This window comes from Engystomops pustulosus, chromosome 11 (genome assembly GCF_040894005.1).
Source record: "Engystomops pustulosus chromosome 11, aEngPut4.maternal, whole genome shotgun sequence".
Taxonomy (NCBI): Eukaryota; Metazoa; Chordata; class Amphibia; order Anura; family Leptodactylidae; genus Engystomops; species Engystomops pustulosus.
Genome location: NC_092421.1, coordinates 35,843,711 through 35,915,799, shown reverse-complemented (window position 1 = coordinate 35,915,799; position 72,089 = coordinate 35,843,711). Strand labels below are relative to the sequence as shown.

Sequence of the window (72,089 nt, the reverse complement as noted above, 5' to 3'; positions counted from 1 at the left end):
CAACAAGTGTCACCATTTTGGAAAGTGCACCCTTTGGAAAATTTAGCAAGGTGTAATATGTGTATTTTCCCCTACAGGTGTTTGTTTCAATTAGGTCCCTAAAAGGAAAAATGTGAACATTTTCCCCAAAAAGTCACTTTTACGGCTATTTTTTGTATCCCATAAGGCATTAAAGATGAAACAACCCCAAAAAATGTGTACTAGCATTTCTCCCGAGTATAAAATTGCCCCACACATGCAAATAAAATGTTGTATGGGTACGCAGTGAAGCTCAGAAGGGAAAGAGGGGCGTTGGCCTTTTAGAAGCCAAATTTGACAGACATCCTTTACATGTGTCAGGATGCATTTAGAGAGCCGTAGTGGTACCAAAACAGAGGGGAATCCCAACAAGTGTCACCATTTTGGAAAGCACACCCCTTAGAGAATTTAGCAAGGTGTAATATGTGTATTTGTCCGTAAAGGTGTTTGATTTAATTAGGACTTAAATAGATAAAAGGTGAACATTTTCTTATAAAGGTCATTGTACCCCTAATTTTTTATAGCCACAAGGGATAAAAAAATGTAATAACCCCCCAAAATGTGTAAACCTATTTCTCTCGAGTGTAGAAGTACCCCACATGTGTATATAAAATGTTGTATGGGCGCACAGTAAAAGGAAAGGGGAATGTTTGTTTTTTAGAAGCCAAATTTGACAGAAATGTTTGACATGCATTTGGAGAACCCTAGTGGTATAAAACAGATAAGAATCCGAAAAGTGTCCCTAATTTTTGAACGCACACCCCTTAGAGAATTTTGCAATGTGTAATATATGTATTTGCCCCTACAGGTGAATGATCCAATTAGGCCCGAATCATTAAAAAGGTGAAAATTTTCCTATAAATGTCACTTTACCCCTAATTTATGTAAGCCACAAGGGATAATATATTAAATAACCCCAAAAAAGGTGTAAAACTATTTCTCCCGAGTGTAGAAGTACCCCACATGTGCATATAAAATGCTTTATGGGCGCACAGTAGAGGAAAAGAGGGATGTTTGTCTTTTAGAGGCCAAATTTGTAAGAAATCCTTCACATGTGTCAGGATACATTTGGAGAGCCGTAGTGGTACCAAAACAGAGGAAAACCCGAAAAGTGACCATAATTGTTGAATGTACACCCCTTGGGGAATATAGCAAGGTGTAATATGTGGTGTAGTGTAATACACGTGGTGAAATGAGCATTTTGAACATACAGGTGGTTTCCAAATATGATGTGCAATGGAGTCCAAGATGGAAATTGCAATTATTTCTGGAAAGTTCAGTGTCCGTTATGTGGCGCCCCTTATGAAATAATGGAGGGGTATAGGGAGCAACGGGACATAACAGTTGTTACAATTATTCATTTTACCAAAATTAATTCACAATAGGTTGGGCGTGAATTGTGAATGTCTAGTGTATAAGGAGGTAGAATATACCAGGGGACCAACTAAACTTTTGTCACTCTGGAGGTGTCGCAGGTCTCTTAGTACATAGTGTCCATCCTAACTCCTGTTTTGGAACAGACTCTTTATTGAGTCCTACCATTAGAAGCAGCAGAATTCACCGGGAAAATGCTGTCCTGGCAAAACACAGGAACATCTAAACCAGAGGTACTGGGGCCGCGTCCTTCTTGTTCCAATATTAGTTTCCTAATATCTTCCTCTTGAAAACAGAGAAATGATACGGCAGGACCTGCACATTGGAACAGCTCGTAAGAGTTGTACACCATAATCTGTACAATGTACACGGCCAGCACTTTTGTACCAAATCTTCGTTTTAGTAGGGAAATTATCACCAAGTGTTGCTTTTATTCACCCTAGCGATGCCCATTGTGACGAATATTGCTGCTTTTGGCTGGACCAAATCGACCAGCAAATAGCGGCAAACATGGAAAGAGGGGGGCAACAAAACCCCTCTGGACCGCAAGGCAAAATTGGTGGCTGTCAGGAACAGCCGCCACCCTGCCCCGATCACCGTCTACAGACATGGTGACCGGTATTACTGACGTCATAAGTAAATTCGCTGCTATTGGCTCGTCTGAATTGATGAGCCAATAGCAGCGATAATAAACTGGGGTGTGTGGGGGGGACGTAACCGTTCTGGTCCATGGGGCAGGATGGATGGCTGTCAGGAACAACCACCGTCTTACCCCGGTCAGTGAACAGCCGCCGTCTTACCCTGACCGGTGTTGGCAAGTCACTACCCGCCGCACCGTTCTATAACAACGCTCGTTGGGAATAGGCTATACAATCTTTATTTATTTTTTAAGCAATTTAGACAAATAAGGGCTTATTTTTTGCGAGACGAGATGCACTGTAAAAAAAACTTAATTTTAGTGGGTTTTTAGCTTATTGAAGAAATTTTATTAACTTTTTACGTGTGGAGGAAAATAAAATCATCAATTCTTGTTTTGGATTTTTAGCATTTTTTGGGGGGGGTGTTCGCTGTAGCATAACAATAATATATTATCTTTATTCTACGGATCACTACGATTACGGTGATACCTCATTTATATAGTTTTATTTTTATTTGTCCAATTTTATTGAAGGAAAACTAGAATAGAAAAAATTGCATTTGTTTTAGTATTGCCATTTTTATAGTGGCATAATTATAGTATTTTTTGGTTTACGGAGCTGGTTGTAAGCTTATTTTTTGCGTGACAAGTTGCTCTTTTTATTGGTATCATTTTGGTGCTTGTAACTTTTTCGGGTCACTTTTTAGAACATTTTTTGTAAAGCAATTTGATAAAAAGTTTTAATTTTTGGCAAGTTTTTGGTTTTTTTTCTTTTACCACGTTCACCAAACGGGTCCAATTATGATTAGGATTTATTGTACAGATTGTTATGGACGCGGCGATACCAAATAAGTGGGGTTTTTTCGTGATTTAGTGTTTTTTATACTTCATTACTTGTGTAAAGGGAAATGTGGTGTTTGGGGGGACTTTCACTTTCTTTTATTATTTATTTTTACTGTAAAAAACCTTTATTTATTTATTTTTACTTTTTTTACATTTACTGACATCTTAGCTTGAACCAGGAGGCAGGGACCCGGCACCGAGAGGAGGATCGCGCAGCCCCGGGCACCGGCAGTCCCGGGGCTGCGATCGGTGGAGCGGACCCCCCCGGTAAGCGCCGCGGGGGGGTCCGATTCACATTTAAATGACTTTAAATGCCTCTAACACACCGCGGTCAGCGCGACCGCGGCGTGTTAGGGGTTAACACCCGCGATCGGAGAAATCTCCGATCGCGGGTGTTAGAGGCGGGTGTCAGCTATAACATATAGCCGACACCCGCAGCTTCTGGCCCCAGCTCCGTTCAGGAGCCGGGGCCAGAAGCATGACGTAATAGTACTGCATTTTGCGGGAACGCACCTCCCGCGATGCAGTACTATTACGTCAAATGTCGGGAAGGGGTTAATAAAGAAGGTTTCTAAGCTGATTTGTAAATAGTCAAAGAAAAGTTTTTTATGCAGCTCACCCACTCGTCACACTTCTTTCAAGGGGTCCACACCGAGAAGATCTTTTGATCACGTATGACTATCACGTGTATGGAGTGCAATCGCGTCCCACCGCTTGGACTACAGGCAAGGTTCATGGCTTTCGGAAAAAGGAGCAAACGCGGCACATCCTCTAAAACGTTGAAATTTATTGGAACATCTTTAAAAAGTTACGGTGAGGTAGAAGTATCGCCTACGCGTTTCGAGCACGTCCGTGCTCTTAGTCATGGCATGACTAAGCTGATTAAAGCAGTAAAAGAAGCAGTGGAATCAGATAAAGACACTGAAGATCGCTCTAAAAGAGAAGCTCTTTATTATTTTCCTAAGAAGAAAGCCAAATATTGGCCCAGCCATCCGGATTTAAAGAATCTGGTGGAGTCTGCCTGGAAAAAGCCTGATAAAAACCCCAATCCCAGGGTTAGATTTAAAGGGAACCTGTCACCAGGAGAGCCATTTTTAGCACTCCCCCAGTCCCCACAGAGCATAGTACATACGCTGCCAAAGTATTTTTGTATAAAAAATTGGTTTTACAGAAAAAAAGATATGTTATATTGTACCTTTCATTAGCATCTGCTGTGTGACTAGGCAGTTGCCAAATGGGAGAGGTTGGAAAGGAGCAGTTCCCCCCCCACCCTTGGGGAACAGCTACTCCATGTACCTTTTCAAATATATGAAAACACCCATAACTTGGCTTAGCGATGGCCCCCTGCTCCTCTACAGCCAATCCCGAGTGTGGGGACTTATTCATATATTTGAAAAAGTCACATGTTTCCCAAGGGTGGGGGGGAACTGCTCCTTTCCAGCCCCTCCTATTGGGCAACTGCCTAGTCACACAGCAGATGTTAATGAAAGGTACAATATAACATATCTTTTTTTCTATAAAACCAATTTTTTATACAAAAACACTTTGGCAGTGTATGTACTATGCTCTGTGGGGACTGGGGGAGTGCTGAAAATGGGTCTCCTGGTGACAGGTTCCCTTTAAGTCAGTGTACAGACTGGATCCTGCTTTATAAGCTGAACTGGAGTCTCTCCCTAAAGTAAATCCCTATAAATAAATAAGTAAGTTAGCATTTAACTCTATATTTCCAGCGGAAGAATCAACTCTCTTGAAAGATCCTATTGATAGGAAGATGGACTCTTTCATAAGACGGGCCTATACCCATTCTTAAACCAGCTTGCCCATGATGTCAAAGATGGCATAACAAGAAAAGATATTTTAGAAGATATTTCTCTTCTCAAAACAGCGGCAGAATTTCTTTGCGACTCCCATGTAGACACCATAAATTCTATAAAGCGTGCTCTCTGGATAAAGCTCTGGCCAGGAGATGTCCATGCTAAATCCCATTTTTGTAATCAGCCATTTCAACTTTCAAGTCTGTTTGGTCCACAGTTGAAGGAGATCCTAAAGATCATTAATGGAGACAAAGGAAAGAAAAGAACATCTTTCAAGTCTTTTCGTTCTAGACAAAAATCTCCACAAATCAGAAGACAGTTTAGAAGAGATGACAGAAGGGGTTTCAAGAATCGATTTGTTCAGAATAAAAGGCCTCACACAGAACCCTCCAAAAAATCTGGTTTATGACGCCAGGCCTCTCAAAGTTGGAGCAAGGCTTTCCTGATTTGCCCACGTATGGCCCAAGACTTCTTCAGATGCTTGGGTCAGTTCTCTTGTAAGAGGCTATTCCCTGGAGTTAGTTAGCTTTCCTCCAGACAGGTTCTTTCTGAATCGACCTGCCAACCGAATTGTACCTTGTCTTCTTCAGGAATTTATAGAAAAGGAGCCTTGGAGCCTGTCCCCTATCTGCAGAGAGGCTCAGGTGTCTATTCCAGAGTATTTCCTGTCCCAAAGCAACTGGTGATAGATCTCACTTACCTCAATCAGTTTGATTGAGGTATCGATCAGAACAGCCTTGCCTCTAATCTCGAAGAACTGCTTCATGAAGACAGTGGATCTGAAATATGCGTATCTGCATATTCCAGTGCTTCAGAATTACAAGAAGTTTCTCAGAATAGCTGTACTAAGGAACGAAACAGTTCTGCATTTCCAGTTTACAGGTCTGCCCTTCTGTCTGAGCTCAGCACCCAGGGTAGTTACAAAAGTTGGGGTGTTGTTGTCTGTAGCCCTCAGGTTACAGGGTGTTCAAGTCATACCCTATCTGGACGACTGGCTTCTAATCGCTCAAACAGAGCAGTTAATGTATCAAGATTAGAGATGAGCGAGCACTAAAATGCTCGGGTACTCGTTATTCGAGACGAACTTTTCCCGATGCTCAAGTGCTCGTCTCGAATAACGAGCCCCATTGAAGTCAATGGGAGACTCGAGCATTTTTCAAGGGGACCAAGGCTCTGCAAAGGGAAGCTTGGCCAAACACCTGGAAACCTCAGAAAAGGATGGAAACACCACGGAAATGGACAGGAAACAGCAGGGGCAGCATGCATGGATGCCTCTGAGGCTGCTTAAACGCACCATTATGCCAAAATTATGGGCAACAGCATGGCCATGACAGAGTGACAGAATGAAGCTAGATAGCATCTAAAACATCCAATAATTGACCCTGACACTATAGGGGACGGCATGCAGAGGCAGCGGCAGCAGCGGCAGGCTAGAGAGTGTCTTGGCAACATACCCCAAATGGACTCAGGCTTAAAACCAATGGGTGGCAGAGAGGAACCAAAGGAGGTGAGCAAGGAGCGCTCAAATAATATCGGTAAATGATAAAAGTTTGCCAGTATATTTTGTGGATTACACAGCAGGGTGGCGACAAAGTTAACAAGTTTGATGTGGAAGCCATGAAAACAACCCAAAATTCTGCCTGACACAGCTCGTTTGATAAGGGGACCATGTATGGAGGCAGTGAACTAGTAGTAGATTAAAGGTGCTGCAGTTAAAACTATGTTAGTTGGATCTTGGCATGGAGCTGGCGCTCCGCTGCCAGGCGAGCTTTCGCCAATCCAAGCCCCTGTCTCTAGGCTACTCCCGAAACAGCACTTCTAAGAACCTTTTGTATAAGATCAAGTGTAGTAGCGTTCTTATAAGTTTAGGATATGGCGGGTGAGGGGAATGTAAACAGATGCGCAAGAAGCGCTGAAATAATATTGGTAAATAATAAAAGTTTGCCAGTATATTTTGTGGATTACACAGCAGGGTGGCGACAAAGTTAACAAGTTTGATGTGGAAGCCATGAAAACAACCCAAAATTCTGCCTGACACAGCTCGTTTGATAAGGGGACCATGTATGCCTACAGTTCATGCCAGTCGCTGCACTGGCTGCCAGTCTCCTTTCGAATACAGTTTAAAATAATAACCCTCATCCATAAAGCTCTGTATAATGCTGCACCCCCCTACCTCTCCTCTCTTATCTCAGTCTATCGCCCAACCCGTGCTCTTAGATCCGCCAGTGATCTTAGATTAACCTCTACCCTAGTGCGGACCTCCCACTCGCGTCTCCAAGACTTCTCTAGAGCTGCACCAATTCTATGGAATGCTCTGCCCCGGACTATCAGACTAATACCTAACCTCCAAAGTTTCAAACGTGCTCTTAAAACCCATTTCTTTAGGCAAGCCTATAACACTCATTAACTGCATGAAGTTTTAACTCTTCTACTAACCCCTCCTGTGTCGTCCTCCCATCTGTTATCCAGCAACCAACAGGCACCAGACTTCTCTGCAGTCCCATTCACCCTGGACCTGGTATATAAGATGACGGCTGAGTGGTTCAACTGACAGCAATTCCATTTATTATATTTTGTTCTATTCCCTAAGAAGAATGGCTTGACCATTAAATATTCTTTTACCTCGTGTTACCCCATCATCTTCATAAACCGTAAGCTCTGGCGAGCAGGGACCTCACTCCTGTTGTTCCATACAAATGTTGTGCTCTGTTACATTACATTTGTATTTGTTTCCTATGATTTGTAAAGCGCTACGGAATATGATGGCGCTATATAAATAAAGATTATTATTATTATGGAGGCAGTGAACTAGTAGTAGATTAAAGGTGCTCCAGTTAAAACTATGTTAGTTGGATCTTGGGATGGAGCACTTCTAAGAACCTTTTGTATAAGATCAAGTGTAGTAGCGTTCTTATAAGTTTGGGATATGGCGGGTGAGGGGAATGTAAACAGATGCGCAAGAAGCGCTGAAATATAATCGGTAAATGATAAAAGTTTGCCAGTATATTTTGTGGATTACACAGCAGGGTGGCGACAAAGTTAACAAGTTTGATGTGGAATGCCCTGTAATAGCTCTTGGGCGGTGTGCCTTTTATCGCCTAGGCTCAGCAGTTTGAGCACCGCCTGCTGTCGCTTAGCGACGGCACTGCTGCTGTGCCTAGAGCTACCGACTGATGGCGCCATGCCCACGGATGGTAATTCGGAGGAGGAGGAGGTGGAGGAGGGGTGGGAGGAGGAGGAGGTATAGTAGGCCTTTGAGACCTGGACCAAGGTAGGCCCCGCAATCCTCTGCGTCGGCAGTATATGACCAGCCCCATGGTCAGACTCGGTCCCAGCCTCCACCAAGTTAAGTGTAGTAGCGTTCTTATAAGTTTGGGATATGGCGGGTGAGGGGAATGTAAACAGATGCGCAAGAAGCGCTGAAATAATATCCGTAAATGGTAAAAGTTTGGCAGTATATTTTGTGGATTACACAGCAGGGTGGCGACAAAGTTAACAACTTTGATGTGGAATCCATGAAAACAACCCAAATTTCTGCCTGACACACCTCGTTTGATAAGGGGACGATGTATGGAGGCAGCTATATGGACGACTTTTGGAGGTAGCAATGGAGACAACGTGTGGAGGCTGCTATGGAGACAATTTAATTTGGATAGTGCCTCTATGTGGCAGTCCAAAAAAGTTTTCAAACCAGAGGAGCAGGTAGGTGGCCCTCCAGAAAAATGAAATAGATTGAGTGCCTGTATGTGGCAGTCCAAAAAAGTTTTCAAACCAGAGGAGCAGGTAGGTGGCCCTCCAGAAAAATGAAATAGATTGAGTGCCTGTATGTGGCAGTCCAAAAAAGTTTTCAAACCAGAGGAGCAGGTAGGTGGCCCTCCAGAAAAATGACATAGATTGAGTGCCTGTATGTGGCAGTCCAAAAAAGTTTTCAAACCAGAGGAGCAGGTAGGTGGCCCTCCAGAAAAATTGAATAGATTGAGTGCCTGTATGTGGCACTCCCAAAAATTGTTTAAAACAGAGGACCGGGTAGGTGGCCCTCCAGAAAAATTAAATGCATAAAGTACTATAGCTAGAGCCAGTGGGCCCTGTCAAAACATAGCCAGTTTCCTCTGCTTTAGTGTACAAAGAGGAGGAGAAGGAGGAAAATGAGGAGGAGGAGTGCATAAATTATTCAGGTTGAGCTTCCTTCACCTGGTGGAGATTGGAAATTAGGAGAAATCCATGCTTTATTCATCTTAATAAGCGTCAGCCTGTCAGCACTGTCAGTCGACAGGCGTGTATGCTTATCGGTGATGATGCCACCAGCTGCACTGAAAACCCGCTCGGACAACACGCTAGCGGCAGGGCAGGCAAGAACCTCCAAGGCGTACAGCGCCAGTTCGTGCCACATGTCCAGCTTTGAAACCCAGTAGTTGTAGGGAGCTGTGTGATCATTTAGGACGATGGTATGGTCAGCTACGTACTCCCTCACCATCTTTCTGTAAAGATCAGCCCTACTCTGCCGAGACTGGGGACAGGTGACAGTGTCTTGCTGGGGTGACATAAAGCTGGCAAAAGCCTTGTAAAGCGTACCCTTGCCAGTGCTGGACAAGCTGCCTGCTCGCCTACTCTCCCTCGCTACATGTCCCGCAGAACTACGCACTCTGCCGCTAGCGCTGTCAGAAGGGAAATAGTGTTTCAGCTTGTGCACCAGGGCCTGCTGGTATTCATGCATTCTCACACTCCTTTCCTCTCCAGGGATGAGAGTGGAAAGATTTTGCTTGTACCGTGGGTCCAGGAGAGTGAATACCCAGTAATCGGTGCTGGAATAAATTCTTTGAACGCGAGGGTCACGGGATAAGCAGCCTAGCATGAAATCTGCCATATGCGCCAGAGTACCAACACGCAAGAATTCACTCCCCTCACTGGCCTGACTGTCCATTTCCTCCTCCTCCAACTCCTCCAACTCCTCTTCTTCTGCCCATACACGCTGAACATTGAAGGACTGAACAATGGTCCCCTCTTGTGTCTCGCCAACATTCTCTTCCTCTTCCTCCTCATCCTCCTCCACCTCCACCTCCTCCGATATGCACTGAGAAACAGACCTAAGGGTGCTTTGGCTATCAACAAGGGAATCTTCTTCCCCCGTCTCTTGTGACGAGCGCAAAGCTTCCGACTTCATGCTGATCAGAGAGTTTTTCAACAGGCCAAGCAGCGGGATGGTGAGGCTGATGATGGCGGCATCGCCACTGACCATCTGTGTTGACTCCTCGAAGTTACTCAGCACCTGACAGATATCAGACATCCACGTCCACTCCTCATTGTAGACTTGAGGAAGCTGACTGACCTGACTACCAGTTCTGGTGGAAGTTGACATCTGGCAGTCTACAATCGCTCTGCGCTGCTGGTAAACTCTGGATAACATGGTTAATGTTGAATTCCAACTCGTGGGCACGTCGCACAACAGTCGGTGAGCGGGCAGTTGGAGGCGGCGCTGCGCTGCCCTGAGAGTGGCAGCATCTGTGCTGGACTTCCTGAAATGCGCACAGATGCGGCGCACCTTCGTGAGCAAATCAGACAGATTGGGGTATGTCTTGAGGAAACGCTGAACTATCAGATTTAACACATGGGCCAGGCATGGCACATGTGTCAGTCTGCCGAGTTGCAGTGCCGCCACCAGGTTACGGCCGTTGTCACACACAACCATGCCTGGCTTCAGGTTCAGCGGTGCCAGCCACAGATCAGTCTGCGCCGTGATGTCCTGTAATAGTTCTTGGGCGGTGTGCCTTTTATCGCCTAGGCTCAGCAGTTTGAGCACCGCCTGCTGTCGCTTAGCGACGGCACTGCTGCTGTGCCTAGAGCTAGCGACTGATGGCGCCATGCCCACGGATGGTAGTTCGGAGGAGGAGGTGGAGGAGGGGTGGGAGGAGGAGGAGGCATAGTAGGCCTGAAAGACCTGGACCGAGGTAGGCCCCGCAATCCTCGGCGTCGGCAGTATATGACCAGCCGCAGGGTCAGACTCGGTCCCAGCCTCCACCAAGTTAACCCAATGTGCCGTCAGCGATATATAGTGGCCCTGCCCGGCAGCACTCGTCCACGTGTCCGTGGTCAGGTGGACCTTGTCAGAAACGGCGTTGGTCAGGGCACGGATGATGTTATCTGACACGTGCTGGTGCAGGGCTGGGACGGCACATCGGGAAAAGTAGTAGCGGCTGGGGACCGAATACCGAGGGGCGGCCGCCGCCATGAGGTTGCGAAAGGCCTCGGTCTCTACTAGCCTATAGGGCAGCATCTCCAGGCTAAGCAATCTGGAGATGTGGACATTAAGGGCTTGGGCGTGCGGGTGGGTTGCACTATATTTCCTTTTCCGCTCCAGCGTCTGGGGTATGGAGAGCTGAACGCAGGTGGATGCTGTGGAGGATCGTGGAGGCGACGATGGGGTTTTTGTGCCAGGATCCTGGGCAGGGGGCTGACTATCAGCTGACAAAGGGGAAGGAGCAGTGGTGTGCACGGCCGGAGGTGAACGGGCTTGGTGCCACTGAGTGGGGTGTTTAGCATTCATATGCCTGCGCATACTGGTGGTAGTAAAGCTAGTAGTGGTGGAACCCCTGCTGATCCTGGTTTGGCAAAGGTTGCACACCACAGTCCGTCGGTCATCCGGTGTTTCCTTAAAGAACCTCCAGACTTCTGAAAATCTAGCCCTCGCCACGGGAGCTTCACTACGTGACACATTTGGCGCTGATGCACCAGCTCTGGCCCTGCCTCTCCGTCTGGCCCCACCACTGCCTCTTCCAACCTGTTCTGGTCGAGGACTCTCCTCCGTCTCAGAAGCACTGTGTTCACCCGGCCTTTCAACCCAGCTTGGGTCTGTCACCTCATCATCCTCCGATCCCTCAGTCTGCTCCCCCCTCGGACTTCCTGGCCTGACAACAACTTCACCACTGTCTGACAACCGTGTCTCCTCATCGTCGGACACCTCTTTACACACTTCTTCCACTACGTCAAGAAGGTCATCATCACCCACAGACTGCGACTGGTGGAAAACCTGGGCATCGGAAAATTGCTCAGCAGCAACCGGACAAGTGGTTTGTGACTGTGGGAAGGGTCCAGAAAACAGTTCCTCAGAGTATGCCGGTTCAAATGCCAAATTTTCCTGGGAGGGGGCAGACTGGGGGGGGGGGAGGCTGAGGTGCAGGAGCTGGAGGAGTGCCGATTTCGGTGACATGGGTGGACTGCGTGGAAGACTGACTGGTGGACAAATTGCTCTAAGCATTGTCGGCATTCCACGACATCACCTGTTCGCACTGTTCTGGCCTCAACAGTGCTCTACCACGAGTCCCAGTAACTTCAGACATGAACCTAGGGAGTGTAGCTCTGCGGCGTTCCCCTGCTCCCTCATTACCAGGTGGTGTCTCACCCCGCCCAGGACCACGGCCTCTGACCCCTGCAGTAGTTGGACGCCCACGTCCCCGCCCTCATCCTCTACCCCTAGCCCTCGGGTTGAACATTTTGAAAATGAAAGTTATAACTTTAATTTTTTTTTACTTTTTTTTGTGTTTTTTAGTTTTTAAAACCAAACGATGCTATTCTATTGCTATGGCTATTTTCTAGCCAAGTATGAAAGCACACTGCTATGCCAGATGAGATGACGCTGAGTTATGAAAAAATTAACGTAAAATAAAAAGTAAATGGCAGACTGTGCCTAATTGAAATCCAACCCCTAATAAATTGTCCCACTTCGGTCTTTGCAATGGATATGTGCGTCACTAAGCGCTAAACACAACGGTCGCAAGTCTCACTACAAATTCCTCACAATATGGTAGTAGATGCACTACAGCAAGGACAGCCACCAGCGGATCAACCAGAAATAAAATATATAACGCTATTGTAGGCCTAAGTAAGCCGTTTGGATTCTCCTATGGCTATTTTCTAGCCAAGTATGAAAGCACACTGCTATGCCAGATGAGATGACGCTGAGTTATGAAAAAATAAACGTAAAATAAAAAGAAACTGGCAGACTGTGCCTAATTGAAATCAAACCCCTAATAAATTGTCCCACTTCGGTCTTTGCGATGGATATGTGCGTCACTAAGCGCTAAACACAACGGTCGCAAGTCTCACTACAAATTCCTCACAATATGGTAGTAGATGCACTACAGCAAGGACAGCCACCAGCAGATCAACCAGAAATAAAATATATAACGCTATTGTAGGCCTAAGTAAGCCGTTTGGATTCTCCTATGGCTATTTTCTAGCCAAGTATGAAAGCACACTGCTATGCCAGATGAGATGACGCTGAGTTATGAAAAAATAAAGGTAAAATAAAAAGAAACTGGCAGACTGTGCCTAATTGAAATCGAACCCCTAATAAATTGTCCCACTTCGGTCTTTGCGATGGATATGTGCGTCACTAAGCGCTAAACACAACGGTCGCAAGTCTCACTACAAATTCCTCACAATATGGTAGTAGATGCACTACAGCAAGGACAGCCACCAGCAGATCAACCAGAAATAAAATATATAACGCTATTGTAGGCCTAAGTAAGCCGTTTGGATTCTCCTATGGCTATTTTCTAGCCAAGTATGAAAGCACACTGCTATGCCAGATGAGATGACGCTGAGTTATGAAAAAATAAAGGTAAAATAAAAAGAAACTGGCAGACTGTGCCTAATTGAAATCGAACCCCTAATAAATTGTCCCACTTCGGTCTTTGCGATGTATATTTGTATCACTAAGCGCTAAACACAACGGTCGCAAGTCTTACTACAAATTCCTCACAATATGGTAGTAGATGCACTACAGCAAGGACAGCCACCAGCAGATCAACCAGAAATAAAATATATAACGCTATTGTAGGCCTAAGTAAGCCGTTTGGATTCTCCTATGGCTATTTTCTAGCCAAGTATGAAAGCACACTGCTATGCCAGATGAGATGACGCTGAGTTATTAAAAAAATAAACGTAAAATAAAAAGAAACTGGCAGACTGTGCCTAATTGAAATCCAACCCCTAATAAATTGTCCCACTTCGGTCTTTGCGATGGATATGTGCGTCACTAAGCGCTAAACACAACGGTCGCAAGTCTCACTACAAATTCCTCACAATATGGTACTAGCTGCAAATAAAAAAAAAAAATGTATAACGTTATTGTAGCCCTAAGAAGGGCTGTTGGGTTCTTGTAGAATCACTCCTGCCTAACACTATTCCAATAGAACAGCCTAACGCTTTCCCTGACCAGCAGCAGCTCTCTCCCTAGCGGCCTCCAGACACAGAGGGGCAAATTTACTTACCCGGTCCATTCGCGTTCCAGCGGCGGCTTCTCCGCTCTGGATTCGGGTCCGGCCGGGATTTAATAAGGTAGTTCTTCCGCCGTCCACCAGGTGGCGCTGCTGCGCTGAAAGTAAACTCATCGCGCCGGAATGCACCGAGCTGGACCAGGTGAAGGTAAGCGGTCCTTATGCGACACATTTTCGGGTTTTAAATGCGGCGGTTTTTCCGAATACGTCGGGTTTTCGTTCGGCCACGCCCCCCGATTTCCGTCGCGCGCATGCCAGCGCCGATGCGCCACAATCCGATCGCGTGCGCCAAAATCCCGGGGCAATTTAAGTACAAGCGGCGCAAAACGGAAATATTCGGGTAACACGTCGGGAAAACGCGAATCGGGCCCTTAATAAATGACCCCCAGAATGTTCCGAGCAGCACAGGCAGGGGCTAGTCTATTCCAGGGTCACCTGATCTGGCCAGCCAACCACTGCTATCGACGTGTAAGGGTACCACGTCATGCTGGGTGGAGTGCAGAGTCTCCTGGCTTGTGATTGGTTCTGTTTCTGGCCTCCAAAAAGCAAAATGGCGGGAGATGCCATTTTCTCGAGCGGGCGAAGTATTCGTCCGAGCAACGAGCAGTTTCGAGTACGCTAATGCTCAAACGAGCATCAAGCTCGGACGAGTATGTTCGCTCATCTCTAATCAAGATCTGGCAGTGGTCCTTAAGACTCTGGGGGTTATTGGGTTGTGATCAACAAAAAGAAGTCTTCTATGTTTCCTGCCACCTCTCAGAAGTTTCTAGGGTTCATAATAAACTCTGCCAACATGACTCTCTCTTTATCATCAGCCAGCGTTATCTCTCTGAAGAAAGCAATCAAATGTATGATTCTCCACCCCAGGATAATCAGGAAAGCCATGGCAGTCCTAGGACGGATAACCTCAGCCATAGAGGCAGTCCTTTGGGCAAAAGCCCATATGAGAGGTCTTCAAGCTTCCATTCTCTCCCAATGGTCAAGGAGTCTGCGGTCTCTGGACAAGCCAATGACAATTTCAGTTCAGGCTCTCAAGGACTTCATTTGGTGGTCCCGAAACCCACTAATAGGGAGGTCCTTCCAATTCCTACAGCCAGTAGTCCTTACATGAGATGCATTCAACTGGGGTTTGGGTACCCTATTGAGAGACCAGTGGGACCAGTAGAGGTGGACTCGGTCCGAGTCTAAACTGCCATCAAACCTCAAAGAATTGAGAGCAGTACATCTGGCACGCCTTCACTTCTCCAATCTGTTACTTGGCCAAGAAGTTTTAGTCTGGTCAGACAACCTGGCAGTTGTGTCCTATATCAACAAGCAGAGATATGTTCCCTTCTGATGTCCTGGGCCGAATGGAATGTTCACAGCATCTCAGCGTTTCAGGTCAGGGGAGTATTGAACTTGCCGGCAGATTGGCTGAGCTGCAATCCAGTCAAGCCTTCAGAGTTTTCCCTGAACAAGCAAGTATTCCAGAAGAGAATGGAATGGAATCGGTCTTCCCCGATGGACCTGATGGCCTCAAGATCCAACTCTCAGCTTCCCCTGTTCTGCTCCCTGTACAAGCAGGAGAACCCGGTAGTGATGGATGCACTCTCCTTCACTTGTTCTGTATGCATTTGCACCATTTCCCCTCATTCCAGGAGTGTTACAGAAGGTCAGGAGGGAGAAGACAACAGTCATATCCATAATTCCGTTTGGCCGGGAAGGGCTTGGTTCCCTCTTCTCCTGTCATTGTCAAGAGGGGAATTTTGGATACTCCCTCCTCCTTTACCCCAGCCCAGGACCTCTCCATCTGGTGGCCTAAAAGCTGTAAGGGGGAATCTAAGAAGGTCAGGTTTTTCAGATGAGGTTAACCTCATCTGAGGTTATCCGCCTCTAGGAATCCAAAGACATTGAAAGTCTACCAACGTATCTGGGGAATTTATAAGCAATGGTGCCTGTCAAAAAGAGCTTCCTCTACTAAAGAGCCTTCCCTCCTTCAATTTCTGCAGTACGGCTTAAAGAAGGGCCTGAAGTTTAACATGTTGAAAGTCCATTTCACAGCCATTAATTCTTCCTTGGGCGGAATATTCTCTGAAAATCTGTCTGAAGAAGTTGAAACCTCCAGTTATGTCACCTCTACCATCTTGGGATCTTTCTATTGTATTGAAGCATTTATGCCAAGAATCGTTTGAATCCCAGATATTCACCTTCTCTCTTGGAAGACTGTCTTAATCTGAAAGCGCATTCGACAAGGTCAACAGCTGCATTTTGGGCTGAAGTAGCTCATATATCATTGGACAAGATATGCAAAGCGGCAATATGGTCGGGTCCTTCAACCTTCATCAGGCACTATAGGCTCAATATGGGCTCCGGGTAGGCTGGGCCTTTGGGAAGAGGGTAATTTGTTTGGCTGCCTTGAAGTAACCCACCCCTTATACTATTATTGCTTTCCAAGTCCCATTCAGTGCTGCCATAAGACGACCAGGAATATCGAAGTTTGCTCACCGAAATTTTGGTTTCCTGTAGTCTGTAGGCAGCATTTATATCCCCCACCCCCCCAATAAAAAGTACTTAGTGCTGCATTAAAAAACATGTGTGTTCATTGTCTCAGAGATATTTTATAGGGAGTCAGCCTGCCAATCAATATATACATATATCTTTATTGATTTAGAGGGTACAGTATTGATTATCTCTCAAAATTTGTCTTTTGTTTTAAGGGGCCATAATGTATTCTGGGGTATAGTATACATCATTAATATACTGTATTGGTGTTGCACTATATATATATATATGTGTGTGTATATATATATATATATATATATATAGTGACAGGACCAGGGGAAAAGTGTTAAATGGTGTGTATGTTTCCCCTAGGTTTCTGTCCTGTTCTGTCTACACTTTCTAGGGAGCCAAAACCTGGTCTGGAAGACCTGGCTGCTGCAGTTGGAGTGTAGGGCTTGGTCCCTGCTCCGCACAGCCACTCCAGGTGATTGAGGTGATTGGGGCTAATCGCCAGCAGCTCTGAGATGTTGCTTTAAAAAGTCAGAAGCTGCACAAGAGGAGCCGCTCTCTCTGCTTCTGGGAAAACCTTATATGTGAGTTGCCAATTGCTGTATGCTGTGGTTTGTAAGCTGTACAGTAGGTACAGTTTTTTGGTAGTGAAGAAACTAATGTATTGTATAGTTGATTGCAGCCAGTTGCACCCAACTTGTCTGGAGTGGACCGTGACTTTGATGTGCCAAAAAGTGCTTGTCTATCCCAGGAGACGGCGATCCCAGAGCTAATCCCGTTACTATATATATATATATGTGTGTGTTGTGGTCACCTATGCTGCATATAGTTCATTTAGAGTGGACAATATACTGTATTTTCAGGGACATAGTGTGGAAAACTAAAGACATTTCAATGGCAAATTTTGCAGCTATATATGGCTCAGAGAAGTGGTCATGCATTTAGGTGATGGAGCAGAATTGTGCAGAACTAGAGGACAACGGAAACACTTGACAGGGTTAACTTTTTTTTACAGAACATTGCCTAAGGCAAAGATATTGTACCCATATTCGAGTGTCATTAAAATGTAAATTTTATTTTAATCAAAGTAAAAAAATACTCCTAAATTATTTACTCCTGGAGCAGAATTGTCATCTGTGAGTTGAAAGATGACAAATTCTGCCAGCATTTCATCAAAGGACATTCTTGATGTCAAGAGAGCTGCTCAACAACATAGCTAAAAGAGGTGTGGTGGCGTGGTTTTCCTTATCCCATTCTGGAAAACTTTGCATACTTTCCCAGAATCCCCCTGGTGGAGCATTCATGGCTATAAAACTCCATACGCTTACATGGCGGTCTTAATTGGCAGACTCTGTAGGGAGAACTCTGCATCTCATAAATACTGGAGTACTGACACTGACTATTGAGCCTCCAAAATGTATGCAGTGGTGCCGGAGAAGGTTTAATCATGTATTGTAAATTTTGTAAACATTTTATAAATGGCAATCATTTCATTGAACTTTACCTCATGCTCCTCCCTTATAGCCCTCCTTCATGCATTATTCAATGAATGAGCTTTCACTGGAGTGTACCTTTAATATTCTTTTCGTACATCTCCTCCTGCCATCAGTGCTATTTCCAGTTAAAACAGAAAACTCCTTTCACTGGATTAACATCTTCATAGAATCAAACGGTATTATAATTACTAGACTTGCAAAAAATGCTAATAGTGCTAAATAGTGCCAATACTACATCTGTGTGGCCACAACCTAATCTAACACACCTTTACTTTAGAGAAGATTGTGGGCAGAATTATTATTTGCACACTATTAGAGCTCAGTACATGGATTCTTGTACACATCGCACATTGCTTCCCTCTTCTGCAGTTTGGGACATTATACATTTTTATGACAGTAGATTTGCGCCACGAGTATCTGCATGATGAAGATCACTTGCACAAACTGATTTCCCTTCTAAATTGATTTTATTGACCTCCTGAAATTACATAGTCATCCTGCTGTTGTGTGACAAGTCGAGTCCACGGTTCTGGTAATTAGTATGGCTCCTCGGAATGAAGCTGTAATAGATGCCTGCTGCTGTCAGAGAAGAGTGCTTATATCCTCAGCATCCTTCAGTGTCCTACACATTTCAGAGTTTGCTTTGTGAAAGGGAAAATCTCGCCCCCACAGAGTGGATGTTCTTCCTTTTCTTACTGTTTGTGTCGTGTTGCTTGCTGGAAACGTTTCTGTTAGAATAAAGGTTTCTCTGCCAAAAAAAGGAAAGATATTCACAATAAGGGTCGTTTAGTCATTCTTAAATATTCAGAGTTGGTCTTCAATGCAGACCTCATACTGTTCATAGACCTGCAGCACAGCAATTCAACTAAATTCATTTCTGCTTTAGTATGTGTACCAGGAGCAGGGCAGCAGCCATTACTAAAAACCTAAGGGGAGCCATGGTTATTTTATCATATAAGGAGACACTGGTATTATAAATTGTACTTGAATTATGGAGGCCCCATAGCAGGTATTTTACTAGGGCCTAGGAATTATGCTTCAGCTGCTGTAGAAGGATAATTTTAAGCAAAATGGGACAAAATGTATCTCTACTTTTAAATAAACTATGACCTTAGCCCTGCCCCTTGTTCTACACTCAAACATAGTATTATATTGACATTAATGGCCCCCACATAATATAATGCCCCCTTCCTGTAGCCAACCCTCCTATGGACCCATGTAATACCACCTAAATACCACCTCAACAACATATAATAACCCCTCTTAAATTTTATCCTCCCTTTACTTTTGGTCACCCATTTGTATTTATCTCCCCATACTTATAATGCCCTAGCTTTCTATACTCAAACCCCTTTCCTCCTCACAGTGTAGCCTTACTCCTCTGTGTCCTCACATTGTAGACCCTCTCCTCCTCACATTGTCATCACTCCCCTCTGCATACTCACATTGTGGCCCCTCTCTTGCCATGTACTCCACCCCCTTAATGTTATGGCCCACTGCCGCCTACCCCCTCTCATATTTTGGCCCCCTGCCCTTCATCCCCCTTATATTGTGGCCCCCTGTCCTCCACCCCCTCATTTTGTGGCCACTTTCCTCTTGTTTCAACACTTTTGTTTCTTATCTTTTCCACTACCCCTGCAGACAGTCCTGCTTCCTCTCCTTCCGGATCTGAAGCTGACTTAGAGGAGGGAAGCAGGACCAACCTAGGGCAGTTGCTACCTACACACATCTGCTAAAGAGAAGAAACAGTTATGTGGAGGCAACTGGAGCTAATCAATTTAACTGCACTGGCTCTGCAGTTGTAGTGTGTCACGACTGGGAGCAGGAAGCAGGACAAACCGGAACAATGGCGGGACAAAATTGCCAAATTGAGACTGTCCCACCAAATGTGGGATGTTTGGGACATATGTTTAGGTCATTTCTTTTTTCTATTGCATCACTGTGCTTTTACTGAATTTTTCACAAATAAATAGATTTGCAGGGGGTACATTGCATTACATATGTCCAGCTTCCTAGCTGCTCTGCTGGCTGTGAGACCATAGCTTGTTTATGCAAAAAACAAGACAGATTCTAACTGCTTACAGGTAGGAGTTAGATGGAGGGGAGGTCATTTAATGCTGATCTCTCTATAGCTAGTAAAAGATTAGTGTTGTGTCTGCAGCGGTGTGAGTACAGAAGTTCTCTGCAAAGAACAGTGAGGTAGAAGAGCTCTCCTGTTCTACAGAAATGTCTCACTGCACCTCATGCTGTATTATAGACTCACTTTAATCCTCTCCCCAGCATCTGCTTTCTGGACATTATGTTCACAGCAGGAAAACTGGTAATCCTTAGTTCTCACACAACACAAATGATGCACTTCATGTAACTATGTCACTGCTGGTTTCTACTGATTTCATTCTCCTCCATAGGAATAAAGCTGTCAGACTAGTCACTGTATAGATCCTTCTTGTTTGTACACACTATGCTAAGCTTAGTGAATTTACTAATTTGTTGAATTGCTTCAGTTACTCCTGAGTTACTTCCCACTGAAGTTACTTCATGACTACTTAATATACAAAGCATCATGGGAAGTGAGGGCAGCTAATAATTAATTCAGCTTTAGGGCAAAGTCAGGAGTTTCTGCCTATTTCACTGCAGTTGATAAAGAACAATGCCATAACTCAACAAGAAAAGGCCAAGCAACACAATATAGGCATTGAAAGAGGGAATGACAAAGCCAACTTCTTGGTGCTACACAAATAAAACTACCATGTACTGAATGCTTTTCCTTCCATCCACCATTAGATAATGGTTATTAAGTAATAATACTTGTTTAATCAGCTTTAATCATAGTACAAAGGCCACTCTTAACGTTTGCATTATTTACCAGTCCTCCAGTTTTCTGTGTCGCATGATGTTTGGCAAAAATCATTCTAATATAGAAGTTACACTTTCACTGTTCTTGCATAGTACTTTGTACTGTTCTTGCAGTGCTTTTAAGAGGTTGTACAGGTTTCATTTAAAACATATATCCGGCCATGGGGGGAAGGGGGGAGGAGATAAGAAAAGAAAAAAGGGCCTATACTTACCTTTGCCAGCGCTCCTTTTGTTTGTTTTGTTGTTCACTGCCTCTGTAAACAAACAAAGGCACAGCAGTGTCGGCAAAGGCAAGTTTAAGCTATTTTTTCTCTGCTTAACCTGGACAATCCTGGACAATACTGTGACATCAATGGGATTCATTGTGGCAATTGTTACTTCACTGTGTATGTTGTTTTATCCTTTTTTGTGACATCACACAGTTTACCGTAATATATGTTTTATGCGATGTAAAACTGTTGTTCCTATATGTTCCTAGTACTGTTGTTCCTATATTTTAACTGAGTTTGGTTATTTACCCTTGTCGCTTATTCCTGAACTGTCAAATCATGTTGTACTTAATAGCTCTCCGGGTGGAATATATTGTGTACATTTTGTAGGCTGTGATTTAACCCCTTCACGCTCCGTGGCGGATATATCCGGCACGGAGCGCAGTGACTTAAGGCTGAGCCTTAAGCTACAAAATGGCTGCGTCCTTAAGGGGTTAAGGAATAGTTTGTTTGCACAAAACACACAACACATATATATATATGGCTGGACAGCTCTCCAGCTCTCCAGGCTCCAAGTAAAAAAGCTAGTAGACTCCATTTAGAAAGACTAATCCCCTATACAAATTGGGAGGCATCGATGAACACCCTGGACTGCCATATTTACCATAGTCTCCGCTTCTTATATTTGCAAACTGCTTGCACACGTATTTAACAAATATTTGTGACATGCGACTAATTTGTGTTGCGGCTGCACTATAGCCGAAGCAACACAAATTTCTGTGTGTCGCAGGCCCTATGTTAATGGTGCACCAAAAAAGTTGGTGCAAGGTTGTTCAATTACTTTTGCGTTTTTAAAAGCTACAGCTTGATGTGCTTTAATTGAATAAATCTGTGTCTCTTGGAGTTTGTAAAATAGCAGTGATCTTGTTTTCCCTGCTGTATTTGCATGTTATCACATGACACGTAAATACAGACCACAAACGCATGTGTTTTCAAAAATGCAACCGCTTTTAAAGGTGCAATGAAAACGCGCACCTCAAAAATACCGACACAGAAAACCAATTTAACACACTATTTAAAAACTTATTTAAGAAGCCAATATGCATGCGTATGCATATGTATGCGTTTTACAAGGATGCAAAAAGGCAATTTAAAAAATGCTGCAAAAACGCCACCGACCAAGCAATCAGACAATGATCCCCTATTCTGTATCCTTTAATAAACCACTTGGATGTGCATGTTATGTAAACCAGACGTTATGCAGTGGAATCCTGAGATCTTGGCTTATAAATGTGATTCCATATGAGCGGTAACAGCTCTTGTGATAAAGGACACTATTGGTAAACTCCAGTTCTCTCATCTGGGTCTTATCAGCAGTCTAATAGGAGCAGGAGTCATATTTTGTCTGGGGAGATATAACTCTTGCTGGTTATTACAACAGAGAAAACTGTTGGATTGGTAAATAATGCAAAAGATAAAAGCCACCTTTTCTGCTATGATTCAAGGAGTTTATTACAAATATTATTATTTAATAACCATTATCTTAAATGTGGCTGGAAATCTTAAAGAAAAAGGGTACAGTGCATTGTGGTTTTCTTGTGTCAGATCAAGATAAAGCATATTAAGGAAATAATGGTACTAAAAACTTAAAGGAAGCCTGTCTGGACCAAAATTCTTCCCTTATGAACAACACTACTGATAAATATATCACCTTATCACAGAGCAACCAATCATAGAACAGTTTTTCAGAGCTGCTTTGTGATTTGTTGCTATTGGAAACAAAGAAAATGGGGCATATTTATCAGGACCTCTAGTTTATTGATAGCACTTGCGATTATTTGCCCCAATCTGCCACCTTCACGCCCTTCTGGTGTGAATGGAGGGCGCAGCCGGCCGGGAGTGGGACGGCGCAGGGCGTTACTGTCCCTGCCTGGCGTTGAATAATCTCTAAGCAGCCGGCTGCCAGCGTATGATAAATATGATAAATATGCCCCAATGTTTTTTTTAGAAATACATTTCATAGATCTATCTCAGTGTGTGTAATGTCATAATATAGAAGCTTTCACTCACAGATGCAATGCTTCTAGGATGTCAGATCGTAGTAACATGAAATCAGGTGGAATGAGCCACACGTTCATGTTCTGTGGCACAATTAAGTCCAACATGGAAAATAAATCAATGTTTGTTCCCTACCATCTAAGAAATATTCATATACATTTTCATGGATGGGATAAGGAAGCCGAATGACATGATGTGGGGTTGAAGCCAAAGCAACATATCTAGTCAAGAAGGAATCTGCATATTTCCCAGAGCATCAATGGTTGTAAGTCTCCACACTCCAGCAAGGCGGCCTTAAAAGGCAAAGTCTCCATAAGGAGAACTCTTACTCCCTGACCCTACCATATAAGATTTATGGAGTCTTGGTTAAATAGTCTTATGGTCTATGGTTATCTATATAACTCTACCCCGTTAATAGAATAGACAACATGGAATAATTTGTTGCATGGTACAAATTTCTGCCTGAAGGAGCCCAGAAAACATCAACTTGCATGAAAAGGGATAGAAACAAGAACGTGGCCATGTAACGACAGCAAGCAGAAAGCTTGAAAAATAGAGAAAACCCCCACAAAATGTGTAACATTGGTGGCCAGGTTATCCAGTTTAGTAATCCTTTTCTGCAGTCCTCTATACAGTACCTGTATGGCATATTATCCTGTCGTAGCTCAAGGCACATCGGCATTGGAGAGCCTGCAACCTGCAGTGTAGAGTCCAGATGTACCGAGGTCTCTGCATCAGTCACCGCCTTCATAGATACATGGAAGAAGGAGGTGTGAACTTCTGCCATAAAGTCTAGGACCAGGCCGGCTCTGGGATGTGAAAGAAAGGAATTAAAATTGATCTTTTTAGATATACAGGGAAAGGGACATCATACAGGTAAACCTCAGGTTATATACAAGTTCCCAGGGCTTATATCAAGTAAGTAAGTAGCAAGTATCAAAGCTCAGCTATTAGAGTGCTCTAGACAGGGAGAAGCTAAGATCTTTTAGTGACATTGGTAGTAATAAATAAGCGCAAAAACTAGCAAATTTGAGTTTATTCATGTCCTGCACTAAAGTGGGCATAAGCTGTGACATAATCTATTGTCAGCACACAGTGTGAGCACAGCCTACAGCCATGTTCAGTAGATGCAATTAAACTGTGTTATTTACCAAATGCATTTCAAAATACTATTCAATCAGATAATGTGGACACAGCTTTAAGGTCCACCATTTGGTAAGACCCCTTCTTAAAAGAAAACTTGCCTGCCCCATCTCCCCGTCATATTGTGGACCCTCCCATGTCCTCCTCATACTGTGGCCCCTCTCATCTCCCACTCATCTCCCTCATGTATGGTAGCCTCTCTCATCTACCCCTCATATTGTGTACCCACTCATCTCCCTCTCATATTGTTGCCCCTCTCATCTCCCCCTAGCATTGTGTACCCTCTCTGACCCCTTCATATTGTGGCCCAATCTTATCTCCCCTCATATCGTTGTGAGTCATCTCCTCTTAATATTTTGGGTCCCTGCATCTCCTCTCATATCCCCCCCAAATTCCCTTCATATTGTGGCCCCACTCGTCAATCCCTTCATCTCCTTTTATATTGTGCATCATATTGTGGGCCCCTCTGATCTCCCCTCCAAAGCATGGCCTGTCTCATCCCCCCCCTATAGTGATATTAGGCCAGATTTACTTAACCGGTCCAGTCGCGATCCAGCGGCGCATTCTCCGATGCTGATTCGGGTTCTGCCGGGATTCACTAAGGTCGTGCGTCCGATGTCCACTAGGTGTTGCTGTTGCGCTGAAGTCCTCCGGAGTTTACCTTCTCCGTCACGGTGTATGTGAGTGCTATTCTTTTATTTTAAAAATTCCGCAGGTTTTCCAAATCCATCGGGTTTTCCGACGGCCACGCCCCCGATTTCTGTTGCGTGAAAGCCGGCGCCGATGCACCACAATCCGATCGCGTGCATCAAAAACCCAGGGCAATTCGGAGCAAATCAGAAAAATTGTGATTCGGACCCATAGTAAATGTGCCCCATTGTCTTTATAGAGGTCATTCAGCAAAGAGAGGAAAGAGATAAGGCATGACATAATTTATTGTTAGTAGTGATGTATAGAGGTCATTGTACAGAGAGGAGGAGGAGATAAGCTGTGACATCATCTATTGTCAGTAGTGATGTAATGATGGGTCAGTGTTATCTATATAGAGGTCATTTCACAGAAGGGGGAGGAGATAAGCTGTGACATCATCTATTGTCAGTAGTGATATAATGATGGGTCAGTGTTATCTATATAAAGGTGATTGTACAGGGAGGGGGAGGAGATAAGCTGTGACATCATCTATTGTCAGTAGTGATGTAATGATGGGTGAGTGTTATCTATATAAAGGTGATTGTACAGGGAGGGGGAGGAGATAAGCTGTGACATCATCTATTGTCAGTAGTGATGTAATGATGGGTCAGTTTTATCTATATAGAGGTCATTGTACAGGGAGGGAGAGGATATAAGCTGTGACATCATCTATTGTCAGTAGTGATTTATGATGGGACATTGCTATCTTAATAGATGTCATTGTACAGGGAGGAGGAGATAAGTGATGACATAATAAAATATTTTTGACATAAAAACTAGATTTAAAATATTCTTATGCTTCTGCTGACACATTTCCTTCAAGTAAAAATACTGTAGCATCGCAACATGATGATGGTGTTGGTTCAGAAACTAAAATTCGGACACATGCAGCGATAACATGTTTTCCACCAAAAGATGCCGCAGTCAATTGGATCACCCCATTATTCCACCTGCAATGCTATCACAGGGTCTGATGCACTGTGGCACACTGCCACTCCATTTCTGTGAGACTGGCACAAACATCCAATCACTTGGCTTTATTAGTCAATTTAAAGGAAAAGGAGGGGATCAAAATAAAAGGCTACAGAATGTGGTTAATAGGTGTCAGAGGATTAAAAAGATGTAGAACTTCTACCTGCTATTTACATCTGTTTGATGTGTATATTAATGCTTATGTGTGGTGCCAGGTAGCAGGCAGGGGTATATTCAGCTTTGGGATCTTTTTTTATAATAACTTCCATCTTCTTGTGACAGAAAGTGCCAGGCAGACAGAATTTGATCTGAGCCCCAGCCTTTAGTGCTAGCACTCATCTTTAGTTTCTCGCAGCCTGTCAACATTATCCTAGGCCTGCCTTTTGCCATGATATATATATTACAAAGACGTGACACATTATTTAATGAGATAAAACATCACGCAGAGACTGGTGAGTTAATGGGTTCGCTTTCAAGTTTAAATCTCACAAAGATCATCTAAAACAGCATGGTAATTTACAGCTCCTATCAATAAAATGCAGTACGGCAGAAGGGAGAGTCCCATGGATGAAGCGATGGTGCCCCCTGCTGGAAGACACAAAATATAAATCCCTCAACGAAAGCAACTTCTAAATATGCCAGGCATTTGTACAATTTATAGGACCCAGAGTAATCAGAGTTGTAGCCACGCTCTCCTTCATATGGGGATTATTAGCTTTGCCCCTTGCGAAGAAGCCGCCTACTTCTCTAGTTACAAACGAAGAAACCTACCTGCATTTTCCTAAAATTAGAGCTGATATGTATTTTGTCCCTTGGAGAACAGAAGAAGAATAACTTCCTTTTGAGATATGTCACCTAAGAGGTTTCCATTTCCTAGTCTCTGGTCTATAAAATAGTTGCTGCATGGCCATGGAGACATTATAACAATAATTCAGTTTTCACCTAGTGATAACATCACATTTCATGGTTGGCCTTTCTGGATAACCTATTGATTCCTCAACCAAGTTCCTCACCCCATGCAACCCAGGCACTCCTGGATGGTGCACCTTTAAATTCCATGGTCAACACTGGGGAAGAAGTCCAAGTGGATGTCAATAACAATTTGGGCATTCCAGAAGGATCATGAAAAGGTCCAGTAAACGTCCAAAAGGACTCGATATTTTGGTTGAGTTTGTTTTGCTTAACTTTCCTAAGCTTAAATTGATCATAGTGTTCTACTTTAGCTATAATGTGTATGGAAAACTGGTAAGTAGTTTTCCATTCTTCTCCAGCTCCACCACATGCAAATACAATAGAGGGGGTTTACCACATGGTCTGGTTTGTTGTGCTTCCTTTTGAGACTTTTCTCAAAAAAAGTCTCAAATAGTATTATAAGGAAACAGACTATGGAGCACATTTACTAAGGGCTTTGTGCCAGTTTTCTGTCGGACTTTGCAAGTTCTTTTAGGTGAAAACTGCTTGCACGGGTATTTAAGAAGTGCCCGTGCCACATTTGTGCCGCACACGACCATTTTGTGGTGCAGCTACACTAGCCACCATGAGACACAAATTAGGGGGCACAAATTTGACATGCAAAGTCCAACAGAATTGTGTTGCAGGACCCATGTTAAAGGCACACCAAAAAAATGGTGCACTTTGTCAGGGCAGAAATACTGATTCTGGGGCAACCAGCAAACTACACAGGCAAACTGCATTAAGTGCAGTTAGCACTGTTGTTAGTAAATGTGCCCCCATGTGGTGATAAATTCCCCCTCTCTGTGTAAGCTGTTGTTACCCTCAAAAGAAATCTATCACAAAAAGGAGACAAACAGTGTTTAGAAAATCATACTTGGTATCGATGTTGGTTTTTGCTTGTTGATCCCAAATGCTGATATCAATTTTAGATGTGATATCTAGTCCAAGTGCACCTTGGTACTGGACATAGACCTGGAGCCCAGACTGCAGAGGTAACCACTAGAAAATAGAAAGGAAAAACCTGATTATATATATGTGCGAAACATTATAATTTACAATATCATAAAAATCACTATTCCAGAGTAGTTAATGGTTATTTATACTAAGTATGTGCTCTGGATTCATGGGTTATTCTAGGACTCCTTTTCCTACTTAAAATAAGTCAAAGCAACCATCAAAATCCATCATTATAAACCAGAGTCATTACTCATAGATCCAGGCAATGTGACTGTGGTATCTCCTTATATTTGTTATCCATGGCCTCCTTTAAAGGATTTCATTGATGGCTGACCTATAGCACTTAAGTGCACGTTTCTTTATGGACTAAGCAGAACTGTTCTTCGTGAATAAAGAAACAGCACACTTACAAAGAAAAAGAGTTTTAGAAAATATATAAATTAGCTGGAGGCGCTAACTTCACCTCTTGGCATCGCCCCGCCCTGTAATAGAACCTCCTGCTCCCATGCGAAGAGCTAGGAGTAAGCTCCCACTCCGCTCTCTCCAAGCCCTCTGACGTCACCGGCCGCCTCCAAGCTCCTGGGGCAGGGGCAGGGGGTTCTACTACAATGCGGCAATGCTGAGATACTTCACCTGAGCGCCTCTGGCTAATTTACATAATGTGTAAAACTCTTTTTCTTTGTAAATGTGCAGTTTCTTTATTAACTCAGAACAGTTCTACTTGGTACATAAAGGACCCGCTTATAAGTGCTACACACTCTCTCACTGATGGTAAATGTGCTTTTAAATTATGCTAATGAGCCTAATAGGGGCATTATCAGAGCTACTCCAGGCTGTTACACTCTGCAGAAGCCCTGCCAGGACCTTGATGTTATATTTTTGAATACTGAGCGATTGCTCATGGACACATACGATCACATGCTCCTCTAATTGCAGCCAGCTGATGAGGTAATAGATAGGAGGCTTCACTTTACATATCAAGTAAATGGAGCAGAACTATAAATAGATGAATATTGATAAATTACCTAATACTCAGCCCCCCACACTTACACACACATTACAAAAACATGAGGTAATGTGGCCACCTCTATAATGAGCTATTCTATCACAGAAAGGTCATCAATATTATAAACACAATTTTTATGATCACATCTCAACCTTTACTACTATGTGAACCATTAACTAAGGGTCCTATGGACGCATTTCCGTCGGGTTTCGCGAATTTTTCTGTTTTGCGCTGAATTGCCCTGGGTTTTGGTGCACACGATCGGATTGTGGCATGCCGGCACCGGCTTGCATATATATATATATACAACACTTAAGGTGGAGATTTGTACCAAATTGAAAATGCAGTATTGCATAGCCAACACACTATAAACAATGTATAATTTGAGCAAAGAGCAAGCCAGTGTGTATAGGCTGAATAGATAAGTTTAGCATGCGACACAATCTTAGTGAATCGCGGCAGCTGCAAATCCTCATCGGACGTTCAGGATCGGCGGCGTCAACGGGACGGGTAAGTAAATGTGCCCCTATGTGTTTTTAAATGTTTTTGTATTTTTTTCACATTTGCAGATAACATGTCAGTAGAAATCTATGGGACTGATAACACAATTTTTTTCACTGAAGATGCAGGGGAAACCGGTATTATGCCTTCTATCTTATGTTAAACCTTTTTATGCGGATGTAAAATGGAATGTGGATGTCACATGCATGTGAAAAAAAAATAAAAATAAAGGAGTCTCAAAAAACCGGATCCATTTTTAAGTGACATGCTTGTGCGAATAAACTATAAGCCTAAAGGAACAGGTCAATAGAAGTCTACTATGGCCGGTTGCACCTGGAAGCATCTTCACAACTCAATAGCAGAGGAATCGATGGGTGTAACACAAGAGCTGTAGGCTCTCCCATCAATCTGCACTAGATTAAGCCTCAACGTGAATGAAAATGATTATGTAACTTGGAATAACAGTCACTGAAGGTCAGACAGCTTCAAGAACACATCACAGCCGGCACAACTAAGTAAAAAACGTCTGCTATAGCTAGTCAAGTTTTCACCCAGGGCGTAAGAAATTCAGATCAATATTGGTTTTCAATAACATGACAACCACACAAAGAAGATATCTGAAAAAGTCAAGGCTTTGCAACACAGCATTGCCCTGATCCTGGAATTTAATTTAGCTAATAATACATAACATTCTCATGAGACGCTCCCGCACATCGCCAAAATGAAGGCAGAGAAAAGAGACCTATATCACTCCAAGTCTACATAGGATATAAACCGATACAAACGTTACTTGCATAATACACATACATCATGATTACAAAAGCATATATATTGTAAAACTTGCCAATACAGAGGCTCGTCCCCATAGCAGACGTCTGCATGAGACCCCACTTCCACTTAAAAATAATGTACATATTTTGTACACTCACACATGTTAATCCACTCATAAATACATTAATATGCTCATACACACATTAATATACTTATATACAGCAGTTCTACACTCATACACACATATTTATACATTCCTACACACATACATATATTAATACACTCATACACACATTAATATACTTATATACAGCAGTTCTACACTCATACACACATATTTATACATTCCTACACACATACATATATTAATACACTCATACACACATTAATATACTTATATACAGCAGTTCTACACTCATACACACATATTTATACATTCCTACACACATACATACATTAATACACTCATACACACATTAATATACTTATATACAGCAGTTCTATACTCCTACACACATATCTATACATTCCTACACACATACATACATGTATAGACTCACATGCGCACACATTTATACAATTATACATAAAGTATGTGCACATCTTATACAAAAACGCCATGTGCATGGGGAAATTTATCACATGCCATCACACAAAAAAGGCCCTTCTCACCCCCTCCACAGTGTTATCTATGGCCTTCAACTTTTACAATTATGCTAATGAGCCAGAATGGCTCTGGAGGCCTTACCACAGCCTGTCCATGCTGCAGCATCACAGGCTGTTACACTGTGTTTCCGACTTTCTCTGCCTAATGTTATCTCACACACAAAGTGGGAGAGGGAAGCACTGTTGCCCAGTGTAATAACTTGTGAAGCTACAACACAAAGGAGCTGTTGTTAAGCCCCCTAGAGTCAGTGTGACTCAATACAATCATTTTAAAAGCTGATTTTAGAAGGAAGGAGGCAATGGATAACAAATATAAGAAGACTACCACAGTCACAGTGCCTGGATCAATGAGTAAGAATCCCTGGTTTATCATGGTGGATTTTGATAGTAGATTTCCTTTAAATAATTTTCAAGAATTTGGCCATACCTGAAGATAATCCACCAGCAATATGTTCCCTCTGACTACATTGGTTGATTCTCCACTGCTTGAAAATACTTTAGACACTAAATCCATGTACCCACTGAAAAACACAACTGGACGCAACTGAATGCCCAACAAAACAGCCGACATCCCAACCGTAGCGTCCTCCCCTTCACTGTCTGCTTCTTCATCTCCCATTAGTGCTTCCAGCCCTTGAGCTTCAAAAAATACCTAAAGGAGATAAACTAATAACATTAACTCCATAATACATCAACATGAATGATAAAATACCAAAAAACTGTGGACCTGGAGCAGGCCAAGCCAGTGCACCACCTCAAGAGAATTGTAAAAAATACAGAACAGAGGATACAGGTAATTTACCTATGTATTTATCTAGCTATATTTACATATTGCTATTATATGTAATTATTTAATTGTACTTACATACCGCTATCTGCTATCCTTATTGCTGTGTACAGGGGTTCTCCCTCTTTTTATTTGTCCATTATTTGAGAAAGGGTCCTAGCAACCCGAAACGCTTTATAAGGACTGTCAATCATCCTCTTTCTTGCTCAATAAAAACACTTTTTATTAATGAGAAGAACTAGTCATGAGATAAAGGATCAGGACAGATCCTTCCGTCTCCTGACATCATGTGTTGGGAATGAAATGATAAAATGCCAACATATCCAAGTCTCTCCTTATGTTTTTACAGCATGTGAATTAATACCTGACCTGCATCGCTTTGAACTGGTGGTTGTCATTATATAATGTGATATCTGATATACTCCGCTTCAATAATCCGGCCTCCGAAAATAAAAGATCCAGACCATAGGTGGACACTGTTTCATTTGTAGCTGGAAAATCAAAAATTTTATTCTTATATATTGAAGGTATAAGTACATTGCTTAGATACACAAGATAACAGATATATAGCATGGTCAAGGTACAAGGTTAGATACTGTAGATACCTGCTACATTCACTAGGGCTTCTTTTATAATGAGCATTATAGGTAACATAATTATAATAATTCTTTATTTATATAGCACACACCGCTTATGCAGCGCTGCACAGAGCTTGCCAGATCAGTCCCTGTCCCCAATGGGGCTCACAAACTTATCAACCTACCAGTATGTTTTGGAGTGTGGGAGGAAACCGGAGGACCTGGAGGAAACCCACACAAACATACAAACTCTTTGCATATGTGACATCTCCAGATCTGCATTATGTAAAATCCTCCAAATCTGTTTGAAAATCTATATTTAAATTATAAAGATGTAAATCAGCAAGACCACTCTGCAAGTTCAGTGCCTAAGGAAGATCTGTTCTGAACACACGCCCCCACCCCTGCTAGAGCACCTTCTCTCTGACGATCTTCTACATTGAATGGTCAGAGAACGGTGCTCATATCTTGGTAACGGTGGGGGCTATGGAATACAATTCAATGTTCCCCTGAATCAGTGAGCAAGTCCCTACATTCGGGTATGTTAAAGTGAATAAGTTTGGGGTGGTCCTTTTTAAATGTGGCCGAATCTTGCTGCAAAATTTTGACTTAAACTAAATTAATTAACTAAATAATTAGTCACAGCCTGTACAGGCTGGAACGTCCGGTCCAAATGCTGAGCAACCAGAACTGAACTTACATGCTGAGTTTGGTTCCGATTCTGCAGTTTTCGAACCAGACTGCACGTTTGATGGATAAATTCTCTCCTGTATATGCAGATTTACAGACAATATCAACTTAGACAACAATACACCAGATTTATCATCCGGCAGCAGCTACGGCCATGAATCTGGAGCATTTGTAAACTGAATTCTGTGCAGTATACAGTATTAGTAAATGTAGGTCTTGTGGTATATCATGGATTTCAACAATGTAAATTGATACTTTATCTAGATCATTGGTGCATCGCTCTGCTGCAGTAGATTTTCCATAGCTATAGGCTTATTTTTACAGCGTCTGTAGCATAAGTTATGGTCCTGCAGCAATATACATACCAGATAAAACTCCAGAAAAAACTGTGGATCTTCCAGCTTGCGTTATTCTCTGGAAGTCATTTAGATAAGTATTGTTTAATGGGATCTTCATAGTTGTCCTATGTAGCAAATAAGAAAATATCCATTGTGTGTTACACAAGAAAGTAATCCTAATCTTGTTGTATTTTAATGATTTGATCTAATATTTATCATAAAGAATAGGCACAATAAACCTTACTCACCCCACCCCACTGAGCCTTTGTTGTAAAGTGCAGTGCAGTCCCAGCCTAAATCTGCCTCCTCCCACTAGTAAAATCATAGTATCCTAGTATCATAGTTTATACGGTTGAAAAAAGACACTTGTCCATCAAGTTCAACCAAGGAAGGGAAGGGATTGGATGAGAAAGAGATTTAGGGGAAAAAATTCTATATAACAAAATTATCAATTTGATTTAGATGTATCCAGGCCCTTCTTGAAGCTCTCTGCTGTCCCTGCTGTGACCAGCGCCTGAGGCAGGCTATTCCACAGATTGACAGTTCTCATAGTAAAAAAGCCCTGTCGCCTCCGGTGATTAAACCTTGATTTCTCCAGACAGAGACAGAGCCCCCTCATCTTTTGATTTGATTTAATCCAACTTACCACCATATTTTTTGTATGGACCATTCATAAATGTATATAAATTAATCATGTCCCCTTGTAGTCGTCTCTTTTCCAGACCAAATAAATCTTTAGAGGCAGCTGATTGACATTGCATGCTGTTATTCAATGTATGATCTACTAGTACCCCCAGGTCCTTCTCAACAAAGGACTCTCCCAGATTTACTCCCCCAAGGACATATGTTGCCAGGGGCGCACCTGCCATGAGGCGAGTTGAGCATCTCTCCTCAGGCGGCGTGCCTCCTTCTGGACAAGGTGGAAGCACCGTACTCCCGCCTCCCCCCGCCGGCCGGCACCAAGCTCCTGGCCGCCACTGGCATTGTGCTCCAGCCCCCCCGCCGGCACCCAGTTTCTGCCCTCAGCAGCCCTCAGTCCGGCACTGTGCTTCCGCCCCCTGACGGCCAGCACTGCGCTGTATCCATTTTATACATCATTGCGGTATGCTGTATCTATCTTATACTACGTGGCAGCACGCTGAATGCATTTTGGCCGTACGCTGTATGCATTTTATACTACATGGAGTTACGCTGTATGCATTTTATACTACATGGCTGTATGCTGTATGCATTTTATACTACATGGCGGTAAAATTCTGCTGGCAGATCATCTTTAAATATAATCCTAATACGGTACTCCAGTCCAATATTACATCTGTCTTACACTTACTTATTCTTGAAAAGTAATGAAAGTCTATGAACTTGCCCATGATGGAGTCTAAGCTTGTGGTGTAGTTTGGAGAGAAGAGACTTGGCAGATTCTTTGTCCATATTTTCCAGAGCTGTTGAGATGCTGTTGAGGTCTTCCATAGAAAGATCTACAGACAAAAGAGTCTCCCCTGCCATGATTCGGCTTCTTTTATCATAATCTTCATGTGTTTGATGTAGGATTTGTTTCAAGGTATCCTTCACCTCCTATAACCCAAAGATTCATTATGGCACACATACAAACATTATGTACCGTACTGCAATCACAGTGTCCTTCACAATATATCCTAATACTACCCAAGAATTTACCACAGTTATTCAAAATTTCTATTGAAGATTAATTTTAGGCTCATTACATAGAATTAGAGCCAGCCATGGCTTGGTCGAATCAGTCAAGTTTGTTTGCAATTGCATTGTCATTTTTATTTTTCTGGGCTGCAATATGGGCTCTCTGTATTATCATTGCATTCAATTCTGTTGGCATCTGGAGGAGGCTGATAGAGTTGATATGCCAGGATATACATCCTGCCTCCCTGGACAGCAGGGCAAAGCCCGAAATTTGGGACTGTCCTGCTGGATCTGGGACCTTAAGAAGGTATGGGTTAGTGATTTCCCTTAATTTAAGGTTGTCAATTACCACAGAAGGAAGCATTTTGGGCAGTGAGAACTTGACATCAGTGCTAATGAATTTAAACCACCATTTTACATCTCTCTACGAGGTTAATTTTCAGCATGCTGTCACCACATTGGCACATGAAAGAAACATATGCTAAAGATGTGAATCTGCTTGAATAGAAATTGCTAGTGGTTTATTGGGTCAATTCCTAATGCCAGGTCCCCTTTAAGCCTCCAAAGGTTTGTTCACCTTTAAAAAAACAAACAAACAGGACCTTACGCAGACTCTAAGACAGTGAGCACAAGGCCAAGTCTCAGCTTCTAGTATATATCCCTCTAGACAATTTCATTGCTTCAAAGACTGCGGTGCACATGATTGACAGGTCGAGTATAAAGGTATCATGTAAGGTTCCCAGTACACAGTAGGTATTCCCTACCATGGTGCCAGCATGGAATGAAAAATTGCAGACAAATAACATGATAACATAGTTCTTAATCCAGGCAGAACAATCTGAATGTTCGTGACATATACATTGTAGGCGCCTCATACCTCAGTAGATAGGATCTCTGCTGGGAAGGCTTGCAGAGCAGATAACGCGGTGCTGCACACTGCTCCCGTGTGCTCCGCTGCATACTGAAGTAGTGCGGGGAGAGTCTCGGGGAGCTGAGCATTCTTCAAAGACAGAAGGTATAGTTTCATCTCCGTTTCATCTTCTGCATTATTCAGTCCTTCCAGAAGTGTGGCCTTTGCAAGTTCAACATCCTGCAAAAGTAAAGAGATGAAATAAAAACATGGATGTGTCCGAAAAGTTTTTATTTATTCATAAATGTTGTTAAACTTTTACATCTAAGCAACAGAAAATAGAGACTTCCAGAAGACTTCTGCTATTGTATAAACTATACTGTACCGCTGGATCATGTGACTATTGCTGTTTGTGCTCCAGCAGTGGGTCTAATAGATTTACCACTTCTGGCTGGATTTAACCCTTTAAATGTTAAGCTATAAATGTTTTATCCAATATGTGTTAAGTTGTTGAAAAATCATAATGTTCAAGTATTGATGTAAATATACGTAGAATCTTAAGAAGTAAAAATCAAAAGATTTTTTAATAATTTTTTATGAGTCTTTTAGACATTATTCACTAACCCTTTGGCTTTGCTGGCAACATTTATTTTATTCCAATAAGCATGGTGCCTAAGTGGCCGAGGCAAAAAGGAGGCTTGGGCAACACTTATTTAAATGCTGCTGGCATTTAAAGGGATGAAACCTGCGCCGCCAGCATTTAAAGGGTAAAAACCCATGATCGGTTTACCAATCATGGGTGTTAGCAGTGTGTTTGGGATCTCTTCTTCTGGGTTTGCTCATCACTATTCTTCTTTTCTTATTTTCAAGACAATATTAATACACAAAAATGGATTTTCCAGTTCAAATGAGAATGGGCTTGTGGCAGTGAGCTTAAGTTAAACATGGGGAGGGGGGACGGCTCCTCCTCTCCCCGGGACTCACCACATGCTGCTGGCAGTGGGCCAGATGATGTTATAGAAACAATTAAAAAGCACTGGAATTATACCAGTCATCATATCAAAATTATGTTTCTGATAAAAGGTTCCCTTTAAAGGGAACCTGTCAACAGAGGGATTATTCACTGGTGACAGGATTCAATACAGACCGAACAGTACATGGAAAGGATGTTTTTAACTATTTTCTACATTACTTGGTTGTAGAAATATGCAATGTTAAACCTGGCTCCCTGCCATCTTGCGCTCTCAAGTTACGGGGGTTGCACTTTTCAAATGTTAACTACTGCCTGGTTATTTGAATACTCAAAACGCTCATCCCTCCATTTTTTTATAATTCACCCCAAACCCCCTCTTACATTCCACTTCTATTCTCCAATCACCAAACACAAAAAACCTTGCGCTGGCGCGGTGATCCTTGTAAGACTGGGTTCACATTACGTTTTTTTATACGCTGAGTGTATATGTTAGGAGGGCACTTAGCATATCCATTGACAAAAAGTGGCAGACAGAGGCATAGTTGTTGTCATCATCTGACCACTATTCTTCCCACATGCCAAAAAAAAACAGGATTGAAAGATGTAGCAAGCTATGGGGAGCGGATGTAACATTTTGCATTTCTTTCCACAGTCCTGCCGAGCGCATAGGTCGTTTGGCAGGAGGGAGGATCTTTTGATGTCACTGTCCATTTAGGACATTGACATCACTGGGGGAACACCACCCCTTCAGCCAAACGCCGGCTGTGCCAATGTATATTATACCCCCCACTTCGCTATGCTGTCTTAGTAGGCAGTGAGGAGGTATGCAGACTGCGTAGTGAGTTTGCATACCTCCTCACTGCCAAGTAATACGGCGTAGCATTGCGTGCGCAGAGAGCAACGCGGCAAATAGAAGGAGGTTGTGGGAGGGGGTGTGTGGTGAATAATAAAGAGTGGGTGATGAGCGTATTGAGTATTCAAACGATCAAGCACCTGTTACCATTTGAAAAGCACAACCTCTGGGACTTGGGAGTGCAAGCTGGCAGGGAGCCAGGTAAAGTTTAACATTGCATATTTCTACAAGCAAGTAAAAAGAGGCTTTCTATGTACTGATTAGTCTGTATTGAAACCTGTCACTAGTGAAAAGAGCCCTCTGGTGACAAATTCACTTTAACGCAGGCCACCTCCACATTGAATTTTTGGGCAAAACAAACTCAGAGGGTGCTCTATATCTATCACACACTTATGGATATGCAATAAGTATCTAAAATATGAATTTAAGTTTTAACCTTTACCTTGTCTCATTGCTGGCACAGGACTATGGTAGATGGTCTTTACTACTATAACATTGAGTGAGCTATTGTTGCGAATGGAAACTGAGTAGTATCCATTTCCTCTACTAGAATCATAATACACTAGACATTGTTTGTACCATATACTGTATGCAGAAATAAAGAGCATGAGATGTTAAGTACATTTTACCCTAACATAGCAACGGTAATGCAGTTGTATTACCGTATATACAATAAATTCTATTCAATTCTAATCTGTGCAATACTGTGCTATCATATGTAGTTGATACATTTCTCTATATTCAGTCAGTGTGATGTTTTATGTATCTAAACACAACAAATAAAAAACATAGTATCTGTAATATTGTAGCCAACCTCGTCTTCACAGAGGTCCATTCTACACAATTTGCCAACTATTGCTCCAGTTATAATAATTCCAGTCTCCATCACGGCAGGTTCCGAAATCTTCCCTTTCAGTTTTCTCTGACAATAGAGAGAAATGATCCATTTTTAAAAGCTATATCAAATCATGAATAAAATATACTCTGGGAATACGGTAAATAATATGAATTCCTAATTATCTAATTATACAACCTTTAGTACCTATATATGTCCTACAACATGCCAATGCATCTAAAATAGAAAATAAAGCAGTTCTGGTAGTACTCTGGATTTTAAAAAATTCATATTGTTGGGACCCCCACAGATCCTGAGAGCAGAAGTCTCGTTCTAACCAACTGTTGGAGTGGCAGGTCAAGCTTGCCTCCTGCTACTCCATTCAAAACTATAATGCCCAATGGACAGTAGATTCCCATTGATCAACTTGTCAAGAGAGTTGGAAAATGTAGAAACCAGTAGGGAATCCAAGTAACATCTGAATGGGATTCACAGGGGACCAGTGAATTTAAAGGGAGCATGTCAGGCTCACCAGAGGAGGAAGGAAGTGTTGCAACCTAGTTTACTCAATTACTTACTTACTTGATTACAATGCAGAGTGGGAGGGGGGGGGGGGTCATTTTATAATTCACCGGAGCAGTTCAACTCACTAGAGTAGGAGAGGTATGACCATTGGTTTGGGGGCTATATGTGCTTGACAGGTTTCCTGACTCACACTGCACACAAAGGTTTATTGTATCCAAAATATGCTTATAAACAATGTTTATTAAGTCTAACAATAAAGATACACATCCCTAAATTTAATTGGCAAAAGAGGGACAGAATACAAAATATAAAATATAAGACACAAGAGACACATAAAACACAATACAATAAATGTTGACTATCATATCATATCTTGTTAGTTGTGAGTTTTTTTTAGTTGTGTTTTTTAAACTTGTCAGTTGTGTTTTTTAGTTGTGTTTTTTAATAAGGTTTCCTTATATATTTTTTAAAGGAGAATATTTGAAATAATTTTATTAACTGGGCAAGCATTTTATTTTTCAATCTGTTCAACTTAATTAAAAAGTAATAATTCAATTTCACATTTGTTTTTGTCTTTTATTCTTTCAACTCCAAATTTTAATAGCTGAGCTCCAACTACTGTTTGCCTTTGAAATGTATGACGTAGATGTTTTTTTTTTTTTAGTGGAATTAAGTCCTTTATTGTTTGAGTCAGTAAAATCACAGAGATAAGAAATGTAAATGGTTTTGTTATACACAAAAAATTCTTTGTTTTCCCTTATATTGATGCCAATAACTTTTTCATATGTTGGTGTTTGGACCAATGTAAGGTGTCATTGTTGTGAGACTAGATGAGATTTTTATTGCAACCAATGAATTGAATTATTAAAAATTGTATGTCTTGTAATGGCAAAAAAAAGAGTTGCAATTAGGAAATTTGAGGCCAATTTTCCGTTATGGGCTTCACCAGTGGGAATAATCGTTTTTTTTTTGTATAGATCAGGATGTTTTAAATGTGGGGATACAAAACATGTTTAAGTTTGTTTATTTATTTATATTTCTGTTCTAGGGAAAGCAGGGCTTTTGGAACATTTATTTATTTTTTAAACTTTTTTGAAACTGTATTTTTAGACCCGTAAAATAGTACCCCTAGGTACTAAAACCATAGTGGGTCTGATCGCTCATTACCATATAGTGTTGAACTATATGGTAATTTTGCCACTCATCTGTTACAATCTGCATTGACAATGAGAAAAAACTGTAGATATACAAGATATAGCACTCACTAGCACAAGGTTAAGAAGTTCAGTCGTAGGATGTGGTGTGAAGGCTGCAGAATACAGAAATTTTTCCTGTAATCGAGTCTGTTTCTTCTTAGAAAAATCCAAGAAGTCAGATAGAGCTCCTAGGGCAGCAGGAGACTGGGCCGCTACTGCAGCATCAATGAAGAAAGGCCTGCAAAGAATATAAATGAACAGGAAATATTACAGTATAAATAAGACTAGAGTCTTATGAGTTCCACAAATGAGTGTAAGATGAATCTTCCCATTTAATTTACTTAATCATTTCCTTGTAGTTTTCAGAATCAATAAAAATAAACAGGTTAATTAGAAGAGCAGCAACAGAGAATGCAACTGTGTTCTCTTTCCAATATGAAAAGATCAGTACTATAAATATTACATTTTAGTTGGGAGCTTGGTACAGATTTAGTTTTGAGGCCCAGCAGCTCCATGTTACATCTCTGGTTGGGCGCATGCACAGTGAAGCCGAGGTCTACAGAACTCTTCTTCATCATAGATATGTTGATGCGATGGGAGAAGACTCATAACCCTTAGGCTACATTCACACACATGTATGGGGGGGCTTATATACGTCCGGCGTATATACAGCCGATATACGTCCCCCATACACTTCTATGGACTTCTATGGGCTCACGGCACCGTACGGGAGCGGTATGGTGGAGCACACTACCGTTCCTTAGCTCCCGTGTTACAGTGCCGTGCACCACATGTTCCTAAGGAGAGGGGCGGGGGCGAACAGCACTCACCTCCTCTCCTCGCGCGCTGCCGTGTGCATGTAGCCTAATACTAAACTTTAGATCCACGTCCAAACTATGACAATTTCCTTATTGAAGCTTGAGAGATGCGGTAGATGAGGATAAGACATATAGTTCCTCAGGTAAAACTGAAACACATCTATGAAAGATGAGACTTTGAAGTGTCCAGCCGTCATTCTGGCCCATTCCCAATGCAGTGTTTCCTGTTATCCGATATAGCTTCAGTTCAGGAAATGGTGAGCTTCATAAATGGAGTATAGGTAAACAAAGAAAAGGCTCACTTATATTATAAAGAACAGAAACTGAAATTTCTGCTACACTTTTCACATTCATTGACAATAAATGTTCTTAGGCCCCATGCACACGAACGTATGAGGAATAGATGTCCATAGGATCAGGAAGAAATATTCGATATTTGGTAGACAACAAAAATATCTGAAATATCAACAAATTGGCCCACATTTATCAAAACTAGTGCAGTCTGTACTGCGGCAGTTTGCCTGTGGAGTATGCAGGATACTGCACTGCTCTGGAAGTATGCACCATTTTTTTGTTGCACTTTGTTCATGCTGCAGAATGGTGGCACAGACAGTATTGTGGTGCACATCAGTAATATACTCAAGTATAAGCCGAATTTTTCAGCACAGATAATGTGCTGAAATACCCTAACTTGGCTTATACTCTGTACTCAATTTTCCAACGCCCCCCACAGGTCCTCTTCTGTCTTCTGGATCTCTGGCTCCTTCTTTGGGTTCCTCTTCAAAAACTGGGCTGCAGCATAAAAAAAATGGTGCACACTTCCAAAGCAGCACCAGATTCCTGAAGACCGGGTGCCAGTTTTTATTAATCTGGCGCACCCTGCACACTCCACAGGCAAATTGCACATAGTACTGGCTGCACTAATTTTGATAATTTTTTTATAGGCTGGGCATACTCAGCGTAGAGGGCTTCTGGCTATATACTAGGGGGCAGGCACTGGCTATATACTAGGGGGCAGGCACTGGCTATATGCTAGGGGGCAGTCACTGGCTATATACTGGGGGAAATGGGCTGCTGGCTATATACTGGGGGAAATGGGCTGCTGGCTATATATATTAGGGGGCATGGGCTTCTGGAAATATACTTTGGGGCAGGTGCTGCTGGCTATATACTTGGGGGTATATACTAGGGGAAAGCTGGGACCAATGCATTGCCCACCCTCGGCTTTGAGTCAATAGGTGTTCCCTATCGGGTCTGCTTATACTCAAGTATGTACGGTAAATGACTAAGCAGCAACACACCCCTTTAGGTGCACATTTTTTCTGCGTTGTCGGACACAGTGCAGTCGCGACACAAAACTTGTGCAGACACTTTGACACTTTATAAATTCATGTGCCAGCAATATTCTGACTTTCAGACAGCTTGATAAATCTGCCCCCATGTTGTTAGTTTCAACACTCAATTTGCTTATTTAACTCTCTACTGTTATGTGGGCAGTACTGGGCCATAGCAGACAATCTGCTATCATTTATCAGACTTTTAGCATATCTGTTGCCAAAGCAAAAACAGTCATTGCTTAGGAACAATTGGCACCAGAAGAAAAATTCTAAGCGTGTGCTCACACATATAAGTTTTCTCTTGTAGTTTTTGAAGACAAAATCAGGTGAGGATCATAGTAGATGAGAACAAATAGCTGAGAGATGGTACTCCTACTTCTTTCACTCCACTCTTGGTTTGGATATCAAAAACAGCATCTGAAACCTGAAATCAGTGGAATGTCAACCATTAAAGAATGTGAAGAGTTCAAGTCGGTGAAGGTGGTAAGGACTTAGCAAAAGAAAGTTTGATTTCATCACATACAATAACATTAGCAATAGTAGTAATAAAAAAACAACTTACACAAGTTCAGAAGAAGCTGTTTTCAAGAGTTGAAGAACCTCCATCTTTTTAGCAGATCGTAATGTATGAACAGCATTTCTAAAGTATCGGACTGTTGAGAGCTTGGAAAACACCAGTTTTTTCATTTTTCTCTTTGCTGTCTCTTGGTATCTTTTAAGCTAAAACAGAGTATATACAGGTTCAGACAGGAGATGTCTTATGTCTCATAGAAGGACAATGCATTCTTAAGGCCCCTATATACATTAGATAAATATCGGCTATCAGACTGCTCAGAAAGCAGATGTTTGTGGAGATAAGTAACAGGTACTTTGAAATTCAATTGTCTCATCATTTTACTATTTGGAGTAAGGCACTAGTTTGCACTAGTTTTGATAAAAGTGGGCCAATGGCAGTGCCCGCAAAGTGTGCAGGGTGCGCCATATTCATGACTTGTGGCATACATTCTTCTCGAATCTGGCACCCCTGCACTGCTCTGAAAGAGTTCACCAACTTCTTTTTAACACTGCATGATAAATGTGGTGCACGGCCAAGCTGTGCATCGGAACACGCATATAAGAGACAAAGCAAACATGTATCACATCAGCAAATTTAGAAAGGTACATAGCACTGCTAAAGTATGCTGACTTCAGCCAACTTTTGCAAAGTTTTGCAAAGGAAAACAATGATACATGTACTTGTCTGGTTTCTTTGAGATTATTTTGAGATTTATTTGTCCCAGTTGAGACTTATTAGTTCCAGTGGAGATGTATTTGTCGTACCTGGAAATTATTTGCCCCATTTGAGGCTTATTTGACCCAGTCTAAATAAGTAGTAAACAAAACCAAACAATAGATCACTCCCAGTGTGTCATGTGTATTTTTCACAGTGCTTTAGACTTCTATGAGAGGGCAGAGCCACAAATATGGCCAAGGATAGGACCTGCTCCAAGTTTTTTCTCCCGGGCACTATGCTCAGAAATGAGGATTCCTTAGCTGTGTGTGTGCGCGCCCATGTAAAGACATGAGGAATTTGCAAAACATTTTATAAGCAGCAGATTTTAGATCTAGAGGAGCAAAAGTAATTTACATCACATTCATCTATATATGTAAAAAATTTGATATAAAACTAGCACCTAGACATGCACATACAGAAGTCAGTCGTTGTTGAGATGTGGCCTTGAGGAAAAGGCAGAATTGTTACAGCAGATCATCTGAAATCCCTCACTACATTATATCCAGGAGCCAATTTACCAGCTGTAAATGTCAGGCACAGGATGGGGATCAGCAATCGCTGGATTTGTGTTTGTCCTAGAAGTGGCTATCTCTTTGGACTTAATGCTTCACCAGCCTTGAGAGGAGCTGCCTAACCTTCAATTACCCAGAAACAGATGACCTTCTTGTGAGATATTGAGGTCAACCACCTGACAACGAAGCCTCTGCAATGTCCCTCCAAGCACTTAGAATAAGTTAGTATTAGGATAATGAAAAAAGGCGATAAAAGAAGAAAAAATATTAAAAAATAATCAATTAAAAGAGAACAGACACTCCTCATAGTCTGGAGACTGGAAGATTTTTTGTAATGTAAAGATATAAGTTCATTCATTTTCAACAAAAAAAATTCAAAATAATACTTCATTTTAAATAAATCTTTGCTTGCTTATAAAATCAGTGAACAGTTAGAGCTACAACAATAGACTTTCTATAGACTTGTATGTAAGAAATATCTCTTCTATCGCCTCTTCTTTTAAATATTACTCTATGTATTTGAACTGTGGGTGCACAAGAAGCCAAAAGAGGCCATTATCTCTGTCAGCCATTTTGGTATCAGTGTTGCATTACATAACTACAACACGGATGACTCGGTATATTATTATTATTATACCTGCATAAAAAGATATTTGTAGATTATATAAACGTTTCTGATGCAGAAAGATGGGAGGAGTGAACAGGGGCAGAGTGAGAAATGAGAAATGTAAAGACAGAAGCAATGGGAGCTTCATAGGTTATTTCTATCATTCCTCGACATCTATGCGATTTGGCGGCACAGAAACTATGTCGTGTCAGTGTCACCGTCTGCTGACGTCTTAGTTTCTGTACCAGCTGATCGCATAGACACGCATCTGCTGGCCCGGCCAGGAACCTGAAGAGGTATTGGGGGGGAGGGGGGATGCCGGGGGATGAGTACTATCTTTATTATTTTAAGGGGTCACTCTGCTGGACATGATATCAATGGGGACACTCTGCTGGACATTATATTAATGGAGGCACTCTGTTGGACATTATATTAATGGGGCACTCTGCTGGACATTGTAATACTGGGGGGCTCTCTGCCAGACATTATATTAATGGGGGCACTCTACTGGACATTTTATTAATATGGCTACTCGCTGGACATTTTATTAATTGGAGGGGCTGCCGTGAACATTTTATTACATAGTAGTGGCTCTATTTCCCACCCTAGGCTTATACTCGAGTACATACATTCTTCTTAAAGTGCAAACATTCTGGATGCATTTCTTGAATTCTGTGCCTTTTTCAACCTCATTTACTGTTATGTTATGCAAAGAAAAGATATTTATTCAGATCGCATCCAGTCTTGTAAAAATCAGTGGGTATGGCTGTGGTAATTACAGAAATCATACAATTGTTTACTGTTAGTCCACCTTTTCTAGTGCAAGCCTCATTTGCAAATTTTGGTTACACTGTTGTAGCCATACAGGATTTTCCATAAAGAAACCTGGGTCCGGTGCCTATTGTTCAAAAGACTTTTGTTTGAAAATTTGTTTAGGCAGGAAGAAGGAGTGTAACTACAGGACAATGGGAAATCATATCTATCGAATAACTCGGACATAATTTGTAGTTATGAGGTCCCACTAACAGGATAGTCAGGGGAAATTATGTCACATGGCTCTTAAATTTCAGGATTTTAGCTATTTGGGAACCTGGTCAAATCACCTAACACCCCTATTCCTGAACATACACCCCTCTTGTCTGATATGGGGTGAAATGTAACAAGGTGCACAGTTGATTGGAGGTCTATTCATTTTTATTATTTTTTATTTTATAACTGTTAGTGTATGTATTGTGTGCATAGTCTGTGTAATCCTTTTTCTGACAATTGTATGTTTTTTTTATGTTTGGGCTGTCCATTAGTGTATTAGATTTTTAAAACTTAATACATTTCTGCTTGTATCCTTATGAACTTAAAGTTGAGTAATCATATAGCTAATTGTGTAATCCGTAATTCGAGATTTTCTAAAATTGGTGAGGGACTTAAGTAGATAGGTGCCTATTTTCCTTCTTATTATATATAAGAATATGAGAAGTATAGGTGAGTGAGTGCCAGAGCTAAGAGACTTGAATTTAGCATAAAAATGCCATATTGCATGGGTGGGTGGGGTTTTAAGTACTACATTTTGAGACTCTCTAGTATAAGTGTACCCCGTGACCTAAGAGTGGTTCGTCAAAATGGCCAATACAAATCTCAAATTTAGGGAATAGACACTATCATAAAACGTTAACAGGAAATGTATAAGACTCTAATGAGGTTACCTATATTAAACTCACACTGGTAAAGTTTCTTTGTTGTCACTAGCAGCAACAGGACTCAAGACTTTCTGTGTCATTCTGTGTCCTGTTTGGCTTCTCGCAGATGGAGAGGCCATGCAGTCATTACCGTATACATACCCCCTCTCTCCTTAGGGTCTCACCCTGGTAAAATTTTGTATTAGTGCCCAACCCTTTAATATCCTAGACAAGATTCCTTAGTGGTCCATTAAGGGTCTAACTTAAAAAATTAAATGTATGAAAATGATTGCAATGGTAGGCAATAATCTTTTTTTCTAAATTGTAAGTCATTTCTTGATCCATATTTTATTAATGTCTTTTACAATTGGTAGTGAGTTTGTGATTTTTACTTACTGTAATTTACAGATTGTGTTGTGTCAAACGATAGAGATGTGAAACATATTTATTTTGAAGCTTAGGTATTAAAATATTAAAACCCCCTTCAATCACTTCTAATGAGACCCAATACAGGTTATTAAAAGTGAGCACTGCAGTGGTACTGCGTCCCAGGACTGTAATTTGCTTAAATTTACAGAAAGCTAGAACAGCTGCAATGCACAAAATTACCTGGGAATTATGTATATGCAGTTTATTAATCATGTGTAATACAGAACCAGCAGATTCCAGCAGGATTTGTAGATAACATGAATTCTATGGTGGCCACCCAATGGCCCCCTAATGGCATGCATGAAGAATTAGGTTGGGTATGACTTGCCATATATTTTGTTCTATTATATTATGTTGTCTTTTATTGGAATATCGTATTGGAATTTAACAGACCTTTGCTCTCAAGTGAGAACAATAAGCTTCAATGAGCTTCTTTGCCTTTCACATAAAGGCAAAATTACACAGTTATCCTTCCAAGTTCCCTTATACACAAGGGCGTTTGGTTAGGCCAACTGAACGTGTATAGGGAAAGAGGAAGCATTGCCAGCAAAGAATATATAGAGTGCCAAGCTACTGTCTTGGATCAAGATGTGGAATCTCCGTAAAAATACAAATAAAAGCACTTTCAAGTGCTCCGAATAAACAATAAAAGAGTTTGCAACCCGTCTCCTTTTCTTTTATCCACTGATCCAGTTGGTACCCATACACACTGCCTTGGAAAAAACGCACCGCAGTTGTCTGCCGAATCCTATAAGGTTTTTTTTGGCTCATTGTGTGGACTAGAAGGAAGACAGATCTATAGTGCAAATTGCCCCAAACTCGTTAAATTCTTTAAAAGGTATTTATTATACTCAAAAACAACGATAAAACAGCGATTTGTATAAGATCAATGCATATTCAAGAGAGGAGGCCATCCTTCCAAGTTGTCTCTTTGGGTTCGACTTGCCTAATAGCCATAGCTCCCTTAAGAGTATTTTTAACAAAAATATATTTTTTGAAGCATTCCCAGCGTCTTCTGGCAGTGGATAATCCCCCAAAAACAAGAATATCTGGCAGCTAAATTTTAACTTGCCCGATCCCTATACCCCCTGTACCTGTATTCAAAGGGACAGCTGGGAACCCACAAATACTGTACTAGTTGAGCAAATTAAATCAGCGGAATCAGAGAATACTCATTTATCGTCCTTGGGGGCTTATAGGACACTTCAGGTGAGTATATTAGTTATGTTTGTACTGAAAGGGGTTGTTCAGTTATATAATTTTTTTTTTTTATTATATGACTAGGGGGGGTCTTTAAAAATAATTAACATCATATTCTCCCCTTCCTCTCTACTGCCTACTCCCACTGCCCATCTCTGTCAACTCTCTTTATACAGAATCTGGCAGTGCCATGCCAACCAATGCCGCACTGCTTTTTCCCTGTGTGTACTTTGAAGGTTATTTATTCAATTTGATGTTTTAATTTTTTTTTCTACCTGTCTGAATATGATTTCCCATACATCTAGCCATGTAGTCCATTAGAAACAACATTGTTGTCATTGGATATGACCACCTCTGTTCGAGTGATGCATGGCCAGTGCTGGAAGAGAGTGGTGGTGGTTGTATCCAAGGACAGCTATCTTGTTTCTACATTTATGGGAAATTATCTTCACACAGGAACACTTTTTTTTAACAACATGCAATTTAAGAAATGTTTATATATTGCAGATGAATTACAGTACTTGTTTATGCCTAGGTGGGAAAACCACTTGAAGCTCCAATTAAATTAATTATTTTCTTCTCTGAATACAGAAGAAGATGGAGACTGTAACCCTTTCAGCTGAAAATTTCTCTTAAGTCTAAGTTACTTAACGATTGACTGACTTACTTCTGCTTCTGACAAAGGGGAGAGGAAGCACATGCCTGGCATCTATCCATTATACATCACAGTCCACAGATAGGGTTGAAGGATTTATGATGCTTAAATTGCTAAAAGTCAGAGGAGATCAAAGTGTTGCACAGCTGTTTATGGGCTCCCATTGCTTATGGAACCAGTGACAACTACTATACTTAATATAATGATAACTACAACTGCTATAATTCATCCAGTCAAGTGAAAACTTTATCTTTCCAGAATAACTCTTTAATGCATGGACAAGGTCTATATAAAGCTACACAGAAATAAAATGCTGACTGCACATGTAGCCCCAGTTTGCCCATTGGTGTGAAGCTCCTCTTTGAAAATCTGAAAAAAGGTTATAGTTATCTCTAAAGTACAAATAATGACCCCAGATCAATGGGAATATTTTACTTAGTTAATGGTTAGATCCCTTTTCCAAATCAGATGAGGCAGCATCAGTGAACTCCCTGTGTGAAGTACAGTATTGTACTCAAGGACTTTGCTGAAGTTTGACGCAGACCACATGTTAAGTGCAGGATGTTAAAAGTGATATCAAGCCACAATTATGGAATATGAAAAAGAAAAAAAATTAAAGGGGATTCTAAGGTAATGAAGGTAAAGTTCATTAGTAGTAGAATAAAAAGTTGAGCAATTTTTTGATACACTTGAATATTACAATATATTTTTTGCTAACATTAAATACAACATTATTATTTACACCCAGATCTTGAGAACCTATAAAACCTGGAACATTTTATACTCTGTGTCCATTATAGACACTACTGAATATATTTGAGTGACAGTTTTTGTGGCATACAATGCATGAAACAATCTCGGTTCCTGGAATTTGGGACTTTTTTCTGTCCTTTAGAACCCAAAACAAGGGGTGGGAAAAATGTGAGGTCCCCTGACCAGCCAAATTTACCAGTCAACCTGCCCCACAAAGCAGGTGAAGGTTATCTCTAAAATCTATGCCAGATTTCTATTACCCTGCACTATTGCTGGGCAGGAATCACTAGAGAGATTGAAACGACTGGAGTTGATACATTGGCTCCGTTGTTGACTGATGAAACTTGTAAGAGCTTGAAATGTAAATTGTAGGTTTGTGGCTACAGCTGCATGGTGACTTGTGGCCACTTAAGATAAAGGTAAATATGACACTATAAATTTATCACAGTGACTGATGTTGGATAATAAATCTGGTTTATTTTTTTTATGTACAGTTTTAGATGTAAACTGTCCAAATCTTCTGATTTGCCAAAGTTTGTCCAATCATCTATTGTGTGTGATGTTTAGTGATTTCCCCCTCCCCGAATGTTCCCTGACTACAAATATGGGAAGGGACAAAGAGCGGGCAAGTTGGAGTTCAGCAGCTTGATTCTTTTGTCCTTGTGAGATATGCTGATGCCGGAGGAGTCTGGCAGTAGGGATAGTGCATAGGAACCCTACATCCATACCAATTATTGGTTGGATTGGTAAATCTTGTCGAAAGCAGCTGATTGAGATTCTGCCACATTTTATTCCTAAGTTGATTTCTGATTAAAGAAGTAGATGTACCCGAAATTACGGCAAAATCAGTGTAGTGGCCAACAAAGAATTTCGCTGAGGTTGTTCTGTAAATTTGTCTGGTTAGGTAACAGATAAAGCAATGTCCTCATACATTGATGTGTGTAGCCTCCACAGATTTGTTAGTGCTTGTAAATAGAGCCATACTTTACTTACTCTGTTGATTTCCCTATGTGCATTGCAAACTCACCAATGTTTGATTTCCTGTAGTCCTTTCCCGGGGATGGCTGATAAGTTCTGTCCGGTGGAATTTTTCTTGCAGTTGTCCAAGTACCTGAACAATACTTTCGCCTTGGATTTCGGGGGAGCCCGGCTTAGAGGATATAAGCTCTATTTGCTGCCTGGTTAAAAACAAATAAAATACAATTGTATAGCTAGAAAAGTGAGAAGTGAATGGAAGGTTTGGGAATGGAAAGTTTATATATAGGTTTATGTGTGAATAATGGACTACATATAATACAGTATATTATATAAGTTGAGATAAAAGTTAAAGATTTTGCATTTGAACCCTTATGCCTAAAATACATCTTTAAAAAGAAATGTATCAACATAAGGTATATTGCCCACGAGCTTGCTCACATTGTAAGCTTGCTTGAACGTCGTAAACCGAACTCAGCATGTAAATGGAATCACACATGCTCATCAGCTATAGGGCTAAATATACATTAAAATTATGGTAGATATTCTGCTGCTGTCTAACATTAGCTTAGGAAAACAAAGCAGTTGTTACATCTGCGCCTGCTGTCTCCTATAACCGTGCTGGTAGGATTAGGAGACACTGAGTTTTTCGTCATCCTGCAGTCTGAACTCGGTTCTAGTGGCTGTCTGACCTGATATCTGCCACTCCCCTCACTGATTCTGTCCTGCAAGAGTTAACATTGTGGACCTGTAATTGCTTGCTCCTTCCACCTGTGACTCCTTGCTGGTCAAACTGTTATCTAGCTGTGTTTCTAGCTTCTCTTGCATTCTCTAGTTCTGGATTCTGATCTCTTGCCTGTGTCTTGACTACTGTATTTGGATTGTGATTTGGTTATTGTTATTCCCCGCTGTTGCCAACACAGATTGTATACCTTTCCTTATTGTGTTTGTTTGTCTGTATTGTTACGTGTTCACACCTTACCCAGGGAGGGAATGTCATCCAGTTATTGGCCTCCGTTTAGGGGGGACCCAATAAGCAGGTAGGGACAGATTGGGGGTCTCAGTGTCAGGGCTCCTTGTTTGTGTCCTGCCATTACAGCAGTCCACGCAATCCCCATATGACAATCTATATATTTAAGCAGTGATTTACCTGGACGTCACCTGAACACCAAGCTTAGATCTCAAACTTGCAGACAAATTATGGTTTTCTTCTGAAACAACTTTCAGGCATGTAGAGCCATTAAGGGACATGTATCCCACGGTGGCAGACTTCCAAGATACCCCCAGCGCCTTAAAAAGAGACAGTTTGTTTGGTTTAGGTTTTTAAAGCTTAAAATTGTTTCTTATTCCTAGGCTCCATTTATATTGGGGCACATTTACTGCACTAAAAGTGGGTTTGCCTGTGTATAATGCCGGGTGGACCAGATTTATGAAGAACCTGCACCAGAAATCAGGAATCTGGCGCTCCCTGCACTGGCCCAACAGAGTTCACCAACTTTTTTATGATGCACCTTTAACATAGGGCTTTCGACAGACTTATGTCAGACTTCGCGTGATAAATCTGGCGCACGTTCGGAATAAGCTTCAGAACGCCTTCTAATTTGTGTCACATGATGCCTAATACAGCATGCGCCACAAAGTGTTCCGTGCGATACAATTGTGTCACACGCGCCAGAAATGTGTCTCAGACACTTCTTAAATACATGTACAAGCAGTTTGCAGTCTGACAAAAAACTGGCGCATGGACCTTAGTAAATGTGGGTGTTTTGTGCATATCCTCACCGTATAGACGCCAGGAAAGCCACCAGCCTATACACTGACCATATCTATAGACATATTTTTCTACCATTTTTACCTCCATTTGACCAGTAAATGTAGCATGCTTTAGGAAACACAGGATGGAAAAAATTATCAAGTTACGTGTTTCCATACTGCTCTCTCCTGTTCCATTAGAGCAAAGTATTGCATCCAGCCCTGGCCTCCGCTGAGAGTAAGCTGTGGGAGATTCCCAGTGATGTAACTGTCCAAACATATTTGCGCTCTATTGTTAGTGTATGTAGGGATCCCAATGTATCCTTACAACATAGTGGGAATGTAGCCTTACCTATATATGATATCCTCACAGGCTAAGGACTTATTCCACACAAATATATTTTACACAAAATTTGCAACATTAAAAAAAACTTTTTTAGAAACTAGCTGACAAGATAAAGAAAAGTCAATATAGCAGCTCTCTGATTTACCCTAAGCAGATAAGCAGGTATTTTTGTATTTTTGAGTATTGGGAGTGGTGTATCAATCTGTTCCTTGAAGTTGGCATGGAGTTGCCCAGTGAACATTTCATACTGTAGCTTAAAGGGGTTATCCGGGTTTTAAAATTACTGATGGCGGGCTGGGGTGGGCTAGTTAAACAAAATAAACTGGTACTTACCTCCTCCGGCGCCGCCGATGTCCCGCGCCGCGGTCCCTTCGATCCGTGCCCCTGTTTGTTTACAGGGGCACAGAAGTCGCGCACAGGGAGCTTCCGGTCCGTGACTTGGCCGGCTCCTCCCGTTGTGCTGGGAGATGGTGTCGGATGGGAGCTTCCGGCCGGCTGGAAGCTCCCTGTGCGCCCTTGTAATGAAACCGGCGCACAGAGGAGACCAGCCGTGTCGTGGGACATCGGCGCCGCCGGACGAGGTAAGTACATTTTTAAATAGGCCTCCTCAGCCCTGCCCTCAGTAATTTTTAAAACCCGGATAACCCCTTTAAAGGGAACCTGTCACCAGGGACCTCATTTTTACTAAAGTCAGGTTACCGAAGCCCATTCCAGCTGCATTGCAAATATGTATTTCTGCTTTCTCTAAGCATTTGTATTACAATATAATGCTGTGTTATAACTTACCTTGCACCCTGACAGAATCCTCTGTTTAGTCCCACGGGGTTGGGCTTTGATTTAGATGCATTAAAAAAAAATGTGACTTGTCTGTGTTACTCACTCCTCAGCTATCGGTCCCCACCTTTGTGCTGCTGTACAGCTCCTCCCTCCTGCTCTTTCACAGTGGTCACAGTCTAATGAGCTGACATCAGTGGGGAATGGAGGAGCTGTACATGACCACAAAGGTGGGGGCTGAGAGCTGAGGAGTCTGCAGCACAGACAAGTCACATGTTGTTTTCTGAAATGCATCCAAACCAAAACACAACCCATAGGACTACACAGAGCATTCGGTCAGGGTGCCAGGTAAGCTATAACACACTTGTATTGTAATGCAAATGCTTAGAGAAAGCAGAAGGGCATATTTACAATGCCACTGTAATGTGCCTTTGCAACTTGTCTTTAGTGAAAATTAGGTCCCTGGTGACAGGTTCCCTTTGAACTTATAAGAATATGTTCTAATGAAATATACACGTCATGATATGTGCTCCACAGGCCCCCTGCATGAATCTCAAGAAGAAAGAGATAAAAGAAGAACAAACAGCTGCAAGTGCTGGTTTATTTTTCTTGAAGGGACAAGTCCAGTTCCTTTGACATAACTAGGCTTTAAGCCAAACCCCAGTCAAGGCCCCCCACAGATCACTAATGTGTGTTCTCAGCAAATTCCATAGAATCCACTTTCTAAGTTTTCATTATTTCAAACACTTTTTGTATGGGTTGTTCGTTTGTGTTCTATTGTGCTATGTCTGGATTAGAATTCAGTAATTATGCATTCCAATTGTGGTTAAGGCTTAATAGATATTTATGCTTTTTCTTATTCTGGTATAATGTATAATAATTAGTAGTAGCACTATCAATACTAAAAAAACCCAGCAAAAAGGGTTTTTTCAGTTACACCCAAAATATCCCTTTAAAGATGAAGAAGAGAAAAGAAATAAGAATACTTACCTTTAGCTTACTCCTTGTGTCTGTAGTCTGGCCCTCTGGTCTGTGGTCATGTGACTGCTACAACTTCTGCTACTGCATCAGTGACAATTTTTAAAACAAACGGTGTAAAACAATTTTTAGTTCTTCCTATAGGAACCCTGGCAATGTCTTCTTTGAAGTAACGCTTTACCATGTAACCTTGTACAAGCTAAGGAGCATCTATAGTAGTATGATGAGCAGACACTTTCAGTTTCGGGTTCGCCAAGTTTGGCTGAACATTGAAGCAAAGTTTGGTTCAGCTACCCGAACCTGAAGTGAACACCCACCTTTAAAAACCGTGATTGGTTTTGGGTCTCTACCATTTGATTTCATGCAAAGCGAACATACCCAGTATCAGATGGTCCAAATTTAAATTTTTTTCTCAAAGTGATAAAACCGGTACTTTACTAACCCGTAGGCTAACCCCCCGCCCCCAAACCTTTTCTATTCCTAAAATTCGGAAGACAGATGGTAAATTAACCCAAAATCCAAAAGAAGTATTGGAAATTTTCGCAAATTATTATAAAGAGCTTTACAGTCAGGAAATTCTTTGTCGGTCTCCTGACCGTCTATTCGCAGATATTCAACTTCCAGTACTAAGTGATTCACACAAAGACCTGGTCGATGCCCCCTTCACCTATGAAGAGGTGCTGAAAGCTATAAAATCGCTTAAACCATCTAAATGTCCAGGTCCGGATGGATTCTCAAATTTTTATTACAAGAAATTTTCTGATTTATTGGTGCCTCACTTAGTACAATACTTTAATTCTATTAGAGAGGGATCGCTTCCCTTCCCGGGAGCCCTAGCGGCTCATATTTCTCTAATACCAAAGCCAGAGAAAGATAGCACTAACTGCCAGAATTATAGGCCAATATCGCTGATTAATAATGATGTGAAAATCCTTACAAAAATCCTGGCCACAAGAATTAACACTTTTTTGGAGGGATATATCCATCCTGATCAGGTGGGTTTTGTACCCCACAGACAGGCAGCAGACCAAACCCGGAGAGTGATAGATTTGATCTCCCTGGTTCACGCTAAGTGGGATAACACTCCAGCAAAACAGGCTATGTGTTTGGCTATTGATATCCATAAAGCATTTGATTCCCTCCAATGGGATTATCTTTTTTATATACTCAAGCGTTGGGGTTTCGGGCAAAAGTTTATAACAATATTGTCTAGCTTGTACTCCGCACCAACTGCAGAAGTTAATATTAAGGGGTTCATGTCAGATCGCATAAAGATTAAATGTGGAACTAGACAGGGATGTCCCCTTTCTCCCATTCTTTTTATACTAGCCATTGAGCCCTTAGCCCATTTGGTTAGGATAAACTGCAATATTAAGGGAATTGGAGTGGGAGGAAGGGAACATAAGTGCGCCTTGTTCGCGGACGATATTTTATTTATGATAACATCCCCTTTAACTACGCTACCAAATCTGTATCGGGTTCTGGATAGGTTTGGTTCCCTTTCAGGCCTCAAGATTAACCATGACAAATCAGTAGCCCTAAATTTAACTATCCCCACTCACATGGCTAAATTAATACAACTAAATTTTCAGATGCGCTGGAGGGAAGACAAAATCTCCTATTTAGGGGTCAATTTGACGTCAAATTTCACCAAGTTATTTGAAGCGAATTTCAAACCATTATATAACAAATTTTTAGATGAGCTGAGAGTCTGGTCCTCCTTGCAGATATCATGGCTCGGTCGCATTGCGGCATTAAAGATGACTTTGTTACCTCGCCTGCTTTATTTTTTTCGTACTATACCTATCGATATTCCAGGATTATATTTAAAGAATCTCCAATCTACGTTTAATAAATTTATATGGGGACAAAAACGTAGTAGGATAGTGCAAACCACTATGTATACCCCAAGAATAGATGGGGGACTAGGGGTTCCAAATGTTACAAAATATTATTATGCAGCTAGACTAGCTCCATTGGTTGTCCTACACAGAGGGTCTAGATTCCCTTTATGGGGTTTTATTGAACAAACGGCATGCTCCCCGACTCCTATAGATCTATTACCTTGGATGGCGCCTAAGGACAGACCGGCTATAATGTGCCCACTCCTCTCTTCTAACTTAGCAATTTGGGATAGGTTGAAGCGAAGATTTAAGATGGTTTCTTTTCATACGCCAGCTGCAAGGCTTTTCTCCAATCCAAGCTTCACTCCGGGCTTAACACCATCAGCCTTTCAATGGTGGTTAGACAAAGGCCTATATAGAATCGCTGACTTTATCGATAGGCTGGGAATACGGTCTGTGTCGTACTTTCGCTCTACACATAATTTTCCTGATACAGAATTGTTTAGATTTTCCCAAATTACACATTTTTTACAATCACTTACGAAAGTAACTCCTGATATAAGTCTTAGAACAATGTTTGAAACACTCTGTTTACATAATAACACGGGGAGAGGAATTTTATCCCAAATATATACTACGATGGTTTCTTCTGTCAATAAACTTCCTTATATGCTAGAGTGGGAAAAGGATCTTGCTATCAACCTAACAATGAGAGAGTGGAAAGACATGGCAGAGCGCACCTTTAAGATTTCGATAAATGCTAATTTAGTGGAGGCAAACTTTAAAGTTTTTTCACGATGGTACATGGTACCCTCTCGCCTGTCAAAAATTTTTCCTACGGTATCATCTCAATGTTTTAGAGGGTGCGGAATGGAGGGCACTCATGCTCACATATGGTGGCATTGTCCTAAGGTTAAGCGGTTCTGGAGACGCATATTTAATATGTTATATTCCATAACGCAAATAAACCTTAAGCTCTCTCCTGTGTACGCACTTCTGAATGGGACAATACCAGACCTCTCGATTGCACAACATAGATTTACTTCTAATCTTTTCTTAGCAGCTAAGATCGCAATAGCAACCTCGTGGAAAAAAGCTGTTGTTCCATTGCATTTGGTAAAATCTAAGCTAAATTGGATTATGATTAACGATAAGTTGTTCAGTATGTTACATGATAAAGAAGCGATCTTTAAAAAAATTTGGCAAGACTGGATCACATATTCCTCTACTGAATGAGTAGTGTTTCTGGTATTTTAGGCCCTTCTTTGGACTCTCACCCCAGGCCAGGGGTACCTAATCTCCCTTCCCTTCCTTCCGTCTAACCCCCCCACATTATGATTCTTTTATTTTTGGTTTTACTGTATTGTCAGAAAGATTTATATGTATTAGAGAGCTTCAGCTTAGGAGATTTTTACTGAGCTATTTAAGCTAATTATAAGACTATACATATTGTGTACTTTACGAGAAATGTATCTATATTGCCATACAACTGACAAACAAAGTTTTATGTTTTTAAAATGTTTTATTGTCTTAAAAATTCAATAAAAATTATTGAAAACAAAGCGAACATACCTTGAGACTGCTGTAGCTACACTGATGCAGGATCAAATCTTATTTAATCCCTGTGCTAAGTGGTTTTGCTGAAAAAACTATTTTAAAATTCAGGACCTTGAGAAAGCTGGATCAACATTACACAGGGAGCTTTCTGAACAGCCAAGACAGAACTAATCAACCTGAGCTTGATCGCTTATACACAGCAGCTGGGGGATGGTGCAGCAATTGATTATTCCGCCTGACAGGAAGAACAGTGATTAAGTCATCCTCTGGTGCAGTGCATAACTAATGTGAAAGGAAAAGCGCTGATCCCAGGCACAGAAGCAACTGGGCTTCATTATCATAATTTTATAATTGTTTTTTCAGTAAAACCACTCAGCACACGGATTAAACAAGATATGTTTCTGCATCAGTGTAGCTACAGCATTCTCAAGGTATGTTTGGTTCATAAGGCATCGAATCAAATAGTTGGTTTCCTTTAAATGCAGTTGGCAAAGCCGCTATTTTCCCTAGGGTTGTCGCTCAACCCTAGTCAAGAACCAAAGTATGACAATTGCCTGTCAGGCAAATGACAACAAAAAGTACAAAAAAAAGGAATTGTCGTCCATATGGATTATGCTCCATTGGGGGAGGGGAGCTGTACATCTCTCTATGTAAATTCTGAGAGACTATAACTGATAGCTGCCTTTACTTGGATTACAACCAATTCCAAAGTCAGTAAAAAGTGAATGTTCTCATAAAAATAAAAAAAAGACAGTCTCGATCCAGAGGAACACATTGGACAACTGCCCAGAATGTAGAAATTATGAAACTGCTGACGCAAGTAGTGCACTTCACCTGTCAGTTTGCCCTGACCCTACAGGCTAGACCACAGACAGTTCCAAAGGTGAAGTATTAATATAAATACTGGAAAGAGACCACCAACTATCATTTTGGTTTAAAAAGATCTGGTAAGAGGAAAAGGTAAAAAAAAAGATTCAAACTTCCCACATCTAAGTTTTTTAAGAAACCCTAAAGGGCATTACTTGCTGCAAGGTGGGGGTCTGCAGTGATGAGACCCCCCCCCCCACAAATTACAAGAACAGGGGATCCAATAGGGTCGGAAGAACCTCTGTTGCACCCCTTGTTGCTCTCCAAGATGAGCAGAGCAGACGGCAATATCTTGGACTTCATCAGACCCCCCTCCTTCCCACTATCGTGATCTGCCATACATTTCTTCAACCTGATGTTATTAAAGAATTTTTACCTGTGTGAAGATAATTTCCCATAAATGTAGCCATGTTGTTAGTTAGAAACGAGATAGTTGTCCTTGGATATGACCACCACTGTGCTCTTCCAGCAGTGGCCACACATGCACTATTGAGTCCTGTAAGACCTCCTGGATTTAGTATTTACTAAAAAAGGACAGATGTGGGACATGCAGTAACTTTTGGTCATTTCATATATAAAAACAATGGTCCACATTTATCAAAAATAGTACAAGCTGTACTATGTGCAATTTGCCTGTGAGGTGTGTCGGGTGCGTCAGATTAATGAATTTAGGTGCACGTTCTTCATGAATCTGACGCCCCCTGCACTGCCACTCACAGAGTGCACAAACTTTTTTTGGTGTACCTTTAACATAGAGCGTGTTACACAATTCTGTTGGACACCACGTGATAAATGTGTTACAAGCTTCGACTGGGCACGAAACACCTTTTTATGTGCAGAATTTTGTGTTGTGTTTGTGTATAGTGCACAGACACTTCATAAATACATGTACAAGCAGTCTGCACTAAAAAGAATGTGCAAATCAGACAAAAAAACTGGTGCAGGGGCTTTAATAAATGTGGGCCAATTTGTTTCCTTGTGCAATGACTCCAGCAGTGGTGGTTGCATCCAAGGACAACAATCTCATTTCTATGGGACAACATGACTACATTTATGGGAAGTTATCTTTACACATGTACGTTATTTTGAAAAAGCATCTAATTTAAGAAATGCATGTATATGGCAGATAAATAAAATTAAATGTCAACGCCCAGATGATAATACTCCTCTAACTATTGCTGCGGATAGGACCCTGCAACATTGCAAGTGTTGATAAGCAAGTGGGCAGGCGTTTTTTGATGTATGTTTCTGCAGTATGTCTGCGGTGCCTTTCAAGGTAGCAAAAGGAGGCATTTGGGCACAATTACTTACCCGGTCCTGCGCGATCTCCGCTGTGCGGAGAATGAACATTGTCACAATTCACAAAGATTGTGTGCCCGATTTCCTGCATGTGTTGCTTCCCCGCTCAGGTCCCCCGGAATTCACCTTCTTGTTCCTGGTGTATGCAAGTGCATTGTCTTGTGACACAATTTTAAAGTTAAATCCTGCACTGAGTCCGAATCCGTCAGATAGTCCCACGGCCCGCCCCTCTATTTCTGTCACATGAAAGTCGGTGCCAAAATCCGACCGTGTGTGACACAATCCCCGTCTAAATAGCTGTCACAGCAGCGCAAGTCCCGAAAATTTCTAAAAGCCGACAAAAGTGTGATCCGCGGACCCCTAGTAAATAAGCCCCATTGTTTTCCATTTAACACCTTGAAAAACATATTTGCATACTTTCCAGAATTCCCTAGTGGAGCATCTATGGCTTTAAGTCTCCACATGCCTACAAGGCCGCCTTAATTGGCAAACACTCCATAAGGAGAACTCTTACCTTCTGACCCTAGTCAATAGCCTCTCACACAGTAAAACCAGTTCCCTGCACTATACTTAGGACACCCAACCAGGTCAAAACAGCGCTGTCTACAGTTGGGAATCTGTTCCTTCTGGAATAGATATACTGGTTTGGCTTAATCCCATATCATGTTATTAGACTTCTATTAGGTCATACTTTGTGATAAGGGGGCTGCCTTTCAAGGTAGCACAATGAGGTATTGTTTTCCATTCAACACCTTGGAAAACATATTTGCATACTTCCCAGAATTCCATAGTGGCGCATCTATGGCTTTAAATCTCCACATGCCTATGAGGTGGCCTTAATTGGCAACTTCTCCATAAGGAGAACTCTTACTTTCTGATTCCTGCAGAAGTGCAATGCAGAAAGCTCTAATGTCTCATGTTTTAGCCAGGGGCTAGACATGATGGACACACCGCTGAATTGTTGTCAGGGGAGTTCAGCAGTGGGTTTCCTTGAATCCAAATGCAGCAAAAATCATTGCCACCTGCAGTGAACATACCAAATTCTCAAAGAGGTTTAATAGGATTACAGACGAACAGTATCGGATCGGTAGCGTGACCAAATTACTACTTACCCCATTAACAAATCTGTTGACAGTGTTCTCACCTTATAATCTGAGCCATAGCCAAATTGCGAGGTTATGCAGCTGTTCACATCTTTTGTTTTGCTGATGAAATCCTCAGATGTGTTATAAGTTACTTGGCATCTCCCTGAAACATCTTCCTAAAAGAAATGATATTATATTACAGGGCAGTGATTGTAAATCTTGTAGAGATCGAGTTCTTAAATACAACCCAAACCTCTTTTGTTTGTTGCAAAGTGCTAACATGGTAATTTAAGCAGTGACTTTTTGTTAAGTTAAAGAGAATCTATCACTACTGACCCCCCACACAAACCACACACATGTTTTACTGATGTCTCCATCCATGACATTGGAGCCACCATTCTTCTAAAAAGACTTTTATTGATGGCTTCTGTTACTAAAGATCCATTTATAGAGGCAGAGAGCTCCTGCATACAGTAAAGCTACCTGGCCTCCTAAATTAGGCTGACACTGCTAATGTCGTCCCTACTCAAGAATGAGAGAGAGACCTCTATGTGACACTGAAGAGAATTCCTGAGGGTGGAGTGAATGAGGAGGTTGATTTCTCTTCTCAAATCCAGAATTTTTATCAACCTCTCCCTCCTCAGGGAGACTCAACCGAGTCACATACACTCCACTATTCTCTCAACCTACTTATTCACTTCAACCTTAGGAATTTTCTTTAGCGTCACGCAGGGGTCTAACTTTCTCAATTTCTTTCATTCATGCGGGGGCATGGGTTAGCAGTGTCAGCCTAATTTAGGAGGCGGGTAGCTTGACTATATGTTGGATCCCGTCACCTCCATTATCCTGTATCCTTAGTAAGGACTACAGTAAGGAGGGCATAAATAAAAGTATTTTTAGATGAACTGTGGCTCTAATCCCATGGACAGTGAAACATGTATGAAGACATCTAAAATGTACTGGGGCAGATTTACTTAACCGGTTCTTTTACGATCCCCAAGGTGCGTTCTCCGACAAGGATGAAGTCCAGCGCGATTCTTCAAGATCGTGCGTCTATTTTCCTGCATCTGTCGCTTCCCCGCTGAGGTCCGCCGGAGTTCACCTCCTTCTTCCCGATGCATGTGAGTGCACTGTCTTGCGACACAATTTGAATTGTAAATCCCGCGCTGAGTCCGAATCAGTCGGGTTGACCGTCGGCCACGCCCCCCGATTTGTGTTGCATGCAAAGTCGCCCAAAAACACCACTTAAATGCGGCGCAAATCGGAAATAGTCGGGAAACTCAATGAAAATGCGCCGTGCGGACCCTTAGTAAATGTGCCCCACTGGGTGGGGAAGGGCGGTCGCTGGTGACATGTTCCCTTTAATCCTCCATGCTCTGACATAGTTTTCAATGTTATTGGCACACTAGGGACACAGATGTTTACAAAATGAGGGGAAATTTAGATTATCATTGTAGTTTCCTACAATAGAATAGAAATGAATGTAGAGGGCTGTAGAATACTTGTTCGTCCAGCAGAGTGTTCCAGATGCCATAACTTCCCCCTAATATGGTGGTCTATTACAATAAATTTAAAATCTTTGATAGTGGCTTCTGTTATTATATGCTTAAAGAGTTTTCCACTTTTAGAAAAGGTTAACAGGGTAAGTGGGTGACCCTAATAGGGTCACTTCAAGGGAGCTGCGAGTCACATGATCCCACAGGGACTTCTTGTTATGTCCCCTTTCTGCTGGCTTCCGGGGTGACGGAGGGACTGTGCAGTCATTGCTGTCTATACATGGCCAGCATATCATAGTGCAGTAATAACACAGCACAGCACTCTCCATCAATGGAATCCAGACGGACCGAACAGGTAGTCCCTCTTCTGCCGGTTGGTGCTGAAACTCCCAGAGGCTTCCAGGAAGGTTTAACAGCGGGAGTATAATATGGGTGATCTTATCAGGACTACCCACTAACTGTTAAACTTTCCTTAAGGTGGTCGACCCCTTTAAGGATTTTATCATGGCCACTTACCTCTAGATGAGTCCCAGAAAGAGGTTGAAATTGAAACAAACTGACAAGTCCCCTCTTTATATCAAGAATTAGGCTGTCATTTTCACCTGTACTGTACAGGCCTAAAACCTGGATACAAAGCAGACATTAACATTAATCTTAGTAAAGTGATTATTAAATTATCTAGAAGTCCAGTGTGATACTATACATTTAGACTTGCTGTATCTTTTAGGATAGCATTGTTTAGGTGTGTACTACAAGTGCATCAGAACATTTAGATACATATATTATAGGGAATTTATTGAGACCAACATTTTTAAATGCCAGTCTTAAAATTCCCCCCGCCCTTGTTTCCGGCTCCCGTCTCTATTAGAAGGCTCCGGCCTCTTAGTAGATTTGGGTACAATCTATGTCAAGTCGATTGTAAGACCAGGTCAGCAGATTTCTGCTATAGTCTTTGCCAATTTGGCCGGGTGATTCCCGACCCCTCCTCTCCCGCAGAAAGAGAATGGGGATGCGATGCACTGCAGACAGCTTCTGGAAACGGTGTAATATCATAAACAGGCAGATTTGGCTAAGAAAATGATATCCCTAAATCTTGAATTAATAGATGAACTGTGGAACGTCTGTTCATAAAAAATCAATGAAAAGAAGTGATTCCCAAGTAGGAGCATTTGTCATAATAATTAACCCCATGTAAATGGAGATAATTATCATTGACAAAATTGTTAGCATTTGCTGTGTATAAGAGCGCAGTCTTTCAGGCGTGGTAATTTATCACTCCTCTAATCTGTAGAATTCGACATAAAGTGACTGCACCAGCAAAAAGAGTAAATCAGTAATAGATGATGTATAGAGATGTTCAGCCAAGAGAACAAGTTTATGTGCAGAATATTGTCTTCTATTAGGGGCTAAACTGCCATCTAGTGGTGACGGCTGCTCAGCGGCTGCTCAGGCACCCGGTATGTGCTTCATTTTCCAGATGTACCGTAGCTTGTGTCTTACAGAATTATAATATAATGCATTCACATATAGATATAGTAGTCGCTGGTATTAAAGTTCACTATAGGTAGTTGCACTCCCAGGCACAACCACAACCAAAATTCATGCTGCAGCCTCTTTACTCATTTCCGTCAGTTCATTGTTGAAGGTGCCAAACCAAATTGATCTCATATTTAAAGATCATCGTTTTTGTCCTTCATATAGCACATTGTAAGTTCAAGGCTATTTTAATAATATTACAATCTAAATGAATCAATGCTTAATTCAAATGCTAAACAACTTTTCAAAAAACTTTGCACACATCTGTGGGATACCTTCCAAGAGGGTGACAGACGGATGAAGGGGCACAAGCAGCATAATATTGTGGCCCCCTCCTCCTGCTTCTTATATTGCGTTCTCTCCTATTGTGTGTCGTTCATCTTTTTATATTGTGTCTCCTCTTTATAGCTTTGTTCTATCCTGCTTATATTGTGGTCCTTTCCTCCTTATATGGTGCCCCCTCATGTTGCTAAGGTGCACTTGATGTTAGCAGCTTTATGCAGGGATGACTCTAAGACAAGGGAGTTCAACCATACTGATTGTATTCTGGAAGACGGCAATGGCCACAACAGTGAGGAACAATTCAACTTGTTTAGGGTTGCTGGTTGGACAGTGTTCGGCAGAGGTTACTCACAACCTGGTATAAGTAACTTCAGGCTGGAGGTGAGGAGTTGCTATGCAGTGCTCCATGGAAGCCTCTCGTAGGTGGCTCAGCATTCTGCAGAGGCCTGATGGTTGCAGGCCGTGTGTGTCTGGGTAGCGAGCCTCAGACCCATCTGTGCTTCCATGAAGCTTCTCAGTAGAAAAGACACAGACATGGAAATTTCCACCACTAGGGTTTATATAGCCTTTAGGTGTGGACAGCCCAGGTGTGTTATCCAACAATCGTACAATATTATTATTATATGAACAACAAGGCACTGCACACTACGAAGCTAGGGACTCATAGCCTGCAGTACCAGACGTGTCCCCCTGCTTGAGCCTTTACATATCTGGCCTGTCTGAAGTCTGGTAGAGAGCATTTAGGAGTTCCAGAAGAATATTGGGGAAATGTGATACGGTCAGATGAAATCAAAGTAGAACTGTTTGTGCGAAACACAACTTGTTGTGTTAAACGGTGAGTGAATGCTGAGTTTCATCCAAATAGCACCCTAGCTATTTGGGGTTGACAACATCATGACGAGGGGTTGTTCCTCTGCAAATGGACCAGGATGACTGATCTGTGTACATGAAAGAATGAATGGAGCCATGGATCCAATGCCTTCAGTTTCACATTCAGTTGCAGAAGTTTATGAGGAAAGGGGGTTTGATTGTGCAGCAGCCATTGCCACTAGATCCCCACCATCCAGCATCTTAAGATAGTAAGTCATATGAATGCACATATATTCATGCATATCCATGCCTATGAGAACAGAGCAGACTGGAAGCTGGGTAGAGTACGGCCAGTCAGGAGGAGGTTAGAAAATGGGGTGGATCGTTGGCGGGTGGATGATGTAGCCTGAGGTGATACATGGTTTTAAAGTTTTGGTAGTAGAGTTGAATGGGTTATATAGACTGGTTCACCATCTCTGGCAGATCAAAATGTGTCTGCCCTATCCTACACAATGTTAGTTATTTTAAGTATTAGCTTTTACATGTGAATTCTTGGGGAGGAGGGATACAAGTAGTGTTCCATTAGTTTTTTTCTGTACAGGTTGGGTTTGTCTAGAGGGCAGGCAGTTGTAAGGTGTTCTGATTGTAAGGAGGCAGGTTCTTGGTAACAGACGATTATGACAAAGACAGAAGAAAATATGGTGAATTCTAATATAATAAATAAATTTATTTTATATAAATGGGCTTCTCCAGGTGATTGTACATCCTGGTTTGCCTATGTTTCTTCCTATACACTGACTGGAAGATTACAATTATTTTATTATGCCACCTACGGGGTTTGCTGTCAAAGAGCCAGACACCATTTAATGTTACGACTGTTTCATTATTTCATGTTAATTTATTTTTTCAAATTTTTCCCAAATCAGCCTTTGCTTGGTCAAGGCAGAAGCATTGTTACTTTTCATATACCTGGACTACTTCTTTATACCAACCTCAATACAATAATGTTTATTTACTGACTATAACATAAAATATGTATTGCTGTCTCATTTCATACCTTCCCAGAGCTCCAGTGGTAAATAATAGGCGCATCCAGGCAGCTTCTCATCTCAGCATTGATGGCGGCGTATTCTGTTACATCAGACGACTTGTTATGAAGTGTAAAATCTTTAACCTAAAAGGAAAATCAACAAGTATTGCATAAGCAAAAGTGTGAAAGTTAAGTGAAGAGTGAGAGTTAAGTGCAGATACTGAAACACTTTCACAATGTATAGGAATGTTTATAATAAAATATTAGATCTGTTTAATAAAATACACAAGAAAGATAAGATAAGAGGAGTTTTCCAAAGCTAAAATTATGTATAATATTTCCAAAGTATAAGTTGCTTTGCTCCCACACGCCCAAAGTGGCATATGGGTCAGGGAAACAGGAAAGCACATGCTTCAAATTTTTCACAACCCGTGTGGCTCTTTGGGCGTGTCGGAGCAGGGTGGGTAAAGGGCAGGCAGGGCATGGCGCCCGGTCACTTTGTGTTGAGAACACTTTGCCTCACCACACTGTGACTGTGAAGGGTGAATTATAGGAAATGTCCCGTATTTTGCCATGTCATGGTGCCTGGCTATATGTTTGCTTGGGCCGTGAATGTACCCTTACATGTACAAGTGACACAGTTCAGCCCTTCTCCAATTTCTCTACCCGTCACCCTGTGCTCCATCCTCCATGCTGCTCCTTACTTCCTTCCACCCAGGACTTTACCTTGAGAATTATGCACTGTATAAACTGCAACATTATTTGGCAGCTCTAAAACCACTTACCTGCAGTCGTACAAGCTGCTCATGAGGCTGGGCCTTGTTTCTCCATAGAAGAGAGGTTTCTATAGTGGCACGCATCTGCAGCCTGGATGCTGGCATTGCTGATTGGCCATAATGTGCTACAAATGTATCCACTGTGTAGTGATATTCATAGGAAGTATTTGGTTCAAAAGATGGAACTTCTGAAAAACTTGTGTCTGGAAAGAATATCGTAAAACATACAGAAATTACATTTTTATGAATCTATTATTTATGAATTTAAACTTTAATACACTCTCACAATATAATAAGTTATCACAGGTGTCTGTAATGAAGCTTTATTGTTAATCCTGACTCTGATGACAACCCAACATTTTTAAAATCCAATTGCCACAGAGACCAAAAAACATTTGTCTGGGGTTACGATTATAAAATATACAGCTCCAACTTACATACAAATTCAAATTCAAATTCAATACAAATACAACAAACCTACAGAACCTATCTTGTACGTAACCCGGGGACTGCTTGTAATAATAATAACAGTTGAGAGACCATCCTATTAAAGGAAATCTACCACCAGGATGAAGGAATACCATATTTTTCTACTCTACTATACTCACATAAGGAACACACTGGGCACTATTATACACATAAACACACACAGCCCTGCTATACACACATAAGGAGCACACTGGGCAGAACTGTAGACATAAACTCACACAGCACTGTTATACACATTTAAGGAGCACACTGGGCACTACTATACACGTAAACATACACAGCTCTACTATACACACATAAGGGCACACTGGGCACAACTGTAGACATAAACACACACAGCCCTGCTATATACACATAAAGAACACACTGGGCACTTATATACACATAAACACACAGCTCTACTATACACACATAAGGAACACCCTGGGCACTGATATACACATGAACACACACACAGCCCTGCTATACTCCCATACGGAACATACTGGGCACTTCTATATACATGAATACAAACACACTCAATCCCCCTCCGCTCCTCTTCTTTTTACCCTTTCTCAGTGCAGCATGTCCCCATTATCGGCAGTATCAGGACCTTGAGTAGGAAGCATGTGATCAGTCAAATGATTCTGACATCACCACAGGTCCCATAGGCAGTGAGTAGGCATGTCGGGACACCTTAGATCGGGAGATCGGGTGAATCGCTATGTCAGAACATCATCCGATCTCCATTACAGCAGTAAGGGAGGTCTGGCAGTGCTGGATCCTCCTGACCTTCAGTCTATAAGACACAGGCACTTTTTAGCAAGATTTTTTCTTGCTAAAAAGTGTGTCTTACGGTGCTTAAAAAGGGTGGATCCTGCTAGAGGGGCACACACAAGTATGTCAGTGTGCTGTGTTTACAATCCTTCAGCCTGGTGGTAGATGTCCTTTAATATGATGTTAAAGTGAACCAGTCAGTCTGAATGCACACAAATGTATAAGGGCTGCAGCCTGTATAAGGGTAAAGTTTTCAGCCTGTTGGAGATGGGGGTGAATGCTCCTTACCCCTGCCACCTAGGACCCGTCCCATCTTTTGCGAAGTCGCCTTCCAGCTGGGTCCCCATGCAAGGACACACGGTCTGCCAGAAACGATCATGTGCATGAGGCCTTAGGATCAACCATTCCTATCCTAAGTTCTTAACAGATAGCCACATAACAACAAGGCCTAAAGAGGTTTTAATGACCATGTTTGAGAATTTGCTGATGTATTGGTTTAAGAGCCACAATTACATTTTTGTGTGCTACCTTGTAGATGTTTGTGGTGTTATTTTTGTTACGGTGGGGGATTTTTTACAAGTTTATTGGGAAATATTAATATGTAATTTTAAATATATTTAAATACATTTATATTTTGTGTTTTTTACTGTATTTGTCCCCTAATAAGTCATAAAAAACTCTTGTGAAATATTTTCACAATTTTTTTTTATTTGTATTTTTACAAGTTTTCCACTGAAATTGGACATGTATAACAGTCCCCGTGGGGCAGAGATATTGAACAGAGTTGAACTGGGTCTGCCACAGCCTCTAGGACCAGCACTGCCCATCATCTAAAGTTGGTGGGCAGTTAAAAAAATGATGCTAAGGCTAAAGTCACCGGAGCACCTTTGAGTGCCTCATCTTATAATTTATTCAGTCCCCCCTCACTCTTCCAGTCTGGCCTGGTACCACCCCATCCCACCCGTTCGGATTGCAGAGAGCCGGTGACGTCAGGGAACAGGTAGGACTCTAAATCGGCGAAATTGCAGTGTACAGGGTTATAATAAAATAAGTTCTGAGAAGAAGGATTTCTCAGTCCACCATCAGTTGATGGTAGATGTCCTCTAAATGTATGGGAGCTGATCTGCAGTAACCTGGTCTGGCCACTGTCTGTGCCAAGTTCCGTTTGAGGACATAATGGGGGTCATTTACTAAGGGCCCGATTCGCGTTTTTTTGTCAGGTTATTTTATCAATTTGCGCCGAATTGCCCTGGGTTTTTGGCGCATCAGATTGAGGCGCATCGGCGACGGAAATCGGGGGGCATAGCCGTCGGAAAACTTGACGGATTCGGAAAAACCGCTGTATTTAAAAAAAAAATTGTCGCTCGATACGCACTTACCTGCACCCAGCATAGCTTGGTGAACTCCAGTGAACTCCAACGAACTTCAGCGCAGCAGCGACACCTGGTGGACATCGGGCGCGCTACCTTAGTGAATCGCCGGAAGACCAGAATCCGCATCGGAGATCCCGCCGCTGGATCGTGAATGGACCGTGTCCATTCACGATCCAGGAATCTGCCCCAATGTTTAGATTTGTTAACAATATTTTTGGTACATGTAGGTGTCCTGTGCTATCTGCCATTAAGATGTTAGCAGTTGGTCCTTTTTGGCCTTCAATAGCACTTTCACACTTGTTGGGGTTGGTCTGTGAATCGTGGACCTTGCAGGGTTCAGTGCAGGAATTTGCGCATCATAGATCACTATGATGTAAGCAATCCCGCCACCATCGGTGTGGTCAGTCTGTGAAACAAGACCCTACGTGGTTCAAGGTTCATAAATAGACCCTAGCAAATTCTGATTGTGATCTCAGGAAATTACTGTCCAAATCCTTACTTTTACCCCTTAAAGGACATGAATTCATTATGATAAAAAAAGGGACACTTACTCATAGATCCAGTAATAGATGTTGTAATCTACTTCTATTTATTACCCATAACCTCCTTCCTTCTAAAATCACATTTTATAACTATGCTAAAGAGCCTGAAGGGCTCTGGGGGATGTTACCAGAACCCCACTGTGCTGCAGCTTCACTGTTACACTGTGCAGGCACACTTCCCCCTCCCACTGTGTGAGATTATATCAGGGGGAAGGGATGGGATGCATACTGAAAGAGCAGACAGAAGTGCTATGGGGGGTGTAACCAGAGCACCTCCGTGCTGTAATTTAACATGCTGCTTCACTGTGCAGGACCACTTCCCCTTATGCCTCAACATTCCCCCTGCCTTCTGTAATCTCCCACGGGTGATACGGGAAGTGCTTCTGCACAGTGCGAAGCCTGTGAAGACAGAGCATGGAGAGGCTCTGGTAACGCCACCCTATAGCACTTCAGGATTATGAGCATAATTTTAAAAGTTGATTTTAGAAAGATGGAGTCCATGGATAACAAATGTAAGATTGCCACAATCTAGGTCCCTGGTTTATCATTCTTGATTTTGATGGTATATCCCTCTAATCATGAGATGCGCTCACACCCAGTCATTCATATGCAATGAATTCTACTCTCAGCAGCTTAAACATTGGGAGTTGTCTGGTCTGCAGATACATAGGCCCCTAGGTAACTACAGTTTTCTACCATAGTTATTAGCGTCTTTGTCAACCAATCTGTGGGATTGGAGTCATGACTCCCCATGCTCTACCAGATTAAGTGGGCACTTAATTGGGAAACAAGTGTTTTCCTTTGAACCACCTTCGCCAGGTGCTAACAAGTGCCCATTCACCCTCAGAATTTGGACCTTTCTCAAAGCATCTACTTTCCAACACATCAGTATATTTATATATTTATATATATATCTGGTTGTGGTAAACAAAAATCATGGTTTTGTTTATCTGTCACTATTTTGGCTGTGAACTACACCATAACTGTGAAATACAGAGAACACATGTGCTGCCTTGTTATAGAGAGCACGGTATTAGTAGTAAGATTCAGCACTGGAGGCATTGGCTTGTGGCGCTTGTATCTATAGCCAAAGTATGGAAAAGCAGTTTCTCCAACTTACCCAGTGTAAGGCAGCAGACGATGAGGAGGAGGAGGCTTCCAGCCATTCTGTCCAATGGGTTCTCACACCAGGGAGGATGAGAGAGATGCAGCTCACTGTTCACACACAAACTTCTCAGCTAATAATTGGTCATCTCAGTTCAGGATTTTTGGGGTGGACACCATTGGGGCTGGTATACAGCAGGTCCCACTATCCAGCCCTTATTAATCATTGATCAGATCTACATAGACTTGGTGACTAGTGTGTACAGATGAGTGACCTCCTGTGTGAGGCTGCTCTGACATCCCCCTCCTCCTCCTCCATTCATCATCTGGGGGGAGGAAGAGGCAGAGAAAAACTACAACTTCCTTTCACTGCAATCCCTCGTTTCCATAGCTTCTCCTGCCGCTTTCCAGCTCTGCACAGAGCTCCGATGTTTGGACAGAAGTGGTCACTATGTCCCCATGTTCCTTCCCAAAAACCTCACATATCAAGGCTGCACTTTCTAAGGACTTGACGTTAATCAAAACATGATATTTTAGCCTAAAAATCTATATAACCACAACATACTCAGAGAATACACGGACAGAGCCAGGCACTACATAATAGCAAAGTATGGAACAAGTCAAAAAAGTTGAGTGAAGAGTCAAGAGTCTGCTACACAAGAGCTCACAATCTATGATTTATGGTTACAATTATTGGCAGTAGTCACCGATGCCTGACACGGGATCAAACTTTAAGCAAAACTCCACTCTCTCTGTAATACACAGCTGAGGCTTTGCTGCATTGTATCCAGTGTAGACAATTATCTGGAAGCTGCGTGTCTTTAACAAAAATGGATACATTGCCGATGCTCAACTATTCTCCAAAATCCTATAGAAGGATATTGCCCCACTGAAAGGTGTAGTAGTGTGTGTATATATATAACTTCACGCCAAGTGGGCATGGAGGGACCATAAGAGGGTACAGCCAGTAGCCAAGTGGGATGGCATAAAAATCATTTACAGAATTGTGTGGCAAGCTCTACATTAAAGGTGCACCAAAAAAAAGTTGGTGCACACTTCTGGAGCAGTGCGGGAGGAACCAGATTAATGGTGGATTCTTGTGGATGAATAATAGTATATTTGTCATCAGTGGAAGACGATTTTGGCTAGG

The 72,089-nt window shown here is 41.8% G+C and overlaps 1 protein-coding gene across 1 annotated transcript; it reads right to left on the bottom strand.

Moving 5' to 3' along the window:
• Positions 1-17,587: 17,587 nt before the first annotated feature.
• LOC140105832 (microsomal triglyceride transfer protein-like) lies at positions 17,588-71,205 on the bottom strand. The gene is made up of 18 exons (XM_072129934.1): positions 70,956-71,205; positions 66,685-66,878; positions 65,927-66,043; positions 62,758-62,865; positions 60,805-60,921; positions 51,394-51,533; positions 50,296-50,446; positions 42,729-42,886; positions 40,081-40,249; positions 38,270-38,377; positions 35,657-35,869; positions 34,490-34,698; positions 33,151-33,248; positions 31,887-32,008; positions 31,158-31,382; positions 27,704-27,828; positions 23,709-23,879; positions 17,588-18,695 (listed from the first exon to the last, which is right to left on the bottom strand). Exons 1-18 carry the CDS (start codon positions 70,999-71,001, stop codon positions 18,530-18,532), a joined length of 2,637 nt encoding a protein of 878 aa, XP_071986035.1. The 5' UTR covers positions 71,002-71,205; the 3' UTR covers positions 17,588-18,529.
• Between the last annotated feature and the right edge of the window lie 884 nt (positions 71,206-72,089).

Bases quoted from the DNA above. Each gene is read 5' to 3' on its own strand.
- LOC140105832 (XM_072129934.1), bottom strand. From the start codon at position 71,001: ATGGCTGGAAGCCTCCTCCTCCTCATCGTCTGCTGCCTTACACTGG. The intron at 40,250-42,728 runs GTAAGTTGTTTT...TATTCTTTGCAG, and splicing joins ACAGCTTCTTCTGAACTTGT to GCCTTTCTTCATTGATGCTG. The intron at 34,699-35,656 runs GTATGAGGCGCC...TTTGGGTTATAG, and splicing joins CAGAGATCCTATCTACTGAG to GAGGTGAAGGATACCTTGAA.